Source organism: Miscanthus floridulus, chromosome 16 (assembly GCF_019320115.1).
Source record: "Miscanthus floridulus cultivar M001 chromosome 16, ASM1932011v1, whole genome shotgun sequence".
NCBI classification, from domain to species: domain Eukaryota; kingdom Viridiplantae; phylum Streptophyta; class Magnoliopsida; order Poales; family Poaceae; genus Miscanthus; species Miscanthus floridulus.
The window spans coordinates 49500039-49572127 of record NC_089595.1 but is presented as its reverse complement, the minus strand read 5'-3'; the positions used below and the strand labels follow the sequence as shown (position 1 = coordinate 49572127).

The 72089-nt window shown below is 41.4% G+C and overlaps 1 protein-coding gene and 1 non-coding gene across 2 annotated transcripts; both read right to left on the bottom strand.

The window, feature by feature from the left end:
• Positions 1-48391: 48391 nt before the first annotated feature.
• On the bottom strand, positions 48392-49159 carry LOC136510663 (uncharacterized). The gene is made up of 2 exons (XM_066505038.1): positions 48948-49159; positions 48392-48815 (listed from the first exon to the last, which is right to left on the bottom strand). The coding sequence occupies exons 1-2, from the start codon at positions 49157-49159 to the stop codon at positions 48392-48394; spliced, it is 636 nt and encodes a 211-aa protein (XP_066361135.1).
• Positions 49160-52099: 2940 nt separating this feature from the next.
• Positions 52100-52208, bottom strand: LOC136514614 (small nucleolar RNA R71). The gene has a single exon (XR_010773765.1). It is a non-coding gene; the product is annotated as a small nucleolar RNA R71 (small nucleolar RNA).
• Positions 52209-72089: the final 19881 nt, after the last annotated feature.

Genomic DNA, 72089 nt, shown 5'->3' with positions numbered 1-72089 from the left:
TCACCGTCTGAACGCGACCAACACGGCAACATACGACATTCCCAAAAGCATTCATGCAAAGCAAACATTCCTATCATTAGAACAGTACACCAACAGTATAGAAAACAAGATAAAATATTTGTGAAAATAATCTACGTCCCGCACTCAAAAAGTTTCTAACCTTATTTTTAATTTTAATTTCACAAAATTTATTATTTTCCTATATTTTAATGCACACATATTTGCATAAATAAATCATATTTACTAATTTTAAAAGAATGTCATTTTTAGGGTGTTACAATTCTACCCCCCTTAAGATGAATCTCGTCCTCGAGATTTGGGTGATTGCTTACTCAAACAGTTGGGGATAAATCTTTCTCAGATCCTCTTCTCTTTCCCAAGGAGCCTCATCTTCTGTATATCGATTCCACTGCACCTTGCACATCTTTATAGTTCAGCTTCTTGTAACTCTTTCGGCAGTTTCCAAGATCTTTATCGGATACTCTTCATAAGTAAGATCCTCCCTAACAGCAAGTTCTTCTAAAGAAATTTGCTCTTCTGGTACCCTCAAACACTTCTTCAATTGGGAAACATGGAACACGTCGTGCACACCTGACAAACTCTCAGGCAGTTCCAACTGATAAGCTACTTCTCCATGTCTCTCTAGGATCTTAAAAGGTCCTATATACCTTGGTGCTAACTTTCCCTTCATATTGAATCTTCTCAAACTTCTCATTGGCAACACCTTCAAATACACATAATCACCAACTTCGAAAGTCAGCTCTCTTCTGCAAGTATCAGTGTAACTCTTCTATCGGGACTGAGCCACTCTCAAATTGTCTCTAATCATTCTCACTTGTTCTTCTGCATCTCTAAGGACATCGGGTCCAAACACTTGAGTTTCCCTAGTCTGATTCCAAAACAAAGGCGTTCTACATTTACGTCCATATAGCACCTTGAAAGGTGCCATCTTGAGACTCTTCTGATAACTGTTGTTGTACGAGAACTCTGCGTATGGTAGACTCTTATCCCAACTATCACCATACTGTAATGCACAAGCTCTCAACATATCTTCCAAAATCTGGTTGATCCTTTCAGTTTGTCCATCAGTTTACGGGTGGTAAGCAGAACTAAAATTCAACTTTGTCCCCAAAGATCTATGTACTTTATGCCAGAATTGCGATGTAAATTGAGTGCCTCTATCCAACACAATTTTCTTGGGAACACCATGTAAGCACACTATTCTTTCCATGTACAACTCTGCTAGTCTTGCACCCGTATAGGTAGTCTTGACTGGTAAAAAGTGGGCAACCTTGGTGAGTCGATCCACTATTACCCATATTGAATCATAGCCCCTTTGAGTGCGGGGCAATCCTATGATAAAATCCATACCAACTTCTTCCCATTTCTATTCAGGAATCTTCATTGGTTGTAGTAACCCTGCAGGTCTTTGATGCTTAGCTTTCACTCTTTGACAAGTGTCACACAAAGCCACATATTCTGCCACATCTCTCTTTAAACCATACCACCAATACTTCTCCTTGAGATCCAATTACATCTTGGTACTTCTGGGATGTATAGAATAAGCAGACTCATGGGCCTCTTGTAGAATTGCACCACAGATAGCCTTCACTTTAGGTACACATATCCTTTTTCTGAACCAAAGAGTGTCATTCTCATCCATTCTGAATCCTGGTGCCTTTCTAAGCACTACATTCTCTGCTATCTCCTTAAGTTTTTCATCCTCCAATTGACCTTTGCGTATCTCTTGCTCCAAGGTAGGCTCTATCACCAATTCCATTGCATTAGTGACAAGGCTAAAGTTGAGATACTCCATTTCAGCACACAACTCTATTGACATAGATGTCATCTGAAGTCCATTGGCATAGCTCTTTCTGCTAAGTGCATCTGCTACGACGTTTGCCTTTCTCGAGTGATAATGCACTTCCAAATCATAGTCTTTGATCAATTCCAACCAATGACGTTGTCTCAGATTCAGATCTGATTGGGTAAAGATATACTTCAAACTCTTATGATCAGTATAGATATCACTCTTATGTCCAATTAGATAATGTCTCCAAATCTTCAAAGCATGAACCACAGCTGCCAATTCCAAGTCATGAGTAGGATAATTCAACTCATGCTTCCTTAGTTGTCTAGATGCATATGCCACCACTCTTCCTTCTTGCATAAGCACACATCCAAGGCCCAAACGGGATGCATCACAATATATAGAGAAGTTCTTGCTTAAATTGGGCAGAATTAATACTGGAGCTATAGTCAATCTCTTCTTTAGCTCATCAAAGTTTGCCTGGCATTTATCCAACCATACATACATAGCATTCTTTTCCAACAGAGCTGTCGTAGGCTTGGCTAGCTTGGAAAAACCTTCAATGAACCTTCTGTAGTATCCAGCCAATCCCAAAAAACTATGAATCTCACTTACAGTGGTTGGTGGTTTCCAATTCAATACATCTTGCACTTTGCCTAGATCCACTGCTATTCCACCATTGGAAACAACATGACCCAGAAAAGAGACTTCCTTCAACCAAAACTCACACTTGCTCCGCTTAGCGTACAACTTATGCTCTCTAAGATTTTGCAAGACCAACCTTATATGTTCAGCATGTTCTTCTTCTATCTTGGAGAATATTAGTATGTCATCTATGAATACCACCACAAATCTATCTAGAAATTCCATGAACACCTTATTTATCAGATACATGAAGTATGCAGGTGCATTGGTCAATCCAAAAGACATAACGGTGTACTCATATAATCCATACTGTGTAGTGAATGCTGTCTTGGGTATGTCTGAGTTTTGGATCTTAAGCTGATGATAACCAGAGCGGAGATCAATCTTGGAGAACACATGGGCTCCTCTCAACTGATCAAACAAATCATCAATCATAGGCAACGGGTATTTATTCTTGATTGTAACCTCATTAAGTGAGCGGTAATCCACATACATCCATTGACTACCATCCTTCTTATCCACAAAGATCACAGGTGCCCCCCATGGGGAAGAACTGGGCGTATGAAACCTTTTTCTTGCATCTCTTTTAGTTGTTTCTTAAACTCTTCTAATTCATTAACCCCCATTCTATATGGACGTTTAGCTATTGGTGCAGTTCTAGGTAATAATTCAATAATGAATTCAATGTCTTGGTCAGGTGGCATACTTGGCAAGTCATCGGGGAAGACATCCGGAAACTCCTCCACGACACGATCTTGTTCATTGACTTCACCATCTAGCTGGTTCACTATGGCTGTAGGTTGAGCTTGCACTACCACTTCTACATAGATTCTATCTCCATTGAGTGATGTCACAACCATAGATTTCTCCTAACACTGAATCACTGCCCGGTGTTGTTTCATCCAATCCATTCCAAGAATAAGATCAATTCCCGCTGTTCTCAACACAATAGGCTTCACTTTGAAGTCTACCCCCTTAAGGAAATGCTAGTTGAGGGGCTCCAATAAGAAGCGGGCATACTACCTCCCGGGGAATTTACTAGTATGGGGTTTTTCATGGCACACAAAGGTATGCTATGCATTCTAACAAAAGCTTGGGAGATAAAAGAATGTGAAGCACCAGAATCAAAAAGTACGGTAGCAGAGATAGAGTTGACGCTGAACGTACCCAACATGACCTCAGGCGTCTCCTGAGCTGCATCAGATGACACATAGTTCACCTTCACAGTGTGAGGTGGTCGGGCGTTGAACTTCTGATTGCCGATCTGGTTCTGAGGTGCTTGTTGGTTCTGCTTCTTAGGACACTAATGAGCATAGTGACCTACTTCTCCACAGCGATAGCAGGCGTTGGGATTGTTGGGTGCACCACTCTTCACAGGAGCATTGTTGGGCACTCCCTGGCATGTTGTAGGATTGCTGGTCTGTTGCGGGGGACGCTGATTTCCAAACTGTTGCTGGTACTGAGGGCGTTGCTGGAACTGGTTCCGCTGGGGATACTAACCATGGTTTCCCTGGTGAGTTGGTCCTTGATTCCTCTGCTAGAAACCTTGTTGGGGATAAGCACGTGGGCGAGTGTTGCTTCCAGAAGCTTGCCCTTGGAGCCTTCTCTTCTTAGCTTCCATCTCCATGCGCTTATCGTCAATCACGATAGCACGATTCACCAAAGACTAGAAGTTAGGGTAGGTATTAGACATCAGCTAGAGCTGCAGTCCATCATAGAGTCCCTTGAGGAAACAACGTTGTTTTTCCTTGTCGTCCGCTACATCATTTGGAGCATAGCGTGATAGTTGTGCAAACTTGTCCCGATACTCCGCCACAGTCATGGATCCTTGCTTGAGGGACCTAAATTCTTCTTGCTTCAGTTCCACTAGTCCATCAAGAATGTGGTATGACCAGCAATTGTCCTTGAATTCCTGCCAGGTGATAGTAGGAGCATTGTTGGGACATCCAAACTGGAATGATTCCCACCAATCCTGAGCAGCTCCTTGGAGTTGCCTAGAAGCGTACAACACCTTCTCCAGGTCGTTGCATTATGCTATGTTCAGTTGTCTCTCCACAGCACGCAACCAATCATCTGCCTCCATAGGGTCTGAGGCATGGGTGAACACCGGTGGACGACCTTTCATGAACTCTCCATGCTTATCTCTGACCTGAACAGGCGGTGGTCCTCTTGCAGGTTCATTGTCCAAGCGCTACATCATAGCTTGCATCAGCTGCGCTTGCATTCCCAATATTTGTTCCATGGTCACAAGTGGCGGTGGTGGTGGATTTATGAGAGCATCATGTCCACGACCATTGCCTCTGCCTCTTCCTCCTCTTGCGGCCATCTGTTTTCCAATAAATGTGCAAAATTTAGAGATTTTCCAATTATAGAGAGCTTACAAAAGATAAGAAACAATGCTGAGAATTTTTTGGGCAAGATTCAAATTCAGCAGTTCAGTAAAACTGTTATAACTCAAGTTTTAGAGATCCAACAGAGGTGCACCAAGATTTGTTAGAAAGCTTAGGAGATCAGCTACAACTTTTATTTAGAACACTTTTACAGATTCTGAAACACACATGGTCAAAAGTAGAGCTAAACCGAAACTGTTCTGGGTTCCAGACAGCGCAGGAACATCAACTTGTGTCAGCTAGATCTCCCAAACCTGAACAGCTATTGATGTGATTCCAGAGACATTTGAAAGATACAGAAGTCTAGTTATCTCCACAAAATTTTCAGAATTTTGGACAGCCCAGATTTTGAGATACCAGATAAAGAACACATGCTGCTCCAGAAATCAGCACAGTAGAGATAAGATAAAGCAAAACATCTGCATTAAGGTTTCATTCTAAACTTAAGGTTCCAATCTAAGGAAGTTGTGGACATGGCCACAAACTTCCAGCAATCAAACAAATACCAAATCAACCAAGTTCACAAATTAAACATCTAATCATCCAAGTTCACAAGACCAAACAAAACTAAATATGAAACACGAACTAACGACGTGGTAATCTAGATCAAGGCACCTAACACCTATGGAGTGGTGTCAATCATGGTAAAGGACCGGCGCTTCTTCTTGTAGATGGATGGCTGCCCAAGTTGAGCTCGAAGTTCATCCACTTGCTTCTAGAGGCGTCTCTGAGCCCTCTGGGATGCACGCAGTTCTCCTTTGACTTCCTCATCCACTCCCTGCATAGCGTGGACATGCTGCACCGTTGCTTCCAGGGTTGGGTCACTCTCTGGTGGAGCCAAAACCTGCCAAACACCCTCATGATCATTTCGAGGAAGGAACCTGAAGCGATCCTCCCTCATGGCCTCAAAGCAACGACCATGGTAGTGGATGTAGGCGTTCTGTGCTGCATCCTCCATGCCATCCAGGGCATGGGCTCCCCTAGCAGGGGCACAGTGGACAGTCTCCACCTCATGTCCATTCTTGACGTCGTTCCATGCGGTGATCACCAGCTCTACCTTCCAGAAGGTAGCCTCCAATGGATGCTGGTACTTGGCACAGTGGTAGCTGATGGAGGCGTGCAAGTCGAGGTAGTAGTCGTCCAGCACGTGAGTGAGGAGGGTGTGGTAGTAGGCTGTCTCTAGGGCTAGCTTGAAGTAGTACTTGCACTTCTAGCCAATCTCCTCATCCACCACGGGGACAGCTGGAGATGGTGCAGGTGTAGGGGAAGTAGCCGTCGACTCCTCAGGTGTAGCTACGATAGGATAGACCGGCACGACAACTAGAGTAGGAACAGGTGCAGGCGTCGGGGTAGCCATCTCCTCATCGTCGGAGATGATCACAATCTCCTTCTCCGCCTATGGAGCACGTGGGGTGAACAAGGCATGATAGCCAGTAGTGCTGAGGCGAGCAGTCTTCGGGTTATGAGACATCTATAGATTTAAAGTGAGATAGAATTAGAATCAACAATTTTAAATAATAGATTAAGGTATGAAAAAGCATAAATGTTTTAATAAAATAACAAGAATTAGACAGTAAGCAAGAAACCAAAGGAGCAAAGATGCTAAAACGACCATTTTCTAACTAGGCTTACATCCTACAGTCAACACGGCTCTGATACCAATTTGTCACACTCAATTTTAAGGGTAAAATTAAATGCACAAAACTTGTGTGTGCCCAGGAATCAATCACACACACAAGCTAACAAATTATATAAAGTATCATCACGGTGTCTCATACATTAGAGTTATAATAAAACTTAGTCATATACATCACAGCAGAAAATAAAAGGTAACTCTCTCACATGGAACACCATGACAGGGAAGGTCAACTGGTTGACCACAAGCCCAAAAATCCTCAGGAAAATCTTCATACCCGTTGTCATCTGTTACCCGTCCAGGATTTTTATCCAAATAAAGAAAGTAAACAAGCGTAAGTACATCCCATACTTAACAAGTTAACATGGGGTTATGAAGCTCAAAAAGGTTGACACTAGTTTACTGCAGTTAGCATTTTTAGTAAGTCAAGCTTTTATTCTCAGGTATTATCAAATTATGCTTAAGCTCCCATTTAATCCCATATGAACAGATATCAGAGTCAAATGTATCATATATCATCATAGAACAACTTAAATGATCAACAACAAGTAACCAATTATTATGTGAGTTTTCTGGGCCGCTCGTGACCGTGAGCATGGCTGTTATAACAGTTTGTTATCCTCTGTAGAGGTGGTGCACATTCACCGCGAGTTGTGATCCCCATATGCCTGGGTTAATTACTCCCATATCACTGCCAAGGTGAGCGGGCAGGGTACACTATGAAGCCATTTCATAGGTTTCTCTAACAAGTTAGGGCCGCTAGGTTTCCTTGGCAGGCAGATGTAGGAACCCCCCTTTCCTATGGCACATATCCATCGCGGCTATACTCATAGGAACAGGGGCAGACCTATACCCAATGTGGCAAGCCCCATTTGCATCAAAAAGGTAACCTCTAACTAGCTAGAAAAGGTCCTATTACTGAGCTAAAGTCAGAGCCATATGACTCTCCTGGTTGCACTGTCAGTCCCAGCTTTTGCCGATAGATAAGTCCTTATGGAGGGCTAGGAGCAACTTGATCAAGAGTCATTTGCACCTTCGCCCTATGGAACAGTTGTTATAAATCATGTTAAACTCTTAGTTCCATAGAATCATTCATCATCATGTAGATCAAGTTCAGTTAGAGCACTAGCAATCTACCCATATGCATTTAACCCATAGGAGACAAGGAACATGATAATCAATCACTAGGATGTCCTTACGGGTATCAAAATTAGACACATGCAAATGAGTAATTGATTAAAGTGAAATAGGACATCAAGGTAGGCCCATGCTATACTTGCCTTCACAAACTCTTGCTGGTCCTGCTGGTCGTCGAAGAATTCTTGGTCTCCAATGTTCTCCTCACCGTCTGAACGCGACCAACACGGCAACATACGACATTCCCAAAAGCATTCATGCAAATCAAACATTCCTATCATTAGAATAGTACACCAATAGTATAGAAAACAAGATAAAATGTTTGTCAAAATAATCTACGTCAACGCGAAGTTCACGAAAAATAGAGCTAAAATGCGAAAGTTATGATTTAAACGGGATTTCCTATAGCAATATATTTAATTAAATCTAACCATGAAATTAAAAAGTTCCAAACTTGACTATCAGTGATTCTAACATGTAGATCATGAAATTACGAAGCTAACGCGATTTGAACGGATCAATTCGGAGCTAAAACGACAATTTTATAAGCAAAACAGTTCAAATGACATTTCTGTAAATACTGAAAATGTATTTTAGACTAAGCAGTGAATTTTATGCTTTCAAAACGAGAATGCATATTTAGGGATTTACGCTATGGATTGCGGGTTCAAATAGATGAAAACCGAGGGGCTCTTAAGCTATTTGACCTCCGAAGAGGTATCTTCTAATCTTGACCGTAGATTGGAAAATGGACGGCCAGAATACAATCTGGGGGAGAGAAGAGAAGGGAGACCCGGCCGGCACAGTGACGCCGGTGGCAAACTCGGGTGGCACGGTGGCCGCCATGGCCGGCGGCCGAAGCTCGTGGGCGCATGCAATAATGGCCAAACAGGCCGCCAAAAGCCAAGGGAAAAGGTCGGGAAGAAAGAGGAGAGCGAGGGGAGGCTCACAGCGGGGAAAAACGATGACGGAGTCGGCTCGGGGAAGACGGCGACGCGGACGGTGATCTTCGGTCAGCGGTGCTCCTCCGTGCAACGGTTGCTGGGGCTTTCGAGGCGAGAGCGAGCAAAAACAGATCGGGGAACAGCAGGGGGCGCGTGGGGGGGGGGGCTCGGCTCCTTTTTATTGAGGCCGAGGAGCGGGGGAGAGGCGCTCCCACGATCGAAGGCGTGAGCGCGGCGGTGGTTGCGCCAGGCGTGCGCAGGGCGGAAGGTTGGGGGCGGCGCTGACACGCGGGCCCGAGCCGTCAGTTATAGGGCGCAGGGAGCAGGCGCGCGGTGCGGTTAAGCGCACAGTGCTAGGCCAGCGGTTGCTCGTGAGTTGGGCTGGCGTGGCTTGTTGGGCCGAACGGCTGAGGCGGTTGGGCTGGCGGCTGGCGCGGAGGAAAGGACCAGCGGGCCGAAGGAGCTGGGCCAACGGGCCGAAATGAGAGAGAGGAGAGAGTGAGAAGGATTTTCTTTTTTTTCTTTTTCCAAATAGATTCCCAAAAACATTTTCAAATAGGTTTTGAATTCATTTGAACTTTGAATCAAGATCAATCATCACAAAATTAGATATGCAGCAGCATGTATGCATCAAAAAGTTTCTAACCTTATTTTTAATTTTAATTCCACAAAATTTATTATTTTCCTATATTTTAATGCACACATATTTGCATAAATAAATCATATTTACTAATTTTAAAAGAATGTCATTTTTAGGGTGTTACAACTACTCATTAAGAGCTCTCAACAGAGCTACACTAAAGAGCTCCACTAGATGAAACTAAGCTACAAGGCAAGCTCTCAATTCTAGCTACACTAAAGAGCTTTCTAGAACTAGTTTGTGGAAAAGTAAAAGAGTGAGTAAGGTGATTATACTCCCACATCGAGGAATGAACCAATCACAATATGATGACAACCAATTCACTGGGATAATTCCAATCACACAATAGACACAAGATTTTCTCCCGAGGTTCACATGCCGCACACAATAGACACAAGATTTTCTCCCGAGGTTCACGTGCTTGCCGGCACACTAGTCCCTATTGTGTCGACCAACACTTGGTGGTTCAACGGCTAAGAGGTGTTGCATAAACCTTGTCCACACAATTGGACACCACAAGAACCTACCCACAAGTGAGGTAACTCAATGACATGAGCAACCCACTAGAGTTACCTTTCAGCTCTCCATCGGGGAAGGTACAAGACCCCTCACAATCATCAAAGATGGCCACAAACAATCACCAACACGTGCCGAAGCTCCTCTGCTGCTCCAAGCCATCTAGGTGATGGTCACCACCAAGAGTAACAAGAAATCCGGAGCCACAACGATCCCCAAGTGCCACTAGATGCAATCACTCAAGCAAATGCACATGGAATCACTCCCAATCTCACTATGATGATGAATCATTGATGGTGGTGAGTGGGAGGTGTTTGCTTAGGCTCACAAGGATGTCAAGAATGTTAAAGTGCCATTAGAGTGAGCCCCAAGATGGCCAAACACTATTTATAGAGCCCCTCAAACAAATAGAGCCATTAGGGTCAAGGGAGGGGGCTCTGCATACTAACCAGATGTTGGCAGTCACTAACAACAACATTTGACCATCAATTATTATCCAAAATGGGAGAAGTAAACAAACTTTTTACACATATGCCTTTATTATTGACATAGTTCCACAAGTATTGGAGCAAATATGTTTTGCAGGACACATATTCGAATACAAGTGAAAAATAAACAAAACCACATCAAAGTACGCCATATATCAAAGCGTAAAGCAGATCATTTGCAAAGAAAAAGAAGAAGGCCCATCCAAATGCCAATTCTAGGCCAAGCATCAGTGTAGACATGGTCTAGGCCCACCTAGCAACCGACTAGAGAAGGACAGTGGCCAGACACGCTAACTAGGGTGTAGGCGCACCCTAGGTGCGGCCACACCACCGCCACCACCTCTAGGGCCCACGTTGCTTAGGCAATATCATTAATGCAAGGGGAGGTCAGTTACATAGGGGTTTCCATGATAGCACGCCAAACCAACGTCACACTAGACTAAGAAGAGGGGAGGTGCTCACCATTAAACACACCATCATTTGGAGCTACACCTTACTACCACCTCTTGTACTTTTTCTTTTAGTAGTTTTGTGAGCAAGTCAAAAGCTACTTGGAGAGCTTGTCTCCTTAGAAGAAGAGCACTTTGGTATGAATAATACTATGACGAGTTCTTCCATAGTCATGCTCTCATATCATTTATATAGTAGTGCATATAAACTAGAGTATAGTTTTCATGTTATAATCATGATATATGAACTAGCATATAGTTTATGTGTTATGATCTTAATCATTCGTATAAATTGTATGAGTAAAAGGAGAACTAGGGTTCAGGTGGTGATTCGTCGTTCCTTTGGGTTTGCCTATATTCTTGCTTGTCAGTCTGTAGGGTTAGAGTCCTAGGAGGATATAGGTAGTTTCCTTATACATGAGCGTGCTGCTCGGGTGCACGAGAACCTTCAGATATGATGGTATCCCACGGTTGAGGGGTAGGTGGTAGGTGGTGATAGCCGTATTTGTCCCTTGTAATCCCCCACATTCTGGTATTGTGTAGGAGTCTTAAAGTCTCTCAAGCTTGCTGGCAGACCAGTTCTCGGAGATCTCCCCACCCATCTTAAACTTAGCTCTAACTCTATATTAGAACATGCCGACTCCATGTAGGAATATTCTTTTATTCTTTATTTTCCTTTTATCCTTGAGGTTGGCCTAGATGTGTGTCCACTATTCTTGATATACTGTTTTTACCCCTATCATGCACTATGGTCTGCTATGCAAGTATGTAATCAGTGTTTGTGCTCATGCTAGACTCTTAATACCTTGCCCTCCTTTGGAAAAATATAAAAAACGATTACCTAAATACTTCCGGGTGAAATGCTACAATGATAGATCTGTGCGCTTACGGATATTTTCTGTAATCATTAAGAACTATCATAGTTGGTGTTTCTTGGAGGCGTTGCTAAGATTAACTCAATCTTAGTAATGGTGTTAAGAAATAAGAACAGACATTTCTGGCACCACTGCCGGTGATGGACTTAAAACCTCCTCACTTATTGATTGCGCTAAGAAATGCCAACAAGCATTTCTAGCACCATTGCCGGGGATGGACTTGAAACCTCCTCACTTGGTGATTGCGCTAAGAAATGCCAACACCGGACAAGCCGGTCAGGTTGACCGGATGCACTGCGCCAGCGTCCGGTCGCACATCTGTCATCACGTGGCCTCCTGTGTTCAAGCACAACCACCCAATCTCAATGGTAACTAAATAGTCAGCTCAAATCAAATAACGATCGGACACGCCTCTCGAGAATGACCGGATGCCAAAGACTCAGAGTCCGGTCATCATGATCTCTATGTAGAGAGCTCCCCGAGCGCACTTTTATTGACTGGACGCATCAAGTCATAGTAGACCGGACGCTCCACTAAGTCCGATCCTCGCTCAATTATAAACCATCAACATAACCTGTATTTATACTTAATTCCATCACCAAACATAGGTATAGGTGTCTAAACTAATAAATTCCATGAGTTTTAGTGAATCTGTGTTTTTAGCAAGGTTTATATAGAAAACTATTAAGGGGGACCTATTCATCAAATGTAGCACCTGGTTTTAACAACAAAACTAGATACACACCATATGTGAGCCTAGGAAGTCAAATCTCACATATAGCTACAAATAAGGGTAATATCGAAAGACAATGCTCAAAATATAACGTACTTAGTATAAACATTATAACCTTAGATAGCATACAGCGGAAAGACAACTCCGATCTTTGGGTGAAGGCTCCAATTCCACAGGGACAACTAACTAGTTGATCACAAGCCTAATTTCTCCAAACTCTAGCAATCTGGTACCCATCCGGGATTTTTCCAAAGATCTAAAAAGTAAAGCAGGCGTAAGTACATGTCGTACTCAACAAATATAACATGGGGTTCATGAGGCTCAAAAGGCTGACACTGGTTTAACTACGATTAGCTTTTAATGAGTCATGATTTTAGCAATTGGGTTGCAACAAGTTCATTCACAAGCCCATATAAACACATGATCAGGTAAACATGAATAATGAATAGCATAAACAGTAATCATTAGTGAGCATTTTCATCATCAGTATCATCTGTGTTTATCATCTATTCTGTAAATATTCCAAGGCCGCTCATGACCGTGAGCATAGCTGATATACTAGTTTTACACTCTACAGAGGTTGTAAACTTTCACTGTGAGTCATGATTTACCCTTTCGCCCGAGGTAGCTAATCTCTTGACCCACTTCCAAGGAAGGTCGGTAGGGTTCACTATAAAGCCTTTGAAAGGTTCGTCTAACAAGTTAGGGCCATTAGATTCACTCGGCAAACAGATATAGGAAACCCCCTATCGAATGGCACCATTCCATCACGGCTATACACATAAGAGTAGAGGTTGTCCTATACCTGATTTGTCAAGCCATTCTTATGACAATAAAGGTAACCTCTAACAAGCTAGAAAAGGCCCTCATACTGAGCTAAAGCTAGAGCCATGTAGCCCTCACAGCTGTACTGTAAGTCCTGGATGATCACTTATAGATAAGTCATTAGGGAGAGGAATCTAGAGCCCCATAAAAACAGCCCAATGCTCTAGCCCCATGTTCCATGTTGCTAAAAAGCATCTTTTAGTGTTTATTGCATATTAGATTTGTCAAGTTACAAGATCATGGCTTTAGTTGAGCACTAGCATCATACTACCCAATGCAATAACCCAAAGGTATCAAGGTACATGGTAACAAAGTACTAGGGAATCCTTAGTGGTAATCAAGGTAGACACATGTAGCATGAATTAAATAATTAAAGGTGAATAGGACAACAAGGAAGATCCCATGCTATACTTGCCTTAAACTTAGATCCTTCTTCTAATCCAAATCTTCAAAGATCTGCTTCTGGATTCACCACGTATAACTCACCGACTAGATAAGATCATAAAGCACCACACAAGCATCCATGCAATCATACTCAAAGCAAACAATATGTCTAAATTAGAACAGTACACCAAACATAAAATAAAGATGAAAAGTTTGAAAAGCGAATCTACATCGCTACGGACACATAGATGCGAAAAGCACTCTAATCAGAGCTACGGTGAAAGATACATTTACCGATAAATTTGCTTTATATGTGGAAAATAAAACTATAGGCATCATTTATAAATTCATATATATAAGATATTTTATAAATATTATAAATTGAATTATGTCAAATCCAGATTTGATTTATAAAACTAAAGTAAAACAAATCATATTTTATTTATAAAATCCAGTTGCATAATTATTAATCAAGATATGATTTAAACCATAAAATTTTAGAAATAGTAATATGGTAAACACAATTACTAACGCATAGATCTCGTCACTATGAATCTAACACAACTTGAACAGGTCAAATCAGAGCTAAAGCGTAGAAGATATGAATTTAATAAGATTTCCTTTTATTAAAATAATAGATTAAATCTAACCTCGAATTTTAAAAGTTGAAAACATACTTAACAGTAGTATGAACATGTAGAATATGAAATTACGAAACTAATGCAAGTTGAACGGGTCAAATCGGAGTTAAAACGTATTCTGGTTCTAAACCGAAGAAACTATGCTTTCCAAAGAAGAAAACATAATCTGTGATTGCGCTTTGGACCATAGGTTGAGACCTAAATAGTTGTAAGGTTTTTTTTTGAAAAAACACCAGCGAAGGGGTATCTTCTAATCTGAGCCCTTGATTTTGAATCAGACGGTTCAAATTGATTAGGAGCGCTGTCGGTCGGAGGGGAAGACCAGCGCAGTGGCGCTGCCATTGCCGACGACAATGAGGTTGCCAGCGAGCGTAGAAATCGACCTACGACCATGTCTTTGCAATGTGAAGGCACAGGGAGATAGAACAGAGCACGATGAACTCACCTAGAGGGTTCCCGATGGCAGAGACAGCACGGAGTCGACGCGTGGCTTGGTGAGGCAACGACGGACGGCAGCACATGCTCGCTAGGGCAAGGTCGGCACCTGCGGCACCCTAGGGTTGGGGTAGAGAGGCGGTGCTGTGTAGGCTCAGCTTATATGGGGTGGCCTGGTGTAGCGCACACGATAGGGGAGGAGTCGGGAGCGGCGTAGACACAGCCTTGGAACGCACGAGTCTGAGTCGATGATGAGCCGAGGTAGGAGGCGGAGCTGACGGGCAGACCTAAGCTGTCAGTGAAACAAGGCGGGGGATGGGTGCTTGCGCGGCTTTGGCCTGGGCCAGCCTTCTTGCTGGGCCGCAGCAAAAATAGAAGAGGGGAAACAGAAATGGCTGGCTAGGCTTGTGCGCGAGAGAGGTAGACTGAGATGGGCCACTGGGAGCAAAGGCCGAGTAGGGAAGTATGGGTGGGAAGCGGGCCGCATAGTTGGGAGGAAGGGAGCTGGGCCATCCAGCTAGAAGAGGAGGAGAAAAGATTTTCCATTTTTTTGTTTTCAAAACCAAATTCAAATGTAAACCAAATCAAAATCAAATAGAGTTTCAAATATACTTTCCAATTCAAATAAAAATGAGAAGTTTTAGCAAGTTTTCCAAAAATAATTTTTACAACTTTTTAAATTCTGTTATTTTCAAATTTTCTTTTCTTTTATTTCCAAGCCAATTTCAAAGACATTTTTAAATTGATTTTGAATTTTGGATTCAACCACCCATTACAATAGATCAAATGCACTAGCATGTATGCACATCCATATTGCTACTCCTTATGATAAATTTTAATTTAATGAAGAATCATTATTTCCTATATTTCATGTGCATAAAAATTCCAAATTAAATGTTTTTAATTCTATTTCCATAAGTGCAAATTTTAGGGTGTTACATCAAAGAAATTATGGGTCGGCCCCACCATAGGCTGACCGGCCCCTGGGCCCACCTGTCAGCCTCCTTGTTGTAATGTCATCCTTTAAGTTGGTTTGCCTAAGGGCTCACGTATGATGCTCCGCCTATATACTAGTCCCTGCCACCCTCCCTAGAGCCATCCTGAAACCCCAATTCATATCATGAGGATCAGAGCCAGCTATCAATAGAAGATTAGTCCTCCATAGGATCTAGTCATGTAAATAATAGTGAGATAGAGAGTGAGGGAAGAGTTTGGAGGAGATGCCGGCCTGTCAGTGCTCTCGCTATAGCTTGTACCTTGGCGAATCCAAGTTTTACTTAAGCTTGCCTTCGAGATTTCTTTAGTAATTAACTTCTGATTCAAGTAAGTAATTGTTTATATTGTTCATCAGGATCATGACTCTCTTTTGAGTGCTTTCATCTATAGATGCTCTAGGTTAAAGTATTAATCATAAGTGTAAGAGTGGTGCTTAGACTTAGGTTAATTGTGGATGCACCCTGCATTCCGGACGGTGGTAGATCGCATGTGTGACATCAGTTCTATATAGCTTGTACTATATAGCTTTGTTGATCCTTTGTAGTCCACATCCCATCTATAGGCACATGTAGGATGTGGTTACGAAGGAACGCATCCTCTACTAGTGGCTTTCCCTAGTAATGTCCTTAGTTGAATAGTAGAAGACATAGCTTACCCAAGTCAGAACTAGAGAACCTTAGTTTTCCACTCTACGCTCCTATTTATCTCAACCTTGTTGCCACCCCTAGTTAAGTTAGATCGTACTTACTCTCACATATTTCCCTATGGATACGATACTTGGAATACTTCTAGGTGAAATCTACAGCTCCGTGCGCTTGTGGATTTATCTATGTGCGTTAAATATACCAACAAGCTTTCTGGTGCCATTGCCGAGGAAATGGTTGCTGAATTAACTTCGAGCCTAGCTAATATTTTATCTTTTATTCTTTCTTTTATTTTATTTTTTCTTTTTCTTTTAGCATGGATTCCACTCCTATCTATCAATATGCTAAACCCATAAGCGCAAGCCTAGAGCAACCAAAATCTTCAAAGCACATCCTAACACCTGGCTATGAGCCGCGTCTGTGTTTTATAAAATGAATTCAGGATAAATCCTTCTCAGGAGAAGGCAACAAAAACCCATACTCATACCTACAAGAGTTTGAATAGACTTGTGCATGCTTGCATATCGCTGGCATGTCTGACAAAACCATAAGATGGAAGTTGTTTCCATTCTCTTTGATGGGAAGAGCTAAACATTGGTACACTCAAACCATAGAAAGTATGCAAGGAGATTGGGAAACGTTATACTCTAAATTTTGTTTATGTTTTGTTCCCATCTCTAAAGAGGTTAGCCTTCAGAAAGAGGTTCTAAATTTTAGACAACTAGAAGAAGAATCTCTTGGTACATCGTGGGATCATTTTAATGAACTCATCATCAGTAGCCCAAACCTTGCCATTCAAGACCCTGTACTTCTTCAATATTTTTACATCGGTCTTAGCAAAGATTCCATGTAATCCCTTGATGCAGCCTCTAGAGGAGCTTTCCTCCATTTGTCTACTAGTGAAGCAAGGGCTATGATTGATAGAATTAGTGGAAATACTCCCTGCACTAACATTCATAATGAAATCCCTGAGGAAGAGAAGAAATCATCTCCCGATCAAGAAGAGGAAGTTCTGATAGCCAAATCACAACCACTTCAATACCAAAATTTAGCTATCAATCGTGAACCATCAACACCCCAAAATCCTCCAAAGGAAGAAGAAATTCAACCTTTGGAAATCCCTTTTAAGGATGATCTTTTTATGCTAATTTTAGGAGAAGCCTATTGCTACATAAGAGGCCTTCGAATGAATATAATTCAAATCCTCTCAAGAAGAGATCTCTTAGGAAGTATCCTTATTCCCATGTAGGACATTAGGAAGAACTCAAGGGTGTCATTTCAAGTAATGCCATAGAAGGAGAGCTGAGCCATCTAGAAGCCATTACTATCCTCTCCCCTTCTATGTCCACATTAGATGTCTCATCTGAACCCATCTTTCAACCCATCCTTGACCCCGATGATCCCTCTTGTGCTCTCTCCTAAGTCTCATGATGACCCTAGAAATCCACTAAGACAACCAAAGCACAGGAATCATGAAGGCCACAAGGATGACCAAAAAGAGCAACAACAATGGCTAGAATATATTAAGAACTTGTATGCCGCTGCTAAAGAATGGGTGGACAAGGATGAAGCCTTATGGGTAGAATCCAAACCTGGCTTAGATCCAAATAGTGAGCTTAAATCAATCTCTTTAATAAATATGACTCATCCAAGTTTGGAGGAGGCCTTAGACGAGATCAACCTGAGAGCCAACAATCCATGGAAAATCTTGGACAATAAAACATCCAATGAATGTCATAGGCATGGAATGAAGGAGACAATGTTTCCGCCTATAGACATTCATGAAGAAACACCCTTAGAGTATAAAAAGAAAGATAACATGATTCAACGAGCATGGAAGTTATTTCATAAACACCTCATCAAATTCATGCTCGCATGAGAAATCTCCTAAATTAATTGGTCTCTCCAACATTGCCACAGATGAGATCTTCAACCCCCTCATTCTTCTTGTTCATAAAGACTTTGAAAGACTAGTTGTAGATGCATATGTTTATCATAAATATTGGAGATCTCGTTGTGGGAATCTTGAGATAGATACACAAAGGTTGATGTTAGAGAGGAAACCACTTCACCAACTTGAGTGCAATTAGAAGGTTCCCAAGGATGAGATTTTGTCCTAAAGCAAGCACTTTTGAGAGATAACATGAGCTTTCACTTCTTGCTATAATGCCCTTTGTGAAGTGAACATAGAAACATAATTGTGAAAATATTCTTTTGGGTATTTTTGTCACTAACCATTCTAGGTTTGAAGCAAAAAGAATGAAGGATGATAACTCAAGGTATGTCCAACCAATCATCATGCTATACTGAATCACATCCATCCAAACTTGACTTTGTCTTGCAAAATTCAAGCCTGGGGGATGGGCTTCTTTGAAAAATCTTATGCCATGTTGCTAATTCAACTTGGTTGTCTCTACCTTTAAATCATGCTCAACAACAATCATTCTCTTTCATCTCCAATTGAATAAATCTATGTAATGCTTTCATGCTACCTTTCTTTACTATAGTATGTTCGAGGTTTGGAATATGTTCATACATCTTTTAAATTAAGCATGGAGCTTAGTTTAGGGGTGTTGATCGTACTTCCAAAGGGTTTTAAATTAAGCATGGTGCTTAGGTTAAAATGCCTTCCTGAGTCAAATTTGACATTGTGTCTTGGTTAATTTTTTAACCAAGAATACACTATAGTAGATATTGGTCATTTTGTTGGACTAACCCTATGCAGGAAACATTTAATTCAATATTAGTAAGTCACAAGATGAATTCAACTCAAAGATGAAGAAAGGCACATGACGAACTCCAATAACATTGCGCAAAGAAGACATGGATCATTCAACATGGAAGAAAGAACTATAGTACCAAAGTTCATCCACTTTGTCTTTTGCTGCAAGTTACCTTTGCCTTGAGCCATGCCTATATAAAACATGATCTCTATACTAAAGTAATCCCAAAATCATCTTTTCATCAGCATAGAGGGAAATTACAAAATTCTAGACAAACAACCCATGTTTCAAAATTGTATATTCCTTTAGGTATGTGCTATCCACTTATCCTTTGCAGGCATAAAACAATGAGTGAGGCAAAATATCTAACGAAGTGGCAAGATTGAAGAGCAAAAAGATAGCATGACAAAAGGATGAGAAGAAAAGGTGTGAACTAGGAAACAAGAAGATCATGAATAGCTCAAGCTACGAGACTAGCCTAACAAGGAAAACTTCAAGAAAAAGGGAAGGACCATTATGAGTCATCTACCCTTCGTCATATGGTGACATTATGCTCCAATGACAAAAGTAACATCCTAAGGTAAATGGTCATTATTTTAAAAGCTTTTTTTTAAATTCTAGTAGGCACATAAATAAGAAACAAAATATGTTTGAGTTATTATTTACCTGATCAAACCTGATTAGCTCAACATGTCTTGTTCTTTAAGCTTGTTCCTAGCACCACTTTCATGATCCCATAGTCTTAACCAAATAAGCTAAATAGTGCAATCCTAATTCTAGAAGATGATAGTCATAATCATGTAAAGATTAATACCTTATGGACAATCCTTCCATAGGTTAAGCAGCTAAATCTTTTGATCTTATGACCCATGACATAAGTGAACAAAACACACAACATCAACTTCATCTTATTCAATGTGCCTAAAGTTAGAGAAAAATAAGTAAAGGTTCTGTTCGTGTTTTCCCACTGACAGAGCCTATGTACTTGATCTCTACCTTATCTTATGGGCAGGACACACTTCAAGCAAAGTGTGGGGGAAGACATTCGGCTCCCCAATTTCTACAAGTAAAGGTTCTAAACCTGCTAAACCAAAATCAAAACTCAAAACCAAGATGGGTTTGGCGGAAAAAGGTGATATCACCATTAGAGGCACCACCACAAGAATCCTCATCTTCAGAGCAAACCGAGGTACTTGGTCAATGAACTTCACAAGGAGAAGTCCAGTTCGAAGGACTTAAAACACCAAACCCTCACCGAAAGAGCTAGCTTGGAGGAGAAACACTCCCGTGTATCCAGGTAAGTATGCTTTCCCTTTATTCTAGTTTTAGTTTCTTTTAAATAGTTAAGAAAATGGTGAATTGAAAGCAAAATAAAAAGGTGTGCCTAGTTTGCTTTAATTTTTTTTAAGAGTTGAATAAAATAAAGAGGACTCAGAATAATGTCTTAAATGGAAATGATGAATAGTTGCTCTATTGTAATTCCTTTCAAGTACCTAGTTTTCAGCCTCAAATTCTCCCGAATTTTGGATACGACTAATTTGATATAAAGATTTACTCTGAACTTGAAACTCATGGGTAGTGAATGCTTGATCTAAGACTAGGTAATTGACAGATATGATATGAGAAGGTCTAAGCTGCTGTTTATCTTGTTCCAAGTGACACTAAAGTTCTGGAGGTTTATCTTTTGAAAAACACAAAAATGCTATATGATGGATTCCTATATGACAAAGCTTGAATTCCCACCAGAGCCATACATGTTATTTAGGCTAGGAAAACCTCCACCTATATGTTGCTTGCTTTTGCATTGAATTTTGTCAAGCTTTGTTGACCCTTATGAGAGGTTTGTCATGCTCTTAAAATCAAGATCATGTACACACCACAGATACTTGCTGCTCCTACACTGGGAGTATGCAAAACATGCCTTCCATTTAGACCCACAAAAAATGTTTTATTCCTACACTAGGAGTGAACACAAAATATGCTTGATAGTTTTTTCATCCACCAAATAAATGCTCCAAGTTCTTGTTGCTATCTCTCAAAGTTTTGTTGCAGAAAAGAGACATAGGGCTATGAAAAAGTTATTCATAAAAAAAGGAAGAAAAAAGATATGAGAAAAAATGGACAAGTGTCCAAGATATTTAAAACAATGGGTACTTAGATGCCCACTTGAAAAAAATAAAAGAGAAAGAAAGATGAAGAAGATAGCCCCTGCTCTCTAAGAAATGTTTCCAAGTTTCAAAAGAGAGATATGTTTTCAAGGAGCATAGTAGAATTAGGTTAGCCACCATATATCCACACACATGCACATCATGATTTGATTGTATGACTCAACTTTATTTGGATCCATTGTTTGACTTTACAATATATGCATTGCAAGTATGCTCTAGCTTTCTCTCTACCTATGAACTCCACATAATCCTTAGTAGTAGGAAGAGAAAAAATGGCATAACATCTTTACTGCCTTTGGTGAGGATCCACAAATAACACATATATTGAGAGACTTGAGAGTGTCATACAATCGAATCTCTGAGTTTTATTTTAAAAACTTATAAAAACTCTAGAACAATGGTGGAACAAAGAACTTCAGACATAGTGCTTGACTTGATTGTTCTATCTTTCAATTGCTCAAGACCTAAGTGAAGGCTAAGAAGCCCCATGGTTGAAGGTAATATGGGTAAGTTTGAAAGTCAGATTAGTTTATTCTAACCTGGAGGAGAATTTTTTATTGAACACATGTGTACTTTTGAGGCGTGAAAACATTGTAGGAACTCCTCATCCATTGCTGAGTTTCGCTTTGCTTAGGTACTGACAAGATTAAGTTTGGGGGAACTTGTTGATGGTCACTAACATCAATTATAAACCATCAACATAACCTATATTTAAACTAATAAATTCCACGAGTTTTGGTGATTTTGTGTTCTCAATAGGGTTTATCCAGAAAATCGTCAAGGGGGCCTATTCATCAAAGGAAATTACGGAATTCCACTGTGTAAACAGTGTGGGAACATTCTAGAAGACTCTAGGAGGCTCTTCATTGAAGCAGACCCTAAGGGCTATCATGTGGGCTGGTTGGCCCCACCTGTAGGCCACCTGGCCCTTGGGACCACCAATCAGCCTCTACGTCACAATGTCCGTTCTCCACCGCCTCCGAAGTTGCATCTACACCATCCTTTAAGTTGGTTTGATCCAAGGGCTCACGTTGGACGCTCTAGCCTATATATATCAGCCCCTGCCACCCTTCCTAGAGCCATCCTGAAACCTTAATTCATATCATGTGGATCAGAGCCAGCTATCAAGATAAAATTAGTCCTACATAGGATCTAGTCTTGTAAATAATAATGAGATAGAGAGTGAGGGAAGAATTTGGAGGAGATGCAGCGCTGTTCTTGCTCTCTCTATGACTTGTACCTTGGTGAATCCAAGTTCTACTTGAGCTAGCCTTAGAGATTTCTCTGGTAATCAACTTCTAATTCCAGTAAGTAATTGTTTATATTGTTCATCAGGATCACGACTCTCTTTTGAGTGCTTTAATATATAGACACTCTAGGTTAAAGTATTAATCATAAATGTAACCATGGTGCTTAGACTTAGGTTAATCATGGATGCACCCTACATTCTAGATGGTGGTAGATCATGTGTGTGACATCAGTTCTATATAGCTTGCACTATACAGCTTCGTTGATCATTTGTAGTGCATGATGAGGACATGACACCCATGCATATAACCATGTTTGGCACATGGTATGGAGAGGTAGGAGGCCAGCAAGGGTTTCCAAGTCAAGAAGTAGGTCCGAGGCTAATTCGGTGTAACACCTCGGGTGTTAGCCTTGCATAACTTGACTTGCATAACATGAGCATGAGCATCAAGCATTCATAAATCATCATTTACAATTGAAACATTGGATCAAAACATATGAAACATTTCTTGTTATTTCATGTTTCTTGGAACATATGCATATGATCTTGTACAAATGAATGCAAGTGGGTAATGCTAGTCACTAAAACACCTTAGCTATACTTAGGTTAGCAAAAGGAACCTTGTTCATGAAGGCCATATCTCATGATCAAGCATTTGAGTGTTATTTCATGTGTTGGGCTGAATAGCTATATGAGTGACTACTACTTGAAATGCTTAAATGACCTTGCAAATTGTTTTAACATGCTTAGAGTATCATCATGAACAACTTTGGTATTTAGTGCTAGGGCTAGTTTGGTCATTTAGCCATGGTTTGAATGTGCATCATGATTTCAAAGTGACAAGTTTGACTAAAGTTGAACTAGGTGTTAGAGACCTTGCATGGAGGAGTTCACTAAAGCAAAGTTGTAGTGTTTGACATAAGGAACAACTTTGATTTTTGGGTCTTTGACTGATTCTGCTCCTAACATGTGTGAATTTGAGTTTCAAAAATCAGTGAAATCATAATTTCTACACTTAGCAAATTTTTGCTAAGTCGTGAACACTGTCAGCCTGACAAGCCGACTTTGAGCATGATTTTACTCGGTTTAGGTTGCGAATTAGAGTATGCTGCCTTAACAAGAGTTGGAGATGGTACATGGGTCTACAACTTCTATTCAGTACGTTTGCACGAAGGAGCCACCATTTAGCCGGTAAATCAACGAGAAAACGCGCTGTCAGGCTCGGCCATCGCGCGACTGACGAAACTGAATCGACTGAATCACGGCGTCATGGCCGACCGGCTTCAGGCTTCGCACGCCGCGTGGCGCGGGAAATGGCCGCGCGTCGCCGCCGGTCTGTCTGCGCAGGCCACGCCGCGCCCGAGCGCGCCTTCTTCACGCCAGCACTCGCCCGCAACGCCCAGCGCCTGCATTTTCGTTTTCCCGGCTCCTCCTTCGCCGTTCGCAGCGCCCGCAAGCACAGCAGCAGCGCCGCCGTCGCCGTTGATGGCACAAGCCTCGCCTAGCCACTTCTCCATCACCGCAACCGCATAGCCGTCTTCCCCGCGACTTCCTGCGCCAGCCATTGCCCGCCGTTTCAAGCTTGGTGAGCTCTAGCCCCGCACACCGCCTCGCCGGAGTTCCGCCGCAAGCCCCGTCGTCGTGGCCACGCCGCCACAGTCCCCCTCTCCCAGCGTTAGCTAGTGCGCTAGGTCCGCCGTAGTACCCCGGTGCTCGTCCGAGCCTTAGGTCGGGCCACCGAGGACGTCACCGGCGTTTTGCCGTGGTCCAGCCTCGCCGTTCCGCCATGGCCGCCGCCGCTAGCTCTAGGGTCAGCAATAGGGCCGGCCAAGTGGCTCTATAGGTTCGCCTGGTCATGTAGGTCCTACCCTGATGACCTCACCGCTGGCGAAGCTCGCCGTCGTCGAGCCGCAGCCGCGCAGTGCCCAGCAGCGCCGCTGCTCTGCTCCGTGTCTCTGATGCGTGGGGTCCCCTGACCAGCGGGTCCCACCTGTCAGCGACAGCAGTAGTGTAGGCTAAACCATTTTGAATCCAGTTTTTGATTGGTTTTGTTATTTTTGTATCTGCAGATTGGTAGCTCCAAAAATGTTGAAATAAATATGGTTGTGTTCCTTAGGAAGTGTAGTATTTAGGAAAAATATGTTCTTGGCTTCAACAGTAGAAATTTCTGGAGATTTAAATAGGGATTTCAAATGTGCTTTTGAATGCATTTAAATTTGTTTATTTTATATCTAGAATTCCTGTGCTCCAAAAATTATGAAATTTTTGTGGTGGGCTATTTTGGTCATACATGAGCTTGGATAAAAATTTGAGAACCAGTGCATGTGTAGATCTATAGTTATAGATTTTTCTTTTATAAATAGTTAATCCTTGCATGAATTTTTATAAATTAATTATAAGTCCAAAATTCATGAAATTTGTTGGAGATGATACTAGTACCATATGGATGTTAAGAAAAATAAGAAATCTGTTGCTTGACACTTTTCAATAGGATTTTCCATTTATGCTATTTCAAGCCTTGCTTCCTTATCATTTTTGTATAGGATGTTCTACTTAGTAAAATGACATGAAAGTTTTATAGTAGCCCTTTGATAGCATTAGAAGGACTCTGTAAAATTTTGAGAATTTATTAAGCACATTTGATATATATTTATTATTTAGCCTAGATATCTAAATAAAATAATAAAGGCAATTTAATAAATAGTTTGGGCTTCACCATTATATCATCTTAACTGTATTTGGTATGCTTACACTGTTGGTAGGTTATATGTTGTTAAATTTTGAATGATTACCTGATGTAGAAATATTCTTACTTTATATTGCATGTTAACACATTTCTGGACTGATTCTAGAGTGTAATGAGTTACATGTTGAAACAAGTGTAGACTGTAAAAATGGTTAATAACAAAGTTGTAGAAAATTTGATAAGCTTTCCAGAAAGTCCAAGATCACTGTCTTTGGATTTGTAGAACTCCAGTTATGAGTAAAATAAGTAGCTGCTGGTTATGGTGTAGTCGATGCATTGTAGAAATAGTTAAGTAATAATTGAGAAGAGATATGCACCTACTCAAACAACGCGATGCACTTGTTAACATCTATGCATTCGTGATACTCATACCATACTCATGCATCTAGGATCGGAGGAAGAAATCACGTTGCTGGAATTCGAAGAAGCAGAGGAAGGGAACCCGCAGGAAAATCCGCAAGTCCCCGCTCCCGAAGGCGTGGAGCAGAACCCTGAAGAGCTTCCGGAGTGCCCTGACCATCGCCCTACTTCCTTTCTGCGAGGCAAGCCCCGGAGCATTATAAGTCTCCCAGTAATTTACAAATGTTTACTTACGTATTTATGATTGATGCATTAGGTTATAAGAGTTGAATGAAACCACTTGATGCATGTACATTCCTTGTCCAGATATTAACCCTTTAACCGGTATAGGTCCAGGATCGAATATATGCTTAGCCATGCTTAGACCGGTAGAAGTCGGGTGATGTCCTGTCACCTGCGAGATATAGGTGGATACCGGAGCACGGTTGGCTATATCTGCTATCGTGGAACAGAACCATGTGGTAAAAGTAAATTGAGACCGGACGGGAGGTCGATAGGGAAGCAACAAGGCATGGAGGTCTTGGGTGTGGACTTATCCCCGTCTGTGTCGATCAAGGACCATACCGTTGTTGGAACTTCTGACAAGATTGAACGCATGCCTCTCACTTAGCTGGCCGGATAACTCGTTCCGACCGCGAAGCCGAGTAATTCAACTCAGGCCGGGAATCGTTCTGTTGTGCGCTCCTTCCGGGGAACGATCAGACTGAGCCCAAGGGCAGGCTTGGCCTGAGCATCCTGGCATCTGGTGTTCCAGATTGTGCGGCGCAGTACGAACCCGCGAAATGTGTACCGGAGTTGCACCAAAGGTGACCTAAGACTATCGTGGCTGATAGATCTGGGTTTGTGTTAGGAATAAATTCCCAGCTGGTTGAAATCGATTCGAATCGCCGTCTCTCCCGGATAGTGAGAAACTTGGCTAGCTCCAACATCGTAGTAACTGTGTTATGAAACATGATGGTTCAGGCGAATATGGAATTACAATACTTGCTATGGTTACTATTGTATGATTCTAAATAATATACCACATGTTTGGCATAGGATAGTTGCTAACCTAGAAATGGATAGTTATAATTAACTTGATAAAAGAATCACAAGTGTACAAAGATTAATTGCCTTTTTCGCAAAAATGTTGTCAAGTTACGTCCACTTATACAGCCTTGCATAATCCTTGGAGTCATTTTATTTCTGGTTCATGGCGGGTAAGTCTAGCTGAGTACCTTCTCGTACTCAGGGTTTATTTTCCCATTGTTGCAGATGGCACTGTGTATCATGGTTATTGCAAGAGTTGCTTCTATCCCGCTGTGGATGAGGAGTAAGCCTTGGGCAGGCTTCCTTAGTAATTCCTATCTTTGCTTTTGTGGACCGTGATCTGGTTTGGCACTGTATTAAACTATGTTGGAAAAACTTTATCTCGAACTTATTTGCTTCCGCTTTGTTTATCAAACTTGTTTTGTAATAACTTTTATTCATACTCTGATGACGAAAAGTATCTATGAACTTTATGTAATATGTGGCATGCATGTTGAATCCTGTATGATCTTGGTTGTTGTAAATCGTTTATCGAGACCCGTCGTGGTACTCGACGGACTACCGGGTTTATATGGGTTCAAGTATGACAGTGCAACCGCTTGCGGATTGCCATTATACTTGTATTCTTATAAATTGGTCGGTTCTGCGACAGCTGGTATCAGAGCAAGATTCAACGTTAATTGTCACAAGTGTATTTAAAACAAAAGTTTTTGTTTTCCAAAAACCCTTCTCTAGCAACTAATAGTTATATAATAGGTATTTGAAATCTAAAAGTGTGCCAATGATCACTTTCCTTATGCCCAGATTAAGGACTATTAGGTGGCTATTTAAGTACTAACATGGGGGTTTTTACTTCGTCGTCCATACGGCGTGCTATAGTATGGATGCCATTCACTTGAGTGGTAGTGTATGGATCAAATGCCTCTACGCCAAGGTAAGATGAGTATGTGACCGCAAGATGTGAGCGTGCGGTCGGGAAGAGTTAGTTCTGGTACGGCTATGTATGCATGCTTGCATGTGTATATGGTACGTATTTAATTGTGGGTTTAAATTATTGTTGGGTAGATTGATATGGAAGTATATGTATGGGGATACATATATGGAAGTATTTACAATTACATTCTGCATATTCTTTATGGGTTTAGGGCTGAAATGAAATTTTATGCAGGTACACTAACAACGAAACGTGTAGCTCGACTAGTTACGCTATTTCTGAGAGAACGTATGTATGCCACCGTGTCTACCGTTAGAAACAAATTCTTCCTAAGTTTGTGAGGACGTACGGCACGAGCATGCATCATGTTAAACTACCATTCACATAATTACATTTGTTCCTCCCCTTATAAGATTCTTACTCGGTTATGTAACTCTTATCCATTATGGCATTGTCTCACCAAAGGGTACATGTTGATGGTGCAGATGGCACGCACCAAGCAGACTGCTCGCAAGTCCACTGGAGGCAGAGCTCCTAGCCGTCAGCTTGCTCCACGTACCCGTCAACGTCACACGTTCCTTGGAGAGTTTGGGATGCCTACACTTTTATGGAGAGTGCTCAGCTATGTAGGCTATCCTGATGGAATGGAACCCCGCTACTTCTGGGCAAATGAGCGGTTGGGAGAAGGTCTCTTAGTTACTATGGAGGCCGTTGTCCGCCCCCGAGGTGACGATTCTGAGTGGACAGGCTGGTGTTATGAGTCGACTGGTAGGACTGCTGAAGAAGCAGCTGGTAGGGCAGCTTTTGGGATCCTGAGGGATATCATGGATCGTTTTCCTCAGGAGCTGGCAGCCGCTTTGGTTGGAGTCTTTCCAAGAGGTAACCCCTCCACTGACTCATGGCAGCAGGCAAGAGGAAGACCCTTGGAAATTGGTGCCGCAGAAAGGCAGAACAGCGATAACCCTGCAATGAGCGCCATGTTTGCAATGATGAGGGTGTTAGATGGAGTTGAAGGTAGCCTCAGACGTGTGTCTGGTGCTCTTGGTCATGCCCGCGAGGACCGACATCAGCTTCAGAGGGAGCACGACGCCGAGATTGAAAGGCTCACCGAGGAGATGACTAGGTTAACTCATCAGCGGAATGCAGCCTGGTCCAGGGAAGATGTCCTAAGAGCCCGACAATTCGAGCTGGGACAGCAGCTGGCCAATGCGGAAGAATACAACGATAATCTGCATGAAGAGGTTCACCTACTGCACAATCAGCTCCACCCTTATGTACCACCTGGAGCCGCAGAAATGGATCTAGAAGGGTACGAGGAAGAAGAAGAAGTGGCACCTGAAGCAGAAATAGAACCTGGGGAAGAAGATGATTCTGCATCTGACCTCGATAGTGATCATGATGAGGATTAGATCACTTAGCGTATAGTGGGGAGACTAATGTATCACCTTTATTTATGTAATGGACCTGTAGTCCAAATTGGCATTAGTAACCAGACTATCATGTAATGTTAATCGCACGTTGGGTAAACATCAATGCAATTCCGGTTCTTTGTCGGTAATCACGCTTTAAATTGCATGCGTTATGAGCACGATAAGTGGTCAAATTGGTGATGTCATGTTGCGAGAATGAATTATTATGCCTCTGTTTTTATTGTGCTTTTGAGAATTTTCTCCAGTAATTTCAGTTTGGCATGAATACCTAATTCATCTGTAATCTCTTGGCATCGACCAATAATCGCTTATTGTTGCAACTTCGTAGATGACGCGCACCCGTGCTAGAGCTAGTAGCGGTCAGGATGGCAACCAGGATGATTTGCCGCCCCCACCGCCATCGTCTGCTCAGGAGTTCTTTACCCAGTTCTTGGGTAGCCAGAGGACAATGGAAGAAGCTTTGCGCCTCATCGCGCAAAACACTGCTCGTGGCCACCCACAGCAACCAGGGGCCGAGCCAAATCAGCACAGTACATTCAAGGAGTTTCTGGACACGAAGCCTCCGATCTTCAAAGTGGCTGAGGAACCACTGCAGGCCGATGAGTGGCTGAATACCATCGAGCAGAAATTTCGTCTGCTAAGGGTCACCGAGCACCTCAAAGCTGAATATGCTTCTCATCAGCTACAAGGACCAGCAGGAATCTGGTGGACGCACTTTCTGTCGTCTCTACCTGCTAATGCGAGAGTGACCTGGGACCAATTCAAGCTGGCTTTTAGGGGACACCATATTCCCCTGGGCCTGATGCGCATGAAAGCAGCCGAATTTATGAGGCTCACTCAGGGAACCAAGTCACTCACAGAATATATGCACGCATTCAACAACTTGTCAAGATATGCTCCCGGTTTCGTGGATACAGAAGAGAAAAAGATTGAGAGTTTCAAGCGAGGGTTGGGTACCAAACTAATGAAGACTATGGCAAATTCTCGATGTGCCACGTACAATGAGTTTATTAGTGATGCCTTGACCCAAGAAAACCACAACAACCTGCATGCAGTTGCTAAGGGTCGCAAGAGGGCATATGAGGCCAGTGCATCCGGATCTTTTCAGTCAAAGGCGCCTATCACAGCTAGGCCACCATTTCGTCCACCTGCATCCAAGTTCAGGCCTCCACCACCGAAAGCTCAGAATAACAGGCCACAGAAACCGTTTCGTAAGGCGTTCACTATTGCCCTACCAAAAGGGAATGGTAATCAGGACAGCTCCATCGGATTCAAAAGTAATCAACCTTGTTTCAACTGCAACCAACTAGGTCATTGGTCCAAGGAGTGCCCCCACCCCAAGAGGAATGGCAACCCAAACCAGAACAATTAGAGGCAGGTGAATGCCAGGGCACGTCAGGGACAAGTGCATTATACTGCTGTGGAGGAAGTGCCCGCCGGAGAAGTTGTCACGGCTGGTATGTTTCTTGTCAACAAACACCCCGCTGTTGTTTTATTTGATTCAGGAGCTTCTCATTCATTTATGAGTCAAGCATTTGCATCTAGACATGATCAAGAAATAATTGAAGTAAGTAAAGGGGGTTTTAACATAAGTTCAGCAGGGGGAACTGTTATTACCAAAAAGATAGTCAAAAATGTACTCATCTTGATACAAGGGCGGGAGTACACCACAGATTTGATAATATTGCCGGGATTGTCGATAAGTGTAATCTTAGGCATGAATTGGATGAAGTATCATGGTGCTCTTATTGACACTAGCACCCGTACCATCATGTTGAGAGAACCCACGGGAGGGAAAGCTTTTCTAGTTCCACTCTCCCACGATTTCGAACCCCAACATTTAGCCTGTGCTATCCAAGCCACCACCATATGTGATATTCCCGTGGTTTGTGAGTTTCCGGATGTATTTCCAGAGGAATTACCAGGTCTACCACCGGATAGGGATGTGGAATTTAAGATCGAATTAGTGCCAGGTACCGCACCCATATCCAGAAGGCCCTATAGAATGCCACCCAATGAGTTAGCAGAACTTAAAGTTCAATTGCAAGATCTATTGGACAAAGGTCTTATCCAACCTAGCTCATCTCCATGGGGATGTCCAGCATTGTTTGTGAAAAAGAAGGATAAGTCACTGAGAATGTGTGTAGATTACAGACCACTCAATGCTATGACCATCAAGAACAAATATCCATTACCCCGCATCGACATCTTGTTCGATCAGCTAGCGAAGGCAAAAGTATTCTCCAAAATTGACTTAAGATCAGGTTACCATCAGATAAAGATCAGACCGGAGGATATACCGAAGACTGCTTTCTCTACTAGGTACGGCTTATACGAGTATTTGGTTATGTCTTTCGGACTAACAAATGCTCCAGCCTACTTTATGTACCTAATGAACTCGGTATTCATGCCCGAACTTGATAAGTTCGTGGTCGTGTTTATCGATGACATATTGATTTATTCAGAAACTGAGTCAGATCATGAAGAGCATCTGAGGATTGTCCTATCTAGACTAAGGGAACATAAGCTATATGCCAAGTTTAGCAAATGTGAATTTTGGATGAGCAAAGTGCCTTTCTTAGGTCACATTTTATCCAGAGATGGAATCTCAGTAGACCCATCAAAGGTGCAAGAGGTCATGGATTGGAAAGCCCCAACTTCGGTGCATGAAGTTCGGAGTTTCCTAGGGTTAGCAGGATACTATCGTCGGTTTATTCCAGACTTCTCAAAGATAGCTAAGCCTATGACCAGATTACTTCAGAAGGATGAGAAATACAAGTGGACACCAGAATGTGAAACAGCTTTTCACACCCTCAGAACTTTGTTGACTACCACACCAGTGCTAGCACAACCAGACATTGAAAAGCCTTTTGATGTATTTTGTGATGCATCAGGAATAGGTTTGGGATGTGTACTTATGCAAGAAGGGAGAGTAATTGCATATGCCTCTCGGCAACTGAGAAAACATGAAGCCAACTACCCTACACATGATTTGGAACTTGCAGCCGTTGTCCATGCACTAAAGATATGGAGACATTACTTGTTGGGCAATGTATGTCATATCTATACTGACCACAAAAGCCTCAAGTATATCTTTACCCAGCCAGAACTGAACATGAGACAACGTAGATGGTTGGAATTGATTAAGGACTATAATTTGGAAGTGCATTACCATCCGGGTAAAGCAAATGTAGTAGCTGATGCACTTAGTCGGAAGTCCCATTGCAACACTATGAAAGCACTATTGGAAGATGGATTCAACTTGCTACATCCTGCCGTACTCCACAATATCACAATCAGTTGTTCGCTTGAGAGCCGAATCATAGAGCTACAGCAGACAGATGTAGGAATAAGTCACATCAAGAGAAAAATGCAAGAGCAAGAGACAAAACACTTTAGATTGGACGAAAGAGGTGTATTATGGTTTGAGGACCGGCTAGTGGTGCCAAAAGACCGTGAGCTAAGGAATCAGATTTTAGAAGAAGCTCACTCGTCCAAATTGTCTATCCACCCGGGTAGTAGTAAAATGTATCAAGATCTAAGAAACCGTTTTTGGTGGACTAAGATGAAGAAAGAGATCGCAGCCTATGTTGCTAGATGTGATAACTGCAGCAGAGTGAAAGCCGTCCATATGAAAACCGCTGGATTACTTCAGCCATTGCCTATTCCAGGATGGAAATGGGAGGAGATCAGTATGGACTTTATCATAGGCCTTCCAACAACGCCCCAAGGTCACGATTCAATCTGGGTCATTGTTGATCGTCTCACAAAGTCAGCCCATTTTGTACCAGTTCACACAACATATCACGCGGGTAAATATTCTGAGTTATATGTTTCCCAGATCGTGAAGTTGCATGGAGTACCCCGGACCATAATATCGGATAGAGGACCGCAGTTCATAGCTCGTTTCTGGGAACACTTACACCAAGCTTTGGGAACCAAGCTAATCAGGAGTTCAGCTTATCATCCGCAAACTTCAGGACAGACGGAGAGAGTAAACCAAATCCTAGAAGATTTACTTAGGGCTTGTGTTATATCTTCAAAAGGTTCATGGGAGAAATGGCTACCTTTGGCTGAATTCTCCTATAACAACAGTTATCAAGCGAGTATCAAGATGGCTCCATTTGAAGCCTTGTATGGCAGAAAGTGCAGAACTCCATTAAATTGGATTGAGCCCGGTGAAAGGAGATATTTTGGTATTGATTTTGTCAATGAAGCCGAAGAACAAGTACGTACCATCCAACAACACATGAAGGCAGCTCAATCAAGACAGAAGAGTTATGCCGACAGAAGAAGAAGACCACTAACTTTTGGAGTAGGTGACTATGTGTACTTGAGAGTATCACCCATGAAAGGTGTGAAGAGATTTGGGCTGAAAAAGAAGCTTTCACCAAGATATGTAGGGCCATACAAAATTTTGGAACGAAAGGGAAATGTTGCGTACAAGCTACAACTACCACCAGAGATGAGTGCAATCTTTGATGTGTTCCATGTGTCTCAGCTAAAGAAATGTCTTCGAGTACCGGAGGAAGCTATTGCGCCCACCAACGTGCAGCTCCAATCGGACCTGACCTATGAAGAAAAGCCAATTCGAGTATTAGAAGTGATGGAGAGAGTAACAAGGAGTAAGATCATTAAGTTCTATAAGGTGGTGTGGAACAATCATAGTGAACAAGATGCTACATGGGAAAGAGAAGATTATCTGCAAGAAGTTTACCCCGCCTTTTTCCAAGAATGGTAGGTCTTGCAAATCTCGGGATGAGATTTTTATAAGGGGGAGGGGCTGTAACACCTTGGGTGTTAGCCTTGCATAACTTGACTTGCATAACATGAGCATAAGCATCAAGCATTCATAAATCATCATTTACAATTGAAACATTGGATCAAAACATATGAAACATTTCTTGTTATTTCATGTTTCTTGGAACATATGCATATGATCTTGTACAAATGAATGCAAGTGGGTAATGCTAGTCACTAAAACACCTTAGCTATACTTAGGTTAGCAAAAGGAACCTTGTTCATGAAGGCCATATCTCATGATCAAGCATTTGAGTGTTATTTCATGTGTTGGGCTGAATAGCTATATGAGTGACTACTACTTGAAATGCTTAAATGACCTTGCAAATTGTTTTAACATGCTTAGAGTATCATCATGAACAACTTTGGTATTTAGTGCTAGGGCTAGTTTGGTCATTTAGCCATGGTTTGAATGTGCATCATGATTTCAAAGTGACAAGTTTGACTAAAGTTGAACTAGGTGTTAGAGACCTTGCATGGAGGAGTTCACTAAAGCAAAGTTGTAGTGTTTGACATAAGGAACAACTTTGATTTTTGGGTCTTTGACTGATTCTGCTCCTAACATGTGTGAATTTGAGTTTCAAAAATCAGTGAAATCATAATTTCTACACTTAGCAAATTTTTGCTAAGTCGTGAACACTGTCAGCCTGACAAGCCGACTTTGAGCATGATTTTACTCGGTTTAGGTTGCGAATTAGAGTATGCTGCCTTAACAAGAGTTGGAGATGGTACATGGGTCTACAACTTCTATTCAGTACGTTTGCACGAAGGAGCCACCATTTAGCCGGTAAATCAACGAGAAAACGCGCTGTCAGGCTCGGCCATCGCGCGACTGACGAAACTGAATCGACTGAATCGCGGCGTCATGGCCGACCGGCTTCAGGCTTCGCACGCCGCGTGGCGCGGGAAACGGCCGCGCGTCGCCGCCGGTCTGTCCGCGTAGGCCACGCCGCGCCCGAGCGCGCCTTCTTCACGCCAGCACTCGCCCGCAACGCCCAGCGCCTGCATTTTCGTTTTCCCGGCTCCTCCTTCGCCGTTCGCAGCGCCCGCAAGCACAGCAGCAGTGCCGCCGTCGCCGTTGACGGCACAAGCCTCGCCTAGCCGCTTCTCCATCACCGCAACCGCATAGCCGTCTTCCCCGCGACTTCCTGCGCCAGCCAGTGCCCGCCGTTTCAACTCGGTGAGCTCTAGCCCCGCACACCGCCTCGCCGGAGTTCCGCCGCAAGCCCCGTCGTCATGGCCACGCCGCCACAGTCCCCCTCTCCCAGCGTTAGCTAGTGCGCTAGGTCCGCCGTAGTACCCCGGTGCTCGTCCGAGCCTTAGGTCGGGCCACCGAGGACGTCGCCGGCGTTTTGCCGTGGTCCAGCCTCGCCGTTCCGCCATGGCCGCCGCCGCTAGCTCTAGGGTCAGCAATAGGGCCGGCCAAGTGGCTCTATAGGTTCGCCTGGTCATGTAGGTCCTACCCTGATGACCTCACCGCCGGCGAAGCTCGCCGTCGTCGAGCCGCAGCCGCGCAGTGCCCAGCAGCGCCGCTGCTCTGCTCCGTGTCTCTGACGCGTGGGGTCCCCTGACCAGCGGGTCCCACCTGTCAGCGACAGCAGTAGTGTAGGCTAAACCATTTTGAATCCAGTTTTTGATTGGTTTTGTTATTTTTGTATCTGCAGATTGGTAGCTCCAAAAATGTTGAAATAAATATGGTTGTGTTCCTTAGGAAGTGTAGTATTTAGGAAAAATATGTTCTTGGCTTCAACAGTAGAAATTTCTGGAGATTTAAATAGGGATTTCAAATGTGCTTTTGAATGCATTTAAATTTGTTTATTTTATATCTAGAATTCCTGTGCTCCAAAAATTATGAAATTTTTGTGGTGGGCTATTCTGGTCATACATGAGCTTGGATAAAAATTTGAGAACCAGTGCATGTGTAGATCTATAGTTATAGATTTTTCTTTTATAAATAGTTAATCCTTGCATGAATTTTTATAAATTAATTATAAGTCCAAAATTCATGAAATTTGTTGGAGATGATACTAGTACCATATGGATGTTAAGAAAAATAAGAAATCTATTGCTTGACACTTTTCAATAGGATTTTCCATTTATGCTATTTCAAGCCTTGCTTCCTTATCATTTTTGTATAGGATGTTCTACTTAGTAAAATGACATGAAATTTTTATAGTAGCCCTTTGATAGCATTAGAAGGACTCTGTAAAATTTTGAGAATTTATTAAGCACATTTGATATATATTTATTATTTAGCCTAGATATCTAAATAAAATAATAAAGGCAATTTAATAAATAGTTTGGGCTTCACCATTATATCATCTTAACTGTATTTGGTATGCTTACACTGTTGGTAGGTTATATGTTGTTAAATTTTGAATGATTACCTGATGTAGAAATATTCTTACTTTATATTGCATGTTAACACATTTCTGGACTGATTCTAGAGTGTAATGAGTTACATGTTGAAACAAGTGTAGACTGTAAAAATGGTTAATAACAAAGTTGTAGAAAATTTGATAAGCTTTCCAGAAAGTCCAAGATCACTGTCTTTGGATTTGTAGAACTCCAGTTATGAGTAAAATAAGTAGCTGCTGGTTATGGTGTAGTCGATGCATTGTAGAAATAGTTAAGTAATAATTGAGAAGAGATATGCACCTACTCAAACAACGCGATGCACTTGTTAACATCTATGCATTCGTGATACTCATACCATACTCATGCATCTAGGATCGGAGGAAGAAATCACGTTGCTGGAATTCGAAGAAGCAGAGGAAGGGAACCCGCAGGAAAATCCGCAAGTCCCCGCTCCCGAAGGCGTGGAGCAGAACCCTGAAGAGCTTCCGGAGTGCCCTGACCATCGCCCTACTTCCTTTCTGCGAGGCAAGCCCCGGAGCATTATAAGTCTCCCAGTAATTTACAAATGTTTACTTACGTATTTATGATTGATGCATTAGGTTATAAGAGTTGAATGAAACCACTTGATGCATGTACATTCCTTGTCCAGATATTAACCCTTTAACCGGTATAGGTCCAGGATCGAATATATGCTTAGCCATGCTTAGACCGGTAGAAGTCGGGTGATGTCCTGTCACCTGCGAGATATAGGTGGATACCGGAGCACGGTTGGCTATATCTGCTATCGTGGAACAGAACCATGTGGTAAAAGTAAATTGAGACCGGACGGGAGGTCGATAGGGAAGCAACAAGGCATGGAGGTCTTGGGTGTGGACTTATCCCCGTCTGTGTCGATCAAGGACCGTACCGTTGTTGGAACTTCTAACAAGATTGAACGCATGCCTCTCACTTAGCTGGCCGGATAACTCATTCCGACCGCGAAGCCGAGTAATTCAACTCAGGCCGGGAATCGTTCTGTTGTGCGCTCCTTCCGGGGAACGATCAGACTGAGCCCAAGGGCAGGCTTGACCTGAGCATCCTGGCATCTGGTGTTCCAGATTGTGCGGCGCAGTACGAACCCGCGAAATGTGTACCGGAGTTGCACCAAAGGTGACCTAAGACTATCGTGGCTGATAGATCTGGGTTTGTGTTAGGAATAAATTCCCAGCTGGTTGAAATCGATTCGAATCGCCGTCTCTCCCGGATAGTGAGAAACTTGGCTAGCTCCAACATCGTAGTAACTGTGTTATGAAACATGATGGTTCAGGCGAATATGGAATTACAATACTTGCTATGGTTACTATTGTATGATTCTAAATAATATACCACATGTTTGGCATAGGATAGTTGCTAACCTAGAAATGGATAGTTATAATTAACTTGATAAAAGAATCACAAGTGTACAAAGATTAATTGCCTTTTTCGCAAAAATGTTGTCAAGTTACGTCCACTTATACAGCCTTGCATAATCCTTGGAGTCATTTTATTTCTGGTTCATGGCGGGTAAGTCTAGCTGAGTACCTTCTCGTACTCAGGGTTTATTTTCCCATTGTTGCAGATGGCACTGTGTATCATGGTTATTGCAAGAGTTGCTTCTATCCCGCTGTGGATGAGGAGTAAGCCTTGGGCAGGCTTCCTTAGTAATTCCTATCTTTGCTTTTGTGGACCGTGATCTGGTTTGGCACTGTATTAAACTATGTTGGAAAAACTTTATCTCGAACTTATTTGCTTCCGCTTTGTTTATCAAACTTGTTTTGTAATAACTTTTATTCATACTCTGATGACGAAAAGTATCTGTGAACTTTATGTAATATGTGGCATGCATGTTGAATCCTGTACGATCTTGGTTGTTGTAAATCGTTTATCGAGACCCATCGTGGTACTCGACGGACTACCGGGTTTATATGGGTTCAAGTATGACAGTGCGACCGCTTGCGGATTGCCATTATACTTGTATTCTTATAAATTGGTTGGTTCTGCGACATTCGGTTCGAGTCCCCGAGGTGGAGGCCCAAAGCAACTCAAGTTCGAGTCTGTCTCGGTCACCAGGACCAGTCTGCCTTAAACTGGTCACCCAGGACGCATTCGGACTCCGTTTTTGATGATCCACATATGGATGGAAAGATAATTGGATAAGGAAGCTAACCCAATTGGTTTCACATCAAAAGCCCTTCAGAATCAACAGAAATCGTCGAAACAAATCAGCATCTAGAATTTGTCAGGGTGCTACGACACCGTCTTTTGGTCCATTGGACCGTGTATCGTGTTTGGGCCCATTAAGAGGTGCGTCTAGGGGGTGACGCCCAAGACTCTATAAATACCAGCCGTTGCTCTCCTTAGGGTTTGGGTTTTGTTTAGTTCTTGATTTCCTCATGAAATAGATGTTGTTTTGCTGCAACTGTCGCCGCCAAGGCCGCTTGCTGTGAACCAGGGCCCCAGTTCTTGATCTTGTTCGCCTGTGGCGATTAGTCCTTTCGAATAAAGACTTGAACTCTTTCTCATTATCATAAGCCTCATATTTATTTGCAATTTCAGATTGCGTTTATCTCGTTCTTGCTTGTGTTCTCGATTCACTTGTAGGAAAGCCTTCTCGGCGAGGTCAATCGTGTTCGCGTGGTTGATAACCAATGGAGCAGTGGTGTAACGGTTGCGGGGGTCCAAATCAATCTTGGTTTGAAGCCTAGATCATGTATGTCGAGTCTCCACCAATCGACGCTATCATACCTTTCGGAAGATCGGGCCTAGTCTACATCAAGTGGTATCAGAGACCTTGTTGCCCGTTAGGTATAACTTTGTTTTTTTCCTTTAGATTGCTACTGTTTTTGTTTTACCTATAGTCCACAAAAAGCCAAAAAATATACACTATCACATATCTCTAGTCCTATAGCCCCGCTGTGCCTTTGCAATTTTTTTTAATTTTAGCTTGCTTTATTGAACTGTCGTCCCTCGCCGTGTCTTAGTATTTGTTGTGTTCTGATCTTGTTCTTGGTCTAGTGTTAAGTCTTGTTTCCTAGTGTGGCTTGTATCAGATTGATCTCTAGTTTTTCTTTGGATCTGAAATAGTCACGGAGTGGGTTGCGTGATTGAGTTTGTTTTGTCTAGCAATTCCTTCTATGGCTTCCTCGGTTAAGTATTTTTCTTCCACGGTGGAAATATCTAAAGTCTAATCTCTTATGTGCGGCACTTTTGTGAGATAAAAAAAAACATAAAACAAAGAAAAAGGCAAAGAGGTGCAAAAACCAAAAGAAGGAAAAAAAGTCGCACCTAAAAAAAAGAGAAAAAAATAAAGAAGGAAAGAAAAAGAAACTAAAATTAAAAAAAAGTTCAGAAGTGCTTGCATCCTTTTGAGTCCTTGTGCTGAGTTGTATTGTATTGCTTGCTTGAACTAGGTTCAAGATGAGTTAAGCCAGTGACATAGACTAGCTTGGGACTAGTTTTCAATCTTGCAATTTCTGAGTTAAATTATTGCTATTCCTTGCTACTATATTGTGCCTATCCAAGCTCCACTTTCTTCTAATCAAGTACAGGTTCGCCTTGCAACTGTTACACTCAAGCTACAATGGTATCACAGTCACCTACCGATTGCACCGCCTGTTGCTTTGGTAAGAACACTTGTAAGACCGTGGTAAGACGCTTGAGAGTTGAGTGCCTTGTTTTTCCTTGTCCACATCCTATAGTAGTTGATAGGGATAATACTTTTTGTGTTGTCTTTTGCTATCTTCTAACAATGACAAGTTGTTCGTATCCACCGACTTATGATGGTATAGGCGCTGATGAGTACATGGAGTGGGAAATTACTATAGATAACATATTTGCTTCTCGCTTTATGTGTCCAAGGAGGAAGGTAAAAAATGCATCTAGTGTTTTGCGACATTCTACTTTATCTTGGTGGGAGTCTTTAGATCCTTCTGATAAACCTCAAACTTGGAATGATATGAAAGATCTTATGAGAGAAAATTTTGTTAATCCATCTCTTGTAATTAATTCAAATGATGAGGTGCATCAACTAGATCAATCTCTTGTTATTCCTCCTGCTATGCCTAACCTTTTGCAGGACAATGTACAAAAGAGCGAGGATGACATGACAGAAAATGAGATGCTCACAGTCTCATGTGATAATTTAGAACCATCAACTATTACTCCTGCTGAACATGAGAGCAAAGGTAAAACCCACGATGCTAAACTCACGGAAGGTGAGAGTTCTCTTGATGTTCTGAATTTTTCCACCAATCATGCTATGATAGAGCAAATTTTAGTGGAGCCTTCGCTTGATTTACCTTTGTCACAAGATGATTTGCTTGATGTTCCTTGTGATAAAGATGAATTATTGATGATGGCTCAGTTTTACATGTTTTGGAATCAACCACTTGTGCTGAAAATGTTATTCATATTGCTACTAAAACTGATGAGCTCAAACTGTTGTCTTCTTTACATACTTTGGGCTACATTGAATTTGATGTTTTGTGTAACCTAGATTGCTTGGAGGAGAGCCTATTTAAATATGCTGATTTGCCTTGGTTTTCTAAACATACATATCATGTTATTGGCAAATATAACAATAAAGAACAATATATGATACATCGAGTATACATTTATAGTAATATGAATTCACCTTTTGTTGTACAAGATTATGATCGTTTAGAGGGCAGCCATAATAATACAAACATTTTATCATGTTCCTCAAAGAAACAAGTTCACTTCCAAGAAGGGGAGCATTGTTGGTTGTTACCTATATCTGCTAGACCATCTATTCCTGCGTTGTCTTTGGTTAGTTCTAATCTTTTGTAGGATAGTGTTGACATACATCGTGTGCATTCAGATCAAAGAGTCTACATGCTTGCTGAAATTTTTATGCGAGATGTCACACTAGAAACTTGGAAACATGGTCATGTTCCTTCTCACAATTATTTTAGTTCCCTTTGTTTTTGCAACCCTGTTCTCCTTTATGTTGTGCAGGATCAGTTTCAAGCACAATCGACGCCGAGGACGGCTTTTCGTCAAGAAGGGGAGGATGATGAGGACATGACACCCATGCATATGACCATGTTTGGCACATGGTATGGAGAGGTAGGAGGCCAGCAAGGGTGTCCAAGTCAAGAAGTAGGTCCGAGGCTAATTCGGTTCGAGTCCCCGAGGTGGAGGCCCAAAGCAACTCAAGTTCGAGTCTGTCTCGGTCTCTAGGACCAGTCTGCCTTAAACTGGTCACCCAGGACGCATCTAGACTCCGTTTTTAATGATTCACATATGGATCGAAAGCTAATTGGATAAGGAAGCCAACCCAATTGGTTTCACATCAAAAGCCCTTCGGAATCAATAGGAATCATCGAAACAAGTCATCATCCAGAATCTGTCAGGGTGCTGCGACACCGTCTTTTGGTCCATTGGACCGTGTATCGTGTTTGGGTCCATTAGGGGGCGCGTCTAGGGGGGGTGACGCCCAAGACTCTATAAATACCAGCCGTCACTCTCCTTAGGGTTTGTGTTTTGTTTAGTTCTTGATTTCCTCGTGAAACAAATGTCGTTTTGCTGCAACTATCGTCGCTAAGGCTGCTTGCTGTGAACCAGGGCCCCAGTTCTTGATCTTGTTCACCTGTGGCGATTAGTCCTTTCGAATAAAGACTTGAACTCTTTCTCATTATCATAAGCCTCATATTTATTTGCAATTTTAGATTGCGTTTATCTCGTTCTTGCTTGTGTTCTCGATTCACTTCCAGGAAAGCCTTCTCGACGAGGTCAATCGTGTTCGCGTGGTTGATAACCAATGGAGCAGTGGTGTAATGGTTGCGGGGATCCAAATCAGTCTTGGTTCGAAGCCTAAATCATGTACGTCGAGTCTCCACCAATCGATGCTATCATACCTTTTGGAAGATCGGGCCTAGTCTACATCAGTGCACTTCCCATCTGTAGTCACAAGTAGGACACGGTTACAAAGGAAAGCAACCTCTGCTGGTGTCCTTCCCTGGTAATGTCCCTAGTTGAATAGTAGAAGACATAGCTACCCAAGTCAGAACTAGAGAACCTTAGTTTTCTTCTCTATGCTCCTATTTATCTCAACCTTGTTGCTACCCCTAGTTAAGTTAGATCGTAGTTAGTCTCATACGTTTCCCTATGGATATGATACTTGGAATACTTCTGGGTGAAAGCTACAGCGGTATCCATGCGCTTACGGATTTATCTATGTGTGTTAAAGATACCAACACTCGGCTTCGCATAGGGGATGATGCCATCGTACGTCAGCGACAACCTGACGCAACCCCAGCATGTTCGGTCACAAACGCTGTTCAGGGTCTGGTCATGAGGCCGCCTTGCTCCCACTCTGCTCAACCTGACCGAACACAGCCCTGCATCCGATCATAGTGTCCGGTCAGTGCAGCGACACTGACTGAGACCTAGGAATCAGTACCGGACGTGTCTGGTCACTTCCTGACCAGCATCCGGTCACAATCCTACACCTCCTTTTCTTTTTCTAAGTACACAACCACTTCACCCTTGCTTCCAAGTCGCTAACCACAAAGTGTAGAACTTGTGTGCACGTGTGTTAGCATTTTTCAAAGCATTTTACAAGGGTCAAAGTTAGTACACTAGGTTCCTAAATGCATATGCAAGAATCATGTCACCTAGTGGCACTCAATAACCGCTTAGCCAAATATTTCTCCTCTTTATAGTATAGCTATCGATCCTAAATCACTCACACCCTCTATGTTGTCTTGAGTGCAAACCAAAAATGGATCCTATCATGTTGCCTTTGCCTTGAGCCCATTTTTGTTTTTCTCTTTCTTCTTTTCCAAATGTGAAGCACTTGATCATTTCTTTTATGGCCATCACCTTCACCATGGCCATCATCTAGCTTCACCACTTGGGTTGGACCACCTTATCTAATTCACACTCTTAGATCAAAGATTAGTCCTAGGTTTCATTAATTATCCAAAACCAAACTAGGGCTTTCAATCTCCCCCTTTTTGGTAATTGAGGACAACCTATTTACAAAGATATTCAATGAAATATTTTTGGATTCATGTTGCTTGCCCAAGCATATTACCATGTGTAAAGGTTATGGACAAGTTTCATCAACCCAAATTGGTAGTATTAGCTCCCCCTACATATGTGCTAAGAGTTTGGATTTGAAAGCTTGCACATATGCATGGATTAGAAGTTTGGGAGAGTAATAGCTACCAAATGATGCTAAGGTGTAAAGAATGTACCTTTGAAGTGTGATACCAATTGGAGTTGCCATTTGAACAACATCCTTAGCACCGTGGTTTGCTAGATACCACTTGAGAAGCAAAGATAAACTAGATACCTCATGAGATCAACGTTACAAGCAAGGTTCTAGTACCGCTTGTAAGAGATCAAGGTATATCTTGCTATCCTATGTATGCTAGTTTTCATTTCATCAATCATTTTTTACAATCTAGCATACACCACACAAGCATGGATATGGAATTTTAAAACTTGTGCCAAGCAAGCAAACAAATGTAATTCACATTCAAATGCAACATACAAGTTTTTGAGCTTGCTCCCCCTACTTGTGTGCTTCAAATTTTGATTGATTGATCTCCTTATAATGCCATTTCATTTGTTTGATCCCCCTATCTTACTATCATAGTGAATTTCTCTCCCCCTTTGTCAACAATTAGCACAAAAGGTGAGCTCAAATTTTAAATAGGTTGGGGTGAAACCATGTTAGGTGAGGATCAATTTTCCCAATTTGGTTCAATATAGTTCACTTGCAAAAGATATTTAACTCGGTTTGATCCAAGGACAAGCTTCTTCACACCTTCAAATAAGGGTTATCTTGTACCATGTTGAGTTAAACACTTATAGCTCATTTTCTAGATCAAACACTAGGTTCACAAGCCCACAAGCATGTCATATGCTACCACTAGATCATTTCAAGCAAAGAGGCAATAGTGGTACCATACAAGCATCAAATTTATTTGATTTTCATGAATGAGCCTAAGACATGATAGGAATAACTAAATGCACTAAACAAGTCCTTAGCAAAGGATGAATGACATGTCAATCAACTTTACCTTGCTTTGCTCGAAGGAGAGGCATGTTGTATAATGGGGGTGCATCAACACATATTGGAGAAGTCAAGTATGTTCAATTCATTCCTTAGCTTGCAAAACCTCTTCTCATCAAGTGGCTTAGTGAAGATATCAGCAAGTTGATCATCGGTGCCCACACTCAATGCAAATGTCCCCTTTTTGTTGATGATCTCTTATGAAATGATGGCGGGCATCTATGTGATTTGTTCTTAAATGTTGAATCGGGTTGTTGGTGAGCTTCATGACACTCTCATTGTCACATAGCAATGACACTTGTTTGAATTTGATTTCAAAGTCACTCAAAGTAGCCTTCATCCAAAGTAATTGAGCACAACAACTACCGGCCAAAATATACTCCGTTTCAGTGGTTGAAAGTGCTACACTATTTTGTTTCTTTGATGACCAAGACACAAGTGATCTTCCCAATAGTGACATGTGCCCGATGTGCTCTTTCTCTTAACTTTGCATCCTGCATAAATCGGAGTCCGAATATCCAATCAACTCAAATCTAGCTCCTTTGGGATACCACAATCCAACATTTTGTGTATGCTTCAAGTACTTCAGTATTCTCTTGGTTGCCTTCAAATGACTTTCTCTTTGTAAGGCTTCAAATCTAGCACACATGCATACACTAAACATCATATCCAGCCTTGATGCGGTCACATAGAGTAGGCTTCCAATCATAGACCGATACATTTTTTGATCCACCATGTTGCCACTAGCATCACTATCCAAGCTTCTATTTGTCACCATTGGTGCACTAATTGCTTTGCTCTCATCTATGCCAAACTCCTTGAGCATGTCTTTGATGTACTTGCCTTCACTTACAAATGTGCTATTCTTCATTTGCTTGATTGGAAGACCTAGGAAGTAACTAAGCTCTCCAATCATAGACATCTCAAACTCACTTGCCATCATCTTTCCAAACTCCTCACAAAAATCTTGATTGGTTGATCCAAAGATAATGTCATCAACATAGAGTTGCAACACAAGCAAGTCCTTGCCAATCTTCTTGATGAAGAGAGTGGTATCAACCTTGCCCATAATGATTCCCTTAGAGAGTAGGAAATCCCTCAATCTCTCATACCATGCGATTGGTGGTTGTTTCAATCCATACAAAGCCTTTCTCAACTTGTAAATATGGTTGGGTTTCTTTTCATCTTAAAAACCGGGAGGTTGCTCAACATAGACAAGCTCATTGATGTACCCACTAAGAAATACACTCTTCACATCCATTTGGTATAACTTGATGTTGTGGGCACAAGCATAGGCTAACAAGATCCTAATTGCTTCCAATCTTGCAACCAGGGCATACATTTCTCCAAAGTCAAGACCATTAACTTGAGTGTAACCTTGAGCCACTAATCTTGCTTTGTTCCTTACAACTATCCCATCTTGATCTTGCTTGTTCCAAAAAACCTATTTGGTTCCAATCACATTATGATCCTTAGGACTTTCAACTAACTCCCATACTTGATTTCTTGTGAAGTTGTTTAGCTCTTCATGCATACCATTCACCCAATCCACATCCAACAAAGCTTTATCTATCTTCTTTGGTTCAATAGATAACACAAATGGGAAATGCTCACAAAATGATGCTGATCTTGATCTTGTTTGCACACCTCTTGAGATATCACCAATTATAGACTCCAAAGGATGATTTCTTGCAACATTGGTTGTTCGAGCACTTGAACTTGATTGCTTGTACTTGATTGCTCATTTGGTTGAGATGATGTACTAGCCACTTGTTGTTGATCTTGCACTTTATCATCACTTGTACTAGCTTGATCTTGATCATGAGAACCACTAGCTTGCACATTTGAGTTAGAGAGCACTTGATTCTTGTCATCTTCAACATCAATCACCTCTCTAGGCCTTTTGTCATCAATATCCATGTTTTTCATTGCATTGACCAATTGAGTTACTCTCACATCATCTAGATTCTCATCTTCCTCTTGGGAACCATTGGTTTCATCAAATTCCACATCATGAACCTCCTTAAGAGTACCACTAGCCAAATTCTAAACTCTATAAGCCTTGCTAGTAGTGGAGTAACTAAGCAAGAAACCTTCATCACATTTCTTCTCAAACTTGCTCAATCTAGTCCCTTTCTTCAATATGTAGCATTTGCAACCAAAACCCAAAAGTATGTAATATTGGGCTTTGTTCCATTCAAAAGCTCATATGGTGTCTTCTCCATCATTGGGTGACAATAGAGGTGGTTGCTATAGTAGTAAGCCATGTTGATTGCTTTGGTCCAAAATGAATGCTCACATTGTACTCACTCAACATTGATCTTACCATGTTAATCAAAGTTCTTTTCTTCCTCTCAACTAGGCCATTTGATTGTGGAGTATACTTGGTTGAGAATTGATGTCTAGTTCTAAATTCATCACATAGCTCATCAACTCTTGTATTCTTGAATTCACTTCCATTGTCACTTCTCACTTTCTTGATTGTGGTTTGAAACTCATTGTGAACTCTCTTGATGAATGTCTTGAATGTAGCAAACACATCACTCTTGTCAACAAGAAAGACTACCCATGTATATCTTGTAAAATCATCCACAATCACAAAACCATATTTGTTGCCACCAATGTTAGTATATGTTGTTGGTCCAAATAAATCCATATGCAACAACTCAAATGCCTTAGATGTACTCATGATGCTTTTCTTAGGATGTGTGTTGCCAACTTGCTTGCCGGCTTGACATGCACTACATAGCTTATCCTTCTCAAATGTGACATCTTTCAAGCCTCTAACTAGATCATGCTTAATCAACTTGTTCAATTATTTCATTCCAACATGACCAAGCCTTCTATGCCATAACCAACCCATGCTAGACTTAGTGAGCAAACATATTGACAATTGAGCTCCTCTAGCATTGAAATCAACCAAGTATAGATTCTCATATCTAAATCCTTTGAATATCAAGTTAGAGCCATATACACTTATGATCTCTACATCAACCACACCAAATATGCACTTGAAATCAAGATCACATAATTGAGCTACCGATAATAGGTTGAAGTTCAAGCTCTCTACTAGTAGCACATTGGAAATGCTCAAATCATTGGATATTGCAATCTTACCAAGCCCCTTGACCTTGCCTTTGCCATTGCCACCAAATGTGATACTATCAATTCCATTGCTCTCATTTGCATTGATTGAATTGAACATTCTTGAATCATCGATCATATGTTGTGTGCACCCACTATCAAGCACCCAATGCCTTTCTCTAGCTTTATAATGGACCTAGAAAAGAAGATCAATTCTTTTTAGGTACCCAAACTTGCTTAGGTCCTTGAAGGTTAGTTACCAAGGTCTTTGGTACCCAAATGATCTTCTTCTTTGGGCCCACAATTGGTGTACCAATGAACTTATCCTTGACACCATTGACACCCTTAACAAGCATGTAACAAGAATCAATCTTAATAGAGGATACATTAGCATTCTTGTTCTTGTTTTTGCAATATTGCTCTATATGCCCCACTTGCTTGCATCTATTGCAAAACTAACCATTGCCCTTCACAAAACTAGTCTTATGAGTGACAAAGGCCACCTTGCCTTTCTTGGGGGTATAGCCTAATCCCTCTTTGTTTAGAGAAAACCTTTGGCTGCCCATGCACTTTAATAAGTGGGCATCTCCACCATAGGCATTGCCTAAGGCACAAGTGAGCTTATTCACCTCCTTCTTGAGGGTCTTATTTTCTACCATTAATGAGGCATCACAAGTGAAACCATCACTCAAAGGTGAAGTAGAAGTGGCAGTGCTACAAGAAGGGTTAGTGGGAGCAACAACAATGGGCTAATAAAAAGATTCATTAAGAATATCACATGTTAGTCCCACATCATATGACACAATCACTTGCTCCTTCTTGACTTGCTCAAGGAGAGAGGAGTGAGCCTTTTCAAGCTTAGAGTAAGCTTTGCCAAGCTTCTTATGATCTTTCCTTAGACTCTCATGACAAGTATTTAGATCATCAAAGGATTGCTCAAGAGATTTGATCTTCTTGCGCATGCAATTCTTTGCACTCATTTCTCTTCATCTCAAGGCAAGTTTGTACTTGCTCACACATGTCCAAGAGCTCCTCCTTGGTGTACTACTCAGCATCATCATCACTCCAATTATCACTTTCACAATCATCATCACTCACATCATATTTTACCTTGGTGGGCTTTACCATGAGGCAAGTCGATGGAGTGTCAAAGATGGAAGGCTTGTTGTTGATAACAATGCTTGCTAGTGCCTTATTGATGGATTTCTTGTCATTATCACTAGAGCCATCATCATCATTAGAGGTGCCATCACTGTCTCAAGTGACTACATAGCCACTTCCTTTCTTCTTCTTTGTGAAAGTCTTTTTCTTCTCCTTCTTCTCCTTCTTTTCCTTCATCTCCTTCTTAGGCTTCTTCTTCTCATCCTCATTATTGTCACTATTGTAGGGACAATCTGCAACAATGTGACCTAGGCTCTTGCACTTGTAGCATCTCCTAACATACTCCTTGTTGTCATCTCTTCTCTTTCTTGCACCATAGCCCTTCTTCTTCATGAATTTGCCTATCTTGCGCACAAGGAGAGCCATAGCTTCATCATCAATGTCACTAGCATCTTCATCATCACTTGATTGTTTCTTGGACTTGCTCTTATTCTTGGATGATGAGTTAGTCTTGAATGCTACACTCTTCTTCTTCTTGTCTTCATCTTCCTTCTTCTCATCCTTGTTGACCCCTCCCTTTCTACACGGTATATCTCTTATGTCATTACATCACCTAGTACTTGGTTAAGGGTAAGCTCCTTCAATCCTCCTCTTATGATGAGCATCCTTGATCTTCTCACCCAAAGCCTTCAAGTCCTTGACAATTACTTACAATCTATGGAATATCTTTGGAATGCTCTCATCATCCTTTATCTTGAAGCTTGTCAACTTGTCCTTGATGATGTATAGCTTGGCACTCTTCACCACCGGTGCGCCCTCATAGGTCTCCTCCAATCTCTTCCATACTTCACATGCTCTATCAAGATCCTTGATTTGCTCAAATACCTTTGAATCAATGGCATTGTAGATGGTGTTGAGAGCCATTGTATTGCATTGTTTGTTTGCCTTGTCTTGGTTGGTGAGATTGGTGGGATCAATTATTGCATAGTAATTCTCAGTCACTTCCCATGCTTGATCATTGATTGAACCAAGATACATTATCATCTTTCCTAAGGTTCACGTGCTTGCCGGCACGCTAGTCCCCATTGTGTCGACCAACACTTGGTGGTTTGATGGCTAAGAGGTGTTGCACAAACCTCATCCACACAATTGGATAGTGCAAGAACCTACCCACAAGTGAGGTAATTCAATGACATGAGCAATCCACTAGAGTTACCTTTTGACTCTCCACCGGGAAAGGTACAAGACCCCTTATAATCACCGGAGTCGGCCACAAATAATCACCAACACATGCCAAAGCTCCTCTACTACTCCAAGCTATCTAGGTGGTGGCAACCAAGAGTAACAAGAAACCCATAGCCCAACAATCCCCATGTGCCACTAGATGCAATCACTCAAGCAAATGCACTTGAAATCACTCCAATCTCACTATGATGATGAATCAATGATAGAGATGAGTGGGAGATGTTTACTTAGGCTCACAAGGATGTCAAGAATGTCAAAGTGCCAAGAGAGTGAACCCCAAGCTGGCCAAACACTATTTATAGAGCCCCTCAAACGAATAAAGTCATTAGGGTCAAGGGAGGGGGCTCTACGTACTGACCAGACACGCTAGTTGTTGACGATAGTTAACAACCATTATAAACCATCAATATAACATACATGAGGGCATAAATATAATCACTAACAAAGGTCTAGGGGTTTAAACTAACAAATTCCACGAGTTTTGGTGAATCTGTATTTTCTGCATTGTTTACCTAGAAAATCATCAAGGTGGACCTACATGTCAGATTTAATCACACTTATCCATAGCGAAAAAGTCCTCAAAAGGTTCAAGAAGACTTGAGAGGACTCCACACCGAAGCAAAGGGCAAGATGCTGCCAGGTGGGGCCAGCCGACCCCACCTGTAGGCTGCCTAGCCTCGTGGGGCCCACATGTCATCCCCCATTGTTATGTCGGTTCGCCACCGCCTCCTAGATTGCATCTACATTGTTTATTCAAGTTGGTTTGATCCAAGGGCTTAGGATGGATGCTCCAGCCTATATACTAGCCCCTGCCACCCTCTCAGGCATCAGATCATCAAACCCTAATAAGTCATTTGAGAAGACAGAAACCTAATCATCCTTAGAGCTCCACCATATTCTAGGGCATAGCTAGTTAGGCTAGGTCAAGAGGGAGGCAAGCAGGCTTCGCTTGGATTCCTAATCTTGTCAAGAGCGTGGTTTGGTATAATCTTTGTACCCCCTCTCTTTTATCTCTTATTACTTTTATATGTTTGCTACAATTATTATGACAACATTGGCATTCACAATATTCATGTTCTTAGTTATAATATTCATTGTCTACTTTTATTATATACTTAGTATAGCTAGTTTATCATTATGTTTATGCATAGGTTCATATAGCGCTCGCTCTAGTGTACATGGGGTGAGTGGTCGACATTGTGTAAACTTGGTGCTTATACTTGTTTACCTGCGGATACACCCTATATCTCGAGCCATGCAGTAGATTGCGGATGTGACACTCCCGTTGAGTCCTTTATAGTCCACTCCTCGAATATAGGTGCAAGTAGGGTCCGGTTACAAAGGAATAACAAGCTATGTTCTTAATCTTCCTTAGTAATATCCCTTATGTGTAGATATAAAGATGACCTTAGCCATGACTACTAGGTGTAATTACACTAATCAATGTATGCTTTGACTTGTAATTAAGAATGACTTAGGAATTATTCCTCTAATATTTTACTTGGCCATGCTAATGCCGTAGAAAGGAGTACTATGAGTGATTATCACTAATCCATACATATCATATACATAATTTATCCTATGACTTACCCTAGTTGTGAGTAGAATATTGGTTATGGTTTACTTCTCTATCAACAGCGTAAGTTATCAATATATGTCCTCGCCAGACCTTCCCTATGGTAAAAATATAAATAATGATACCTAGAATACTCTCGGGTAAAGTGCTACAATGGTATAATTATCTGTGTGCTTGTAGATTTCTTTCATATATATATATTCTTTCTAGTCACATGAAATACAAAAGTATTTCTTAGTGTCATTCTAGAAGTGGCACTAGGTTTTACCAACAAGCATTTTTGGCACCAACACTAGGGATGACATCCTAGCAAAAGATGCTAAGGAATGTAAACAACATAGGGTGACTACTTAAAACAAGTGACACATTAATAAATACCAACAAGCATTTTGGCGCCGTTGGCGAGGATGGTAGTTAGGCAAATGAAGTATTGATAAACTTATACTTATTGATGTGATCGAGATAACCATGGACTACTGCTCTAGCAGGATTACCCTTGTTTTGTTGAGTTTTCATATCTTATGCAGGGTAATGTATGACCGGTTTTGACCTTCTGACAAACTACATTGAAGATCTAGAAGCATTAAATAGGAGAACTAGAGCCAATCTCAAGAAGGTCTCAGCTATAGATTCAGAAGACAACCTAACAAGGCGGAGCTTAACACTAGATTTTGAAGCCATGGCTGACAAGACTCTCCATGAATTCTCTGCTCCAACTATAGCCAACATCTATACTAGACCAATAGTCGATGTTGGAGACGATGGATTTGTGCTCAAGCCAGCCCTCATCAACATGGTGCAAGCAAGCTAGTTTTGTGAAAAGGCACATGAAGATGCGAGTGCACATCTCCAACACTTCCTAGAAATCTGTAGCACTTTCACCATCTAAGGAGTGCACCAAGATGCCATACTACTTTGCCTTTTCCCATTCTCACTCTTAGGGAAGGCAAAGCAGTGGTTCTACACCAACAAAGATAGAAATACTATATGGGATAACTGTTCCACTACCTTCCTAGCAAAGTTATTTTCCAAAGGCAAGACCAATGCTCTACGTGGAAGAATCTCAAGCTTTCAGTAACAACATGGTGAATCTATCCCTAAGGCATGGGAACACTTTTAAGATTACATTATGAAATGTCCTTGTCATGGGATGGAGAATTGGCTACTCATGTAGACTTTCTACCATGGGTTGACAATAGTACCCATGGGACTATGGATGCTGCTGCTGGAGGTGCATTCCTGTCACTCACCATACCAGCTGCAACAACTCTTGTGAAGAAGATGGCCTCCAACCAAGGTTGCAATGAAGAACATATTTAGACCCACAAGAGAGGTGGAGGTATGCATCAACTCAAGGAGGTAGACATGTTGTCTACTAAGATGGATCTACTGATGAAGAAGCTCAAAGATCGAGCTAATGAGAAGCAAGAAGTCATGCACATTCATGATTCCTGCATCACGTGTGAAGAGTGTGAAAACACTAGGTATTCAGGAAGCAATTGCCCTAAGACCCATGAGGATGTGAACTTTGTCAACAACAACTACTCTCGTCCTCAACAGAATCAAGAATGGAATCAGCAACAAAGACCGAACTACCAAGGTAACTATCAAGGTAACTATCAAGGTAATAATTTTAATAATTTCAATCAACCACCCTTGAGAGAATTAATTGCTAGCCAATCCAAACTTATGGAGGGATTATCTAGAAAGGTAGCTACCAATAATAAAATTCTAGAGAACATAAATAATAGAATGGATAGCTTTGCTTCTGCCATTAAGAACCAGCATAGCTTTAATAAAATGGTAGAATCACAAATAGCTCAGTTGGTAGCTGTTGTTCCTCTATCATACAAAGGTAAGATTCTAGGGCAACCGGAAGATCTAGAAACTACAAATCTTATTGATATTCACAATGTAGCATACTACTGTATACAACCATGGTCGAGAAGGTGAATAGATTATACCTTGCCAGAAAAGAAGAGCGATTCAGGAAGACCTGTCATCCCCATCGCCATTGGACCACATATTTTCCAAGAAGCTATCTGTGACTTTAGAGCAAGTGTCAACATCATGCCTAAGGTAATGTATGATAAAATTAATGGATATACTTTGTTGTACACAAAAATACGTTTGTAGCTTGTAGATCAGTCATTCTGCTACCCCAAGGGAGTTCTTGAAGATGCCATTGTTCGAGTGGGACAATCATATGTTCTCATAGACTTTGTGGTTTTGAAAATAGGTGAAGATATAAGGGCACCTATTATTTTGGGCCGACCTTTCCTAAGCACCACAAAAGTCATCATCTACACGAACAGTGCCAAGATCTGCTTCATAATCAAGGATAAAAAGGAGAAGTTTTCTTTTAAGAATCATATCTTGCAATCTCCTGGACATCCACAGATGTCATACCTGCTTGAAGAGACAACAATGACCTAAAAAATAACAATAGAAGAAGGAGGAAGAACAAGGACGGGCAACCACAAGAAGAATTAGTCAACATGATCAACACACTCCAATTAGCGTACGACCACTTCCTCGCTTCACTAATCCTTGCTAAGAAGGATGATCTAGGCGTACCAATGAACAAGTGTACCATTGCACAATGAATTTTCCATAAGACCTTCTACGACATTGGATCAGGTGTCAACATAATGTCCAAGGTAATGTATGAATATTTATTTGGTAACGAACCTTTGTTCCCTATATATGTAATTGCAGATGGCAGACCAATGAATCTGATTTTTGGAAGGAATAGCAAAAGATGTAATGGTAAGAATACATGATCAGTTTGCCCCTACCAACTTCATGGTTCTAGACATGGATGAATAAGAAGATGATACACCTATCATATTGGGAAGACCGTTCCTCAACACAACCAACGCGATCATCTACGTTGGATCTAGACAAGTCTACTTCTAATACCTTGGAGAGAAGGTACGCTGTTATTTTAATAGTTATACCACTTATGAGCAGCCAAAGAAGTCTTGCTCCAGGAGGAGATGTCGATCATCTCAAAATCAAAAGAATCAACACCCAAAGAATGAATGGGAAGAAGATGAAGAACTTGAAGAAGTTGTGAAAGATAAATCTACTCCACCTAAGACCAGTCCACAGACCAAGCAGGTATGGAAGGAAAAAGTGACATCAACAAAGTCACTATCACAAGAGGTGCAACCATCAAGGTCTCCATCCCTAGGACCGACAGATGCACCTAAAGAATAAAGGGCTTTTCTCTAGAGGACTTAAAAATCCGAACCCCCATCGGGAGGTAACATCGGTAGTTATCCATATTTACTTCCTAACATTACATGATTTTTTTCACTTTAGCATATTTACTTTCCTACATTGGTATTACATTTAGAAAAGAAAATAAAAATTTTATCATCATAAAATCTTAAGCCCCACGTGAGTAATTTTATGGTGTGTAGAAGCCCATAGGAATATTCACCGTGGTGGCATAAAAATAAAAATACCATACATACATTTTTCTTGCATGCATATAAAAATGGAAAATCCAAAAAAATATTAGAAAGACATCTTGTTAAAAATCTGCCAAAACAGAAATATTTCTAAACTTCAAGAATAACTAATCTTTGGATGGCTGATCGCTAACCCTTTTATCCTAATCTGTTCCACAAGTTTTGGTATTTTTGTTGGTATTCTGCAGGATGATGCACCAAGATCAAGAGCAAATTCACCCGGTTGTCTTCATCTCATTCCATCCCGGAATGGGAGGGACATCCGCTGGCAAATATGCTCTCAAAAGTATCATTGAACTTCAACATTCGACCGAGCCAACATACAGCTTGGGGGAAAGGCATCCCCCATGTATCTTGCTAAGTATTTCTTTCTTTTTCGTTCTATTATTTCTAAGTCATAAAAGATGCATAACAAACTAAAAGCAAAATAAAAATTTATATTTGTATTAGCTATATATATATTAGTAAGGTGTAATCTTCGAAATGAAAACAAAATAAAAAAATGTGTGTCTATTTTTCTGTTTTTAAGAACTGAATAAATAAAAGGACTCTCAAGGATAATCTCTTAACATGGAAATGATGAATAGTTGCTCTATCATAATTCCTTTCAAGTACCTAGCTTTTAGCCTTAAATTCTCCCAAGTTTTGGATACGACTGTTTTGATATAAGAATTTACTCTAAACTTGAAACTCGTGGGCAGCATATGCTTGATCTAAGTCTAGGTAATTGACGAATATGATATGAGAAGGTCTGAGCTGCTGTTTATCTTGCTCCAAGTGATACTAAATATCTAGAGATTTATCTTTTGAAAAATATGAAAATCCTACATGATGAGCTCCTGTATTCCAAATCTTGAATTCCTACCAAAGCCATACATGATATTTAGATTAGAAAAACTTCCACAAATATGCTGCTTGTTTTGCATTGAGTTTAGTCAAGCTTTGTTGACCCTAATGAGAGGTTTGTCATGCCCTTAAAATCAAGATCACATACACACCACCCAAATATGCACTACTCCTATCTAGATCCACCCTAAAATGTTTTACTCCTACACAGGGAGAAAACACCAAAAATATTCTTGATAGGATATCAACCAAATAAGTATTCCAAGTTCTTATTGCTATCTCTCAAAAGTTTTGTTACAGAAAAGAGACGTGGGGCTATGCAAAAGTTATTCATAAAAAAGAGAGAAGAAGAAAAAAATAGATGAGAAAAATGGACAAGTGTCTGAGATATTGAAAACAATAAAAAAAGAAAAGATGAATAAGACAGCCCATGTTTTCTTGCAAAGTTGTTTCCAAGTTTCAAAAGAGAGATATGTTTTCAAGGAGCATAGTAGAATTAGGTTAGCCACCATATATATCCGCCATACATCCACACAAATGCACATCTTGATTTGATTGTATGACTCAACTCTCTTTGGATCCGAGGTTTGACTTTACAATACATGTATTGCAAGTATGCTCTTTCATGTTATCTCCACTCCTATGAGCTCCACATAAGCCTTAGTTGTAGGAAGAGAAAGGCATAACATCACTTTTGCTTTGGTGAGGATCCACAAATACCACATATATTAAGAGCCTTGATAGTGTCAGATAAAGGAGGCTCTGAGTTTTATTTTGAAAACCTATAAAAACTCCAGAATAATGGCTGAACAAAGAACTTGAGACATAGTGCTTGACTTGATCGTTCTATCTTTTAATTGCTCAAGACCCAAGTGAAAGCTAAGAAGCTCCATGGTTGAAGGTAATATGGGTAAGTTTGAAAGTCAGATAGGTTTATTCTAATCCAGAGGATAATTCTTGTTTGAATGCATGTGTACTTTTGAGGAGTGAAACACATTGATGCGACTCCTAATCCATTTACTGAGTTTAGCTTTGCTAAGAGAATAGCAAAGGCTAAGCTTGGGGGAGTTTGTTGATGTTAGTTAACAACCATTATAAACCGTTAATATAACATGCATAAGGGCATAAATATAATCACCAACGAAGGTCTAGGGTTTTAAACTAATAAATTCCATGAGTTTTGGTGAATCTATATTTTCTGTAGGGTTTATCTAGAAAATCGTCAAGGTAGACCTACATATCAGATTTAATCTCGCTTATCCACAATGAGAATGACCCTAGAAGGTTCTAGAAGACTTAAGAGGACTCCACACCGAAGCAGAGGGCAAGACGCCACTAGATGGGGACGGCTGGCCCCACCAATAGGCCGCCCGGCCCCCTAGGGCCCACATGTCATCCCCCATTGTTATGTTGGTTCTCCACCGCCACCTCGATTGCATCTATGCCATTTATTCAAGTCAGTTTGATCTGAGGGCTCAAGATGGACACTCCACCCTATATATACTAGCCCCTACCACCCTCCTAGGCATCAGATCATCAAACCCTGATAAGTCATTTGAGAAGATAGAACCCCTAATCATCCTTAGAGCTCCACCATATTCTAGGGCATAGCTGGTTAGGCTAGGTCTAGAGGGAGGCAAGCAGGCTTCGCTTGGATTCCTGATTTTGTCAAGAGCATGGTTTGGTATAATCTTTGTACCCCATGTCTTTTGTACCTCTATTATTTTATATGCTAGATACAATTGTTATGACAATATTAGTATTCATCTTATCTATGTTCTTGGTTATAATATTCATCGTCTACTTTGATTATTTTCTTAGTATAGTTAGATTATCATCACATTCATGCATAAGTTCATATAGCACTCACTCTAAGGTACCATGGGTGAGTGGTCAACATTGTGTAAGCGTGGTGCTTAATGTTGAGTGGTCGACATTGTGTAAGCGTGGTGCTTAACATTGTTTACCTGTGGATACACCCTATATTTTGGGTCATGTGATAGACCGTGGATGTGACACTCCTGTTGAGTCCTTTGTAGTCCACTCCTCGAATATAGGTGCAAGTAGGGTCTGGTTACGAAGGAAGAACAACCTCAGTTCTTAATCTTCCTCAGTAATATCCCTTATGTGTAGATATAAAGATGACCTTAGCCATGACTACTAGATGTAATTGCACTAATCAATGTATGCTGTGACTTGTAATTAAGAATGATTTAGCAATTATTCCTCTAATATTTTACTTCACCATGCTAATGCCATAGAATGGAGTACTCTGAGTGATTTATCACTAATCCATATTTATCATATACATAATTTATCCTATGACTTACCCAGTTGTGAGTAGAATATTGGTTATGGTTTACTTTTGCATCAATAGTATAAGTTATCAATACATGTCCTCGCCAGACCTTCCCTGTGGTAAAAATATAAATAACGATTCCTGGAATACTCTCTGGTAAAGTACTACAATGGTATAATTATCTGTGCGCTTGTAGATTTCTTTCATTTATATATATATATTCTTTCTAGTCACATGAAATACTAAAGTACTTCTTAGTATCATTCTAGAAGTGGTACTTGGTTTTACCAACAAGCATTTTTGGCACTAACACTAGGAATGACAACCTAGTAAAAGATACTAAGGAATGTAAACAACATAGGGTGATTACTTAAAATAAGTGACACGTTAATAAATACCAACACCAGTCAGGTTGACCGGACGCACCATACCAGCATCTGGTCACGCACCTACCGCCACATGGCCTTCTGCATTCAAGCATAGTCGCCCTATTTCAACAGTATCTAAATAGTCAGCTCAAATTAAATAATTATCGGACGAGCCTCTCAAGAATGACCAGACGCCGAAGACTCAGAGTCTGGTCATGACGATTTCTATGCTGAGAGCTCCTAGAGCACAATTTTATTGACCATATGCATTAGGTCCTAGTAGACCAGGCGCTCTACTGAGTCTGGTCCTCACTCGGCTTCGCACAGGGGATGACATCAGCATACGTCAGTGATAACGTGACGCGACTCCTTCGCGTCTAGTCACAAACACTGTTCAGGGTCCGGTCACGAGGCTGCCCTGCTCCTACTCTGCTCAGCCTGATCAGACACAGCCCCCATGTCCGATCACAGCATTTGGTCAGTGCAGCGACACTGACCCATACCTAGGGTGGTTGAGTACCGGACGCATCCGGTCACTTCCTGACCAGCGTTCGGTCATAATCCCACGCCTCTTTTTCAAGTCGCTAACCACAAAATATAGAACTTGTGCGCACGTGTGTTGGCATTTTTCAAAGCATTTTACAAGGGTCAAAGTTAGCACACTAGGTTCCTAAATGCATATGCAAGAATCATGTCACCTAGTGGCACTCGATAACCGCTTAGCCAAAGATTTCTCCTCTTTATAGTACGGCTATCGATCCTAAATCACTCACACACTCTTGGTGTCTTGACTGCAAACCAAAAATGGCTCCTATCATTTTACCTTTGCCTTGAGCCCATTTTTTGTCTTCTCTTTCTTCTTTTCCAAATGTGAAGCACTTGATCATCTCTTTTGTGGCCATCACCTTCACTATGGCCATCATCTAGCTTCACCACTTGGGTTGGACCACCTTATCTAATTCACACTCTTAGATCAAAGGTTAGTCCTAGGTTTCTTCAATTATCCAAAACCAAACTAGGGCTTTCACATGGTCATTGGGCTTGAAGCCAACATCGATGACAATAGAGGAGAAACGCTCAAACCAAGCATGAGGAGCTTGCTTAAGACAATAGATGGAATGCGCAACCGACAAAACATCCCATCTAGAATTGAGTACCCTAGAGGTGGCTGCATGTAGACTTCCTCAAGGAGCTCGCCATTGAGGAAGGTGTTCTTGACATCTAACTGAGATATCGAACACTAACGAATAGGAGCAACTACAAGAAGGGTCCGAACAGTAGTCATGTAAGCGATAGGAGCGAAGGTCTCCTCATAGTCATGACCTTGCTCCTGTTGGAAGCCACACGCCACATGACAAGCCTTGTAGCACTCAAGGGAGCCATCTGAGCAGGTCTTTACCTTGTACACCCACTTGTAAGTGATAGGAGTGACATGAGGTCGCAAAGGAACCAGATCCTAGGTGCCAGTATGCTCTAAGGTAGCAACCTCCTCAGCCATAGCATGCTGCCACTCCTGGTGAGCACCAGCCTTCCTATAGGTCATAGGCTCAGCCAAAATGGCAATAGTGAAGCCAAGGTGATTGGGAGGATGAAGGGTGTTATGGTCACTAAGGGTACAGTGAGAAGAAGACGCATGAGCAGGTGCAAGGACAGACGGGGAAGAGTCAAGTGGCAGTGTAGGTCGTGGACAACACGTGTAGTAGTGAGTGATCTCACGCGTAGGGCACAACCGTGGTGGGGAAGGAATGACTGGTGGTGGAGAGGTAGGAGGAGGTGGCGAAGGTGGAGAAGTAGTAGGAGGTGGCGAAGTGTAACACCCTAAAATTTGAATTTTTGGAAATAGGGCTAAAAAGATTTAAGTTGGAATTTTTGTGCTCATAAAATATAGGAAATTAAATTTTTCATTAAATTAAAATTCATCATAAGGTTTAACAACATGTTTGTGCATACATGGCCTTGCATTTGATGTATTTGATTGAGTGGTTTTGATTGAAAATTCAAAATGGTTTAAATTGCTTTAGTAAAAGAAATTAAAAATGGCTTTTAAGTAAAAGAAAGAAAAGAGAATTAGAAAAAATAAAAGAATTTAAAAAGTTGTAAAATTTATTTTTGAAAACTTATCAAAATTTCTCATTTATGTTTGAATTGAAGAGTGTATTTGAAATCCTATTCAAATTTGATTTGGTTTATATTTGAATTGGTTTTGAAAATAAAATAGAAAAGGAAAATTCTCTCTTTCTCTTGTTGGGCCCGATGGCCTATTCTCTTTTTCTTCCCGCAGGCCCACTTCTTCCCGCTCTCCCTCCTTTCTTGCTTATGGGCTGCCCTGGTCGAAGCTCCAGCCAGCCAGGCTATAGCCCAGTCGTCGCGTAGGCCGCTTCCCGCTCCTAGCTTCTCCATGTGGCCCAGCAGCATTGCCCCGCGTGCCGACCCAATCCGCGTCAACGAGCCCGCCCAAAGGCACCAGTCGTGCGCCTCTTCTCTCTCTGACTGCTAGCCCTTGCCCTCGCCAATGCTGACATGTGGGCCATACCTGTTAGTTTTGTCCCTCTTCTCCAGCACGTATTCTACCTAGACTCACTGCCGCCGCCCGGGAGTCCCACACCACCCTACCACGCCTCGATGCCATGTCGCCGAAGTCCCCGCGCCCCTTTAAATGCCGCCCGAGCCTGCACCGCCTCCAACTCGATAGCAACCGCTACCCCTGCTCACACTAAGGTAGCCAGCCCTAGCATAGCTGCGAGAGTCGCTGCCTTGTTGAGTCCCACACCCGCCCTGTTCCTTCTCCATCACCGAGGTGACCCTAGGTGAGCCCGCCGTCTCCCTCTCTCTCTCTCTCCCGGACCTTCCCGTTCGAAAAACCATGCACTGTAGGCCGTAAATCGATGTCTCTAGTGAGCTCATTGCCTCACTGGTCATGGCGCCACACCGCTCGCTCTATTCTGGCTAGCTGCCGACGTCTCCTACACCGCCCGATATATTCATGGCCGCTCGTAGCTAATCCGATGTCCGTGGGTGGCCGATACCCCTTCATTTTGGAATTTTGCAAAAGAGCCCTTATAAGTACTTGAGTATTAACCCACGGTCCAAAGTGAAATCCCAGATTATGTTTTCTTCTTTGGAAAGCGTGGTTTCGTCGATTTAGATCCAAAATACGTTTTCACTTATTTACAGATTTGCCACTGATTTTGTTTTAGCCATAACTTCTCTGTTTTAACTCTGATTTGACCCGTTCAACTTGCGTTAGGTTCGTAATTTCATAATCTACATGTTCATACTACTATTAAGTATGTTTTAAACTTTTAAAATTCGTGATTAGATTTAATCTATTATTTTTATTAAAGGAAATCCTATTTAACTCATATCTTCTACGTTTTAACTCCGTTTTAGTCCATTCAAGTTGCGTTAGATTCATAGCGACGAGATCTACGCATTAGTAACAGTGGTTACCATATCACTATTTTTGGAATTTCATGATTTAAATTCTAATTTGATTAATAATTATGCAACTGGATTTTATAAGTAAAATATAATTTGTTTTACTTTAGATCTATAATTTAAATCTAAAATTGAATTAATTCAATTTATATTATATAGTTAAAATAAATGAAGCCTATAGTTTTCTTTTCCACGTATAAAGCAAATCTATTGGTAGATGTATCTTTTCACTGCAGCTTCGATTAGTGTGCTTTTCACATCTATGTTCGTAGCGATGCGTAGAATCATGTTTCAAACTCTTTTACTTATTTTTCTATGATTGGTGTACTATTCTAATTTAGATCTATTGTTTGCTTCATGTACGATTGCCTGGATGCTTGTGTGGTGCTTTATGATCATGACTAGTCGATGAGTTATACGTGCTGAATCAAGAAGCAGATTTTGAAGTTTTGGACTTGAAGAAGGATCTAAGTTTAAGGCAAGTATAGCATGAAATCTTCCTTGTTGACCTATAAACCTTTAATCACTTATTTCATATTACATGTGTCTACCTTGTTGCCAATAAGGATATCCTAGATATTTGTTACCTTGTACCCTGATTCCTATGGGGTATTGCACTGGGTAGTATGATGCTGGTGCTCAACTGAAACCATGATCTTGTAACTTGACTAATGGTATATGCAATAAACACTAAAATATATTTTTTAGCAGCATGGCACAAGGGTGCTAGAGCATTGGGCTGTTTTAATGGTGCTCTAGATTCCTCTCCCTAAGGACTTATCTATAAGTGATCATTCGAGACTTACAGTACAACTTGTTAGAGGTTAACTTTATTGGCGTAAGAATGGCTTGCCAAATCAGGTATAAGACAACCTCTTCTCTTATGTGTATAGCCGTGATGGAATTGTGCCATTCGATAGGGGGTGTCCTATATCTGTTTGCTGAGTGAATCTAATGGCCCTAACTTGTTAGATGAACCTTTGAAAGGCTTCATAGTGAACCTTGATGACCTTCCTTGGTAGTGGGCTAAGAGGTTGGACGCCTCGGGCAAAACGGTAAATCAAAACTCACAGTGAAAGTGTACAACCTCTACACAGTGTAAAACTGATATATCAGCCGTGCTCATGGTCTAGTGCGGCCTTGAAACCCTTATGGAATTGATGATGAACACTAATGATACTAATGATAAAGATGCCCACCAATTATTACTATTTATACTATTCATTATTCATATTTACTTGATCATGTGTTTGTATGGTCTTGTGATAAACTTGTTGCTACTCTTATGCTAAAATTGTGACAATTAAAAGCTAATCACAGTTAAACTAATGTTATCCTTTTGAGTCTCATGAACCCCATGTTATACTTGTTGAATATGACATGTACTTATGCTTTCTTTACTTTTTAAATATTTGGATAAAAATCCCAGATGGGTACTAGATTGCTAGAGTTTGGATGAATTAGGCTTGTGGGCAACCAGTCAGTTGTCCATGTGGATTTGGAGTCTTCACCAGAAGATCAGAGTTGTCTTTTCACTGTTTGCTGTCTAAGGTTATATCCTTTATACTAAGTATGCTATATTTGGAGCATTGTCTTTCAATATTACCCTTATTTGTGGCTATATGTGAGATTTGACTTCCTGGGCTCACATATTGTGTGTATCTGGTTTTATCCTTAAAGCCAGGTGCTACAAATTGGTATCAGAGCAATGCTAACTATAGGACGCAAGCCTAGTTCGAAACTGGTCATTTTAAGGTTCAGAAGTTGCTACAAAAATCCTTGTTCTATAAATTTTGATATTTTCTTCTCTACTATATCTCTACCCTTGCTATTCATCTCTACCTTGGTGCTTATTTTGAAGTCTTTGTTCTCATCTTTACTCGTTGGTTTGATATGATTTTAGAACTATTCCTCACCACCTTCTTGCGTAATCTGAAGATAAGTCTTAGGATTGTTACCCCTAGCATGATGAGGACGATAGTATCGCAAGTTGAGTCAATGATTGAATTGTGCATCTTTATTCTTTGTTGAATTGTCATTATACTTATGATTGTTTTGAATCTTTGTAATGATTGCAATGATCTTGTTGGTTGTTCCCACAATTTCATTTAGTCTATAGGCCTAAGGTATAAGGATTAATGAAATAAATAGTTGTGTTTTGGTTATCTCCTGTTTTCTCTATCATGTCTTTTCGGAGTAGTCTGCAGTCTTTGGCTTATATCTCTGATTTTGGATGACCAAAAATCATGAGAAAATTCTGAACAATAGTACACTTCCATATCTTTCTTTGAGCGTAAGAATCACCTTGATAGCTATTTTGGTTATGGAGATACGAAAATCACAAGGTGATGCGTCTGTGTTGTTTGGAACCTAGAACAGTTTTTGTTGTGCACTATTTTTGACCAAGTTACATACAAAATTTGGAAACATGTTCTATAAGGAAGTTGTGGATAATTTTATAAGCTTTCCAACAGTATAAGCTAAAACTTCATTTGATTAACAGAATGAGAGTTACAGCTATTTTACTGTGCTGTCATTTTTTATCTCCGTGAGGAATTTTAGGTTTCTTGTTCTTACCCATACACAAGAGTATCATTGGGATGGCAGAACATCTTGATACTAGTTAGCTCATCTAGAAGAAGGTGCAAGATACCCTTTTTGTGTCCCCTAGTTTATCTTTTCTTAAGGGGGTAGCCAAGTGGAAGAATTTGTAAGATGAAGTATCATGCGTTCTAGTTTGCGTAGCAGAAGCGTGGTGGTACTCAATGAAGTGAGAGAAACTTCAGAGTTTCAATGAGTTTTGATTAAAGGTTCAACAGAGGTTTAACCAAGATCATCTAGATATTGATAATGCTACTAGAGAAGTTTTTAAGTTAGTTGGATCAAAAGACCTCAGCTAAGTGTTTGAAGGAGTCCAAGAAGAGGTTGAAGTAAAACCTATATATTAGCTTTGCCAGATCCAGATGAGAGCTTTATATCTACAATGATGCACCTTGTTAGGGTGTGGAATGTGTCCTTATGCATGAGGAAAAGTAGTACCTTGTTCATTAAGTCAACTAAGCAAGCGTGAGTTAAACAACCTAACAAGTTATCTGAAGTTATCCATTATGGAGCATGGAAGTAATATCTTCTTGGAAGTAAAAGTGACATATAGGAGGGTCACGAGAATCTACAGAACATCTTCACTAACATGGTTTTTGTAACACCCAAAAATTCATTCTTTTAAAATAAGTAAATTTGATTTAATTATGTTATTATGTGTGAATTCAAATATAAGAAATTAATAATTTTTGGAAAATTAAAATCAAATATAAGGTTAGTAACTTTTTGATGCATACATGCTGCTGCACTTTTATTTTTGCAATGATTGGTTTTGATCAAATTGGAAATTGGATACAAAATCAATTTGAAAATGGTTTGCTAAAAACTCTAGAAAAAAAAGAAAAAAAAGAGAAATTCATTTCTCCCCTCCCTTCTTCATTTTGGCCCGCTGGCCTTTTTCATCCGCACCAGCCTAGCCCCTCGCAGCCTGCATCGCCGGCCCGCTTGCTTTCCCCCTTCCCCGCTTCTTTCCTGGGCTGGCCTAGTCCGGTTGGCAACCGCGCCACCTGCGCTGGCAACCACCCGCTGCCGCCTCTTCTCTCGCTGCCTAGCCATGCTCGCCTGTCAGCTCTTCCCCCCACCTCCCGTGTCATGCGTGGTCGAGGCAGAACCGCCACCCCGCTCCTGGCGTCGTGGGCATGTCGCCCTGCTCCCTGGCCTCTTTTAAAAGGGAACCAAGGCCGAGTTGCCCTCCTTGCTGCCTTCCCCGCTCCCTCTTGCACTCGCTCAAGCCCGTGGAAGCCACAACCGTCGCATGGAGAAGCGCCGAGGTCCGCCGTCCGCCCCTCCGCATGGTCCGCCGTCTCCGAGCCGCAGTCGACTCCGTTTTTCCCCGCTGTGAGAACCCTCTTGCTCCCCTCTTTCTCCACATGCCTTCAATTCAGTGTTTCATGGCCTCTAGGACTCATTTCGCGTGCGCCCGTGAGCTCCACGCCGCCGGCCATGGCGACCACCACCTCGGCCATGTCCTACGGCAGCTCTCTCGGCCTAGGCGAGCTTGCCCACACCTCCTCTCTCCCCTGGTGCCCTCGGTTCTTTGAACCGTGGCCCGTAGCCCCCGTACCTGATGAGGACATCGCCACGCTGGACACACCGACGCCATGGTCTTCCCCAAGTTGCAATTCGTTTCCAACTCAGCTGCCACGTCGTCCTCGGATTCAGCAGATACGTCGTTACTGTTTCGGTCATAACTTCCTCATACGACATCGAAACGGGCCGTTCTTGGATGCGTTGGAAAGGGGACGACGATGCCGTCGTTTTGGATCTGGTCCCAGCTTCAGAAGGTCCGTGGATCATTCTGTGTGACCACGGCAAGGTGCTGCGTCACCTATTTGGGCCAACTTGGCCATGTATCGTGTCGGGCCTTAAGCCCAAGTTGTGGGCACCCAACCCCTGGCCGTCCCCAACCCTAGGTCGAGTCTTAGACTATAAACACAGCCGCCGCCGCTGCTATACAATTGGGTTTTGTTTAGAGTTTAGTTTTCCCTCGAGAAACTGAATCATTCATTGTAACTGTGGTGACAAATCCTTTTACAGTGATCCAGGGCCCCTGTTCTTGATCTCCTCCACTATGTCGATTAGTCCTTTGGAACCGAGTTCTTGAACCCTCTATTGATATTCGCGTCATTCATATTTGCAATTTCAGATTACGTGTTTTACCTTCTTGCTTGTGCTCTTCGATTCGCTTGTAGGAGAAGCCTTCTTGGCGAGGTCAATCAAGTTGTGCTTGGTTGATAACCAACGGAGCGGTGGTGTAACGGTTGTAGGGTTCGAATCGTGTCTGATTTGAAGCCGGATCGCCAATGTCGAGATCTCCACAAATCGAACTTACCGGCTACCTCTCGGAAGATCGGGCCTGTACTCATCAGTACCGCACACACCGGCACACTCCTTGTCGTCGGCCTTGGTGCCCCACCGCCAGAAGCACTATTCTGGCTGCCACTCCCTTCTCTCTCCCTCCCAAGATCTAATCGGAGCCACCCATCCATGATCCAACGGCCCAGGGTGGCCGATACCCCTTCACGGGTTATTTTTCTAAAGAGTCCCTCAGGTTTGGCCAAATAGAACCTGCAGTCCTCAGCCGATTTAATTATTATGAAATTTAATTTATTTAAATTTAGAAATAGTTCCTTCTATTTACAGAAATGCCACTACATAGTTTTGATCATAAAATCGTTGTTTCAGCTCTGATTTGACCCGTTCAAATTGCATTAGATTCGTAATAAAGTTCTCTACATGTTAGTACCATTGTTAACCATGTTTGCAACTTTTAAATTTCATGGTTAGGTTTAATTAAATAAGTTGCTATAGGAAACCCCGTTTAATTCATAACTTTCGCGTTTTAGCTCCGATTTTCATGAACTTTGCGTTGACGTGATCGTAGCGAGACATATATTCTTTTCATAAACATTTTATCTTGTTTACTATACTACTGGTGTACTGTTCTAATTATAGGATTGTTTGCTTTGCATAAATGCCTTTGGAATGTTGTGTGTTGCCGTGTTGCTCGCGTTCAGACGGTGAAGAGATCGTTGGAGACCAAGAGTTTTTTGATGACCAATAGGACCAACAGGAGTTTGCTCACCAAGGCAAGTATAGCATGGGACCTACCTTGATGTCCTATTCACCTTTATTAATTACTCATTTGCATGTGTCTAATTTTGATACCCGTAAGGACATCCTAGTGATTGATTATCCTGTTTCCTTGTTCTCCTACGAGTTATATGCATATGGGTAGTTTGCTAGCGCTCAATATAACTATACATGAGCTACATAATGAACAATGATTCTATGGAAAGAAAAGGTAAAAGTTGCTTTTAAACAACTAAATTATAGGGCAAAGGAGCAAATGACTTTTGATCATGATGCTCTCGGCCCTCCATAAGGACTTATCTATCGGCAAAAGCTGGGACTGATAGTGCAACCGTGAGAGTCACATGGCTTTGACTTTAGCTTAGTAATAGGACCATTTCTAGCTTGTTAGAGGTTACCTTTATAGTGCAAAAGGGGCTTGCCATGTTGGGTATAGGGCTGCCTCTGTTCCTATGTGTATAGCCGCGATGGATATGTGCCATAGGAAAGGGGGGTTCCTACATCTGCCTGCCGAGGAAACCTAGCGGCCCTAACTTGTTAGAGAAACATATGAAATGACTTCATAGTGTACCCCGCCCGCTCACCTTGGTAGTGATATGGGAGTAATTAACCCAGGCATAGGGGAAACATGACTTGCGGTGAATGTGCACAACCTCTGCAGAGGGTTACAAACTGTTATAACAGCCGTGCTCACGGTCACGAGCGGTCCAAAAAACTCATAGAATAACTGGTTACTTATTGTTGTTCATTTATGATGTTATACGATGATAATATGATCTAAATGATTCAGATATCTGATTATGTGGGCTTAAATGGGAGCTTAAGCATAACTTGATAATAGTTGATGATAAAATCTTGACCTACTAAAAGTGCTAACTATAGTAAACCAGAGTCAACCTTTTTGAGCTTTCATAACCCCATGTTATCTTGTTAAGTACGGGAAGTACTTACACTTGTTTACTTTCTATATTTGGATAAAAATCTTGGATGGGTAACAGATGACAATGTGTATGAGGAGTTTTCTGAGGACTATTAGGCTTGTAATCAACCAGTTGACCATCCCTGTGTTGGAGCTACCACGAGAGAGTTATCTTTTATTTTTCGCTGTGTTGTGTAAGACTATGTGATGGCATTAATCGTGATGTAAGAAAACCGTGATGATACTTTATGTAATTTGTTGACTTATGTGTGTGACTGATCCCTAGGCACACATGAGTTTTATGCATTCAATTTTATCCTTAAAATTGGGTGTGACAGTTTTGAGCTTGTGATATACTTGTTGGAATGAAATTGATTATGACTTGGAAAAGTGCTATCACTTCGAGGAGTAAAGTCATGTCCGATGCCCTTAGCAATGGAGAATTGTGCTAAGAAGGTTCGGGTGACACCAAGGACTAAGAATTGTATTCCAAGTTCGAGCAACTTGACCGGAATCATTATTGTTTTGAAGATTGGTAGTAGAATTTTCTTCTGACAAAGAGGTTCGTTAGGCTTCATTGGAAAGTGGATATTTCAAGAAAAAGAATTGATATTATAGACTAAAAAGGAAAGGTGGCCTAGTGATTGGAGTTACCTGAGAATTGTTCAAGGTACCTGTCAGAATCTTGGAATTAGTTTGGCAAGTTACTTGGAGTAAGGTTAACAGGTATGCAAAGTGAAGTGAGATCATTATCAAGACGATGGAACTACACGAGGAAGTAAAGAAGAATCCAAAGACGAAGTATCCCTATCTCCTAGTCAACGTCTTCCGAATCTCGAGGATGAGATTCATCTTAAGGGGGGTAGAATTGTAACACCCTAAAATTTGAATTTTTGGAAATAGGGCTAAAAAGATTTAAGTTGGAATTTTTGTGCTCATAAAATATAGGAAAATAAAATTTTTCATTAAATTAAAATTCATTATAAGGTTTAGCAACATGTTTGTGCATACATGCCCTTGCATTTGATGTATTTGATTGAGTGGTTTTGATTGAAAATTCAAAATGGTTTAAATTGCTTTAGTAAAAGAAATTAAAAATGGCTTCGAAGGAAAAGAAAAGAAAGAAAAGAGAATTAGAAAAAAATAAAAGAATTTAAAAAGTTGTAAAATTTATTTTTGAAAACTTATCAAAATTTCTCATTTATGTTTGAATTGAAGAGTGTATTTGAAATCCTATTCAAATTTGATTTGGTTTACATTTGAATTGGTTTTGAAAATAAAATAGAAAAGGAAAATTCTCTCTTTCTCTTGTTGGGCCCAAAGGCCTGTTCACTTTTTCTTCCTGCAGGCCCACTTCTTCCCGCTCTCCCTTCTTTCCTGCTTATGGGCCGCCCCAGTCGAAGCTCTAGCCAGCCAGGCCGCAGCCCAGTCGTCGCATAGGCCGCTTCCTGCTCCCCGCTTCTCTGTGTGGCCCGGCAGCACTGCCCCGCGGCCCACCCCGCGCACCAGCCCAATCCACATCAACGAGCCTGCCCGAAGGCACCAGCCGCGTGCCTCTTCTCTCTCTGACTGCTGGCCCTCGCCCTCGCTGATCCTAACATGTGGGCCATCCCTATTAGTTTTGTCCCTCTTCTCCAGCACGTATTCTGCTCGGATTCGCCGCCGTCGCCTGGGAGTCCCACACCGCCCTGCCATGCCTCGGTGCCGTGCCGCCCAAGTCCCCGCGCCCCTTTAAATGTCGCCCGAGCTTGCGCGGCCTCCAACCTGATAGCAAGCGCCGCCCCTGCTCATGTCGAGGTAGCAAGCCCTAGCGCCGCCACGAGAGCCACTACCTCATCGAGGCCCGCGCTCGCCCTGCTCCTTCTCTGTCGCCGAGGTGACCCTAGGTGAGCCCGCCGTCTCCCTCTCTCTCTCCCAGACCTTCCCATTTGAAAAACCATGCACTGTAGGCCATAAACCGTTGTCTCCGGTGAGCTCATCGCCTCACTGGTTATGGCGCCGCCGTGCCCGCTCTATTTCGGCTGGCCGTCGTCGTCTCCTACACCGCCCGATCTAATCATGGCCGCCCGTAGCTAATTCGACGTCCGTGGATGGCCGGTACCCCTTCGTTTCAGAATTTTGCAAACGAGCCCATATAAGTACTTGAGTCTTAACCCGCGGTCCAAAGCGCAATCCCAAATTACGTTTTCTTGTTTGGAAAACGTAGTTTCGTCGGTTTAGATCCAAAATACATTTTCACTTATTTATAGATTTGCCACTAATTTTGTTTTAGCCATAACTTCTCCGTTTTAACTCCGATTTGACCCGTTCAACTTACGTTAGGTTCGTAATTTCATAATCTACATGTTCATACTATTGTTAAGTATGTTTTCAACTTTTAACATTCAAGATTAGATTTAATCTATTATTTTATTGAAGGAAATCCTGTTTAATTCATATCTTCTATGTTTTAACTCCGTTTTAGTCCATTCAAGTTGTGTTAGATTCATATCGATGAGATCTAGCATTAGCAATAGTGGTTACCATATCACTATTTCTAGAATTTCATGGTTTAAATTCTAATTTGATTAATAATTATGCAACTAGATTTTATCAGTAAAATATAATTTATTTTATTTTAGATCTATAATTCAAATCTAAAATTGAATTAATTCAATTTATATTATATAGTTAAAATAAATGAAGCCTATAGTTTTCTTTTCCATGTATAAAGCAAATCTATCGGTAGATGTATCTTTTTCACCGTAGCTTCGATTATCGTGCTTTTCGCGTCTGTGTGTTCGTAGCGATGCGTAGAATCATGTTTCAAACTCTTTTACTTATTTTTCTATGATTGGTGTATTGTTCTAATTTAGATCTATTGTTTGCTTCATGTATGATTGCTTGGATGCTTGTGTGGTGCTTTATGATCATGTCCAGTCGGTGAGTTATACGTGGTGAATCAAGAAGTAGATCTTTGAAGTTTTGGACTTGAAGAAGGACCCTTGTTGTCCTATACATATTTAATCACTTAATTCATATTGCATGTGTCTACCTTTTTGCCAATAAGGATATACTAGATATTTGTTACCTTGTACATTGATTCCTATGGGGTATTGCATTGGGTAGTATGATGCTAGTGCTCAACTGAAACCATGATCTTGTAACTTGACTAATGGTATATGTAATAAACACTAAAAGATGTTTTTTAGCAACATGGAACAAGGGGGCTAGAGCATTGGGCTATTTTTATGGTGCTCTAGATTCCTCTCCCTAAGGACTTATCTATAAGTGATCATCCAGGACTTACAGTACAATTATGAGGGCTATATGACTCTGGCTTTAGCTTAGTATGAGGACCTTTTATAGCATATTGGAGGTTACCTTTATTGGTGTAAGAATGGCTTGTTGAATCGGGTATAGGATAGCCTCTACTCTTATGTGTATAGCCATGATGAAATTATGCCATTCAATAGGAGTTCCTATATCTATTTGCCGAGTGAATCTAATGGGCCTAACTTGTTAGACAAACCTTTGAATGGCTTCATAGTGAACCCTGCCGACCTTCCTTGGTAGTGGGTCTAGAGGTTGGCCACCTCAGGCAAAAGGGTAAATCATGACTCATAGTGAAAGTGTACAACCTCTAAAGAGTGTAAAATTGTTATATCAGCCATGCTCACGGTCACGAGTGGCCTTGGAACCCTTACGGAATAGATGATAAACACTGATGATACTGATGATAAAGATGCTTACCAATTATTACTTTTTATGCTATTCATTATTCATGTTTACTTGATCATGTGTTTATATGGGCTTGTGATAAACTTGTTGCTACTCTTAAGCTAGAATTGTGATAATTAAAAGCTAATCACAGTTAAACCAGTGTCAGCCTTTTGAGCCTCATGAACCCTATGTTATATTTGTTGAGTACGACATGTACTTACACTTGCTTTATTTTTTAAATCTTTGGATAAAAATCCCGGATGGGTACCAGATAGCTAAAGTTTAGAG

Coding starts and splice junctions, on each gene's coding strand:
- LOC136510663 (XM_066505038.1), bottom strand. CDS start 49,159: ATGGCTCTCAACACCATCTACAATGCCATTGATTCAAAGGTATTTGAG. Junction 48,816..48,947: donor CCAAAGATATTCCATAGATT/GTAAGTAATTGT, acceptor TATACCGTGTAG/AAAGGGAGGGGTCAACAAGG.